The sequence below is a fragment of the Lathyrus oleraceus genome, chromosome 4 (genome assembly GCF_024323335.1).
Source record: "Lathyrus oleraceus cultivar Zhongwan6 chromosome 4, CAAS_Psat_ZW6_1.0, whole genome shotgun sequence".
Classification (NCBI taxonomy): domain Eukaryota; kingdom Viridiplantae; phylum Streptophyta; class Magnoliopsida; order Fabales; family Fabaceae; genus Lathyrus; species Lathyrus oleraceus.
The window spans coordinates 489,370,319-489,442,407 of record NC_066582.1 but is presented as its reverse complement, the minus strand read 5'-3'; the positions used below and the strand labels follow the sequence as shown (position 1 = coordinate 489,442,407).

General features: G+C 34.7%; 1 protein-coding gene and 1 pseudogene across 1 annotated transcript; both read left to right on the top strand.

Annotated features, from left to right (window-relative positions):
- The first annotated feature begins 3,586 nt into the window (after positions 1-3,586).
- Positions 3,587-7,308, top strand: LOC127076527 (uncharacterized). Its single transcript, XM_051018203.1, has 4 exons — positions 3,587-3,896; positions 5,340-5,453; positions 6,256-6,360; positions 6,762-7,308. The coding sequence occupies exons 1-4, from the start codon at positions 3,770-3,772 to the stop codon at positions 7,043-7,045; spliced, it is 630 nt and encodes a 209-aa protein (XP_050874160.1). The 5' UTR covers positions 3,587-3,769; the 3' UTR covers positions 7,046-7,308.
- A 17,312-nt stretch (positions 7,309-24,620) lies between these two features.
- LOC127135683 (defensin-like protein 19) lies at positions 24,621-56,044 on the top strand (annotated as a pseudogene).
- The last annotated feature ends 16,045 nt before the right edge of the window (positions 56,045-72,089 follow it).

Here is a 72,089-nt window from a genome sequence, read left to right as displayed (position 1 = left end):
CAGCAAGCTGCGCTTTGCCACCTCCAATCGAGATTTCCAGAAAAAATGAAAAGTTTCAGAAATGGAAAACAGGCATTGCATCGTGTACATCCATCGACAGGCATCAATAAACAACCATTATTTCATCAAACAACAACATATCAAACACGAATCGAATGAATCTAATCATGAACATGAAACTTCAAAACCCTCGTTCTCTCTCATTTCTCAATGGTTTTTCACGATTCAAAGCACAATACAACCAGCATGGAAAGATCTACATGATGCATAACATGGTTTTGGAAAATGAGAGATTCGAAAATTTACCAAGAATGAGGAGCAGCTGAGATTTTGATGTTGTTTGCTTGCAAATGCTCAAAACAGGTGAAGGTCCAAGCTCCACAAGGTGAATGGTGAAGTTGGCTTGGCTTGAGATAGCTTGAAAGGGCTTCAACCAAACTTTGCCATTGATGAAACTTTGAAAAACAGTCGAGCAAACGATGGTTACAGTTGGTGCTTTAGGCTTGAAATCAACTTCAAATGATATGTATGTGATGATACCAACAAGAAGTGTGCGAGCTCTTTTGTAATTTTTGAAGAATTTTGAAAGATGAAGAAAAATGGTTTTTGAGAGCAATGAGTTTTCTGTTTAGACCAAGTGGTTGCTAGGGTTTCCAAGTGACAGAAAATGATGAATATATCTGCTGTTTAAGGGTACAAATCAAAGTCCATGAAAAGGTGGGATGAAGTTGGTGAAAAAGTGTACTTTTGTCCAATTTTCAAGCAACTTGGGAATGGCTGTGTGTACTGCACGAAAATGGCTTTGTAACATGACCAAAATATGATTTCTGAACATATTTGATTGGTAGAATTGATTAGAAATGGTTAATTTTGAAACTCACTTTTGTACCACACTTGAAATCAATTCATGCAAGTCCAAAAATGCCATTTTGATTGGTAAAGTTTTGGTGAATGGTGATGACATATTTGGGAAGATGGCATCAAATGTGACTTGTAGCAAAAAACCCCACCCAATTTGGCCAAATGGTTTGGGAGATATGGCCTTTTGAAGTTCAAGAATTTTTGAAAATGAATTGATCATAACTTGCCAACCATACATGGGAATTGAGTGTTCTTGGACTTTTTGGAAATGGGAGAACAAGATCTTCAACTTTCATGTTGGGCAAAAATTCATTTGAAGCTTGTATCATGATGTAAGTTTGAGGATCAAGACTTTCCATTTTTGGCAGGTTTCAATTACAGGTCCAGTTTCTATTTTTGGAAATTTCTGATTTGGCTTCCAATTCTTCAATAATTGTCTTTGACATGATACATGAGGCCTATTTGGACATGAATGAGCTCTCTCAAACCAAATCCAACCATCAAAACCATAAAATCAGACACAGTTGACCAAGTTTGACTTTTTAGGGTTTCTGGCACACTGTGCATTGACTGATGACTTCTGAACATCAAACCCTTGACCTAAACACCTCAAATGGATCCCCAAGTCATGTGAACATGTTGGACCAACCCTAGGGCCTTGGCTCAATGAAAATTGTGCTTGCTTGCTTGATTGACTGATCTCCTGACCAGTTTGACCTAATTCTTCTGATGACTTGCACTTGAGGCAAAGGGGACAATGCAATGTTATGCAGTGGACCATGTTATGTTATGACCTAACATGAAAATGTATGTACAATGATAGGTGCAAATTTGAGGTGCTACACATACACCTCAAACAGGTAGGAGGTATACTTGGCTAACCCCCTTTTGGAAGCTAACCACTCCAAAGCAAAGATAGTGACACCATCATAAATGTTGGTCTCGAACCAAGTTTTCACTTGGGGAAGGGACGGGGAGCATATCCTTAGTTGGGCGCGTTCCTCCATATCCAACAATCAACCAGATACAACTCCCTAAAGTAGCCACAAAAGTCGTGACAACAATGTCTTTGACAAGGAACAAATACGCTACACAAACATGCTCAGTTTATTGAGATAAAAACACATAACATAATTTTGCAGAAAATAAACAAGACTCTATATGAATAACGAAGAAAAAAACAACAATGCAATAAAAAGGAGATCCAAATTTCATTCCAAAGTTCAAACTAACATTGCCATTAAAAATATTTAATTTCAAAAAAGCGAGCCAACATATCCATTAAAAAAACAAAGATGACAAAAGACTAAGAAACCAACATGGCCTTATCCTTAGTGACCTTATGCTTGAACATACACTTTAAACTCCCAGCAACATTTTGCCTCCTATGATCATTCATGAAGTTCTATACATGGATAAGGTCAATAGCTGTAATTTTACTAAAGGTAAACCTAACATCAATATACCTTTTTCCTATCCTAATAACTATCTTTAGGATTAACTTCCTATGGTTCAATTCTGGAATTGACATAACTTATTTCTACATGGCTAAGGTCTCTAATATGGTTATCTAGATCTGGGTTTTCAGAGTGTGCCATACTCAAAAAAGATTGAAAGCTTGGGAAATTAATGAAGGAAGAAGAAGCAAATACCTTAAGTTATAGAGGTAGTTGGGAAACTAAGTGAAGAATGTAAGATAACCTCGAACAGGATGATCCAAAACCCATAAATTGTAGCAAGTTCCAATCGAATCACAAGAAAACTTCTCTGATTAAAGCAAGTTCAAGAAGTCGAAAAATGGAAATGAAACTCAAGTTCCCCTTTTATAAACACGAAGTGTGCCAATGACGCAAATAAAATTTTGATCCCATAACTACACTTGAGTGCACTAGAATACACCTACACACATCACCTCCCTACCATATGAGCATGGGTGCACGTGGAGTCCTCTATCATAACAATGTTGCCTCTACACACAGAGCATTAAATGTACATGTTCTTAGTGTAAACTACCCCCACTTCGTGCCACAACAAAGCTCTCTCTCTTTTTGGGCAACATCTCAACAAACAAAGAACTCTCAAAAGTGCTTATTCTCATACCACTCTCAGTGATTCCTACTTTCACACACCTCGTTCAAAACGGATAGTAAGGACTTTGAGGGAAACCGTTCTAGGCTGACCAAAAGCCTATTAAGACCAACCCAATTAATATGCTCAATCTAACAAAGAGCTCTCCATTCACTAACGCACATGTTGACATTCACTTTTGGACATTGCATAAGAGCAAAATCTTCTCCCTCATCGCAACCTTTGATCACATTCAACGACTTTTTACACTCCACTCGCACAAATCGAGAATGATTCATATTTCCACCTCATTCAAACACTATCTTGAGTTTTGAAGTGTTAACTTTGTGACAATACCAATGTGTTTACTGAAAAATCATAATCATCGTATCAAAAATTTCTAGGCGGCGACCATCTAAACCCATCTTCGACCTTTAATTTATTCATGATTATAGTACAAAAATAACTTTATATCAATTTTTTGATACAAAACATAAAACTCATAAAATAAAAACCTCTTATATTTTATTTTTTAAAATAATTATATTTTTCTTCTATAAATAATTATAATTATTTAAATAAATTTCACTCTTTAACTTCACTTTTACTGCTAATAATTCATATTAATTTGTAATAATTAATTCAATTAAACTTTTTTTTGCTGCTAATAAGCCTAGGGGTTAATCGCAGCAAGGAGCCACCTTTGCAATCTTCACCAATTCTCTCACTCTTCACTGAAAAAATCCAATTGCACCATAAACTCATCATCGAAGAAAATCACAACAACTACACAGTTCTAGATTCAATCGATTTCTGGAAGATTCGAGTGAGGAAGAAGCACATGGGTTCTTCGGAGAATCAAAAATCCCCAAATGAAAGACTTAACAACAAACTTGTTCCTTATTCTTCACCCTCTTCTTCTAATGATGGATGGAAGAATCGAATCCTTATTCCAACCCTCCTTGCAGGTCTTTCTCTCTTAAACTCCTCTTCAGTTGCTTCGTATTCATATTTTCTCTTTTAATTGACGTATTTGTGTAACATTAATGGTGTCAGAGTTATATTATGTTGTTTTTATATGTGAATTTATGTGTTGTCGTGATGATTGTTACTTGAATGTGTCTATTATACAACCTTGAACATGTGTTATAATTGTAATTGAGCAATTCTGAAAGTATGATCTTGATATATGATAATGTGAATTGCGCTGTGATATGTGAACTTGCCCGACTTATGTCTAGGATGGTTCTCGAGTAAGGAGTGACTTAAGAACAACGAGAGGAGGAATGCAAATGTGGGGGTCTATGATTGTAGTGTGGGGCGTTTGAGAATCCAGTGTTGGTGGAACATAGAAGTTAGAGCATGATAGTGGAGGTCGGTGCGGCTGAGCCTCCGGGAAAAATACTAGACCTTGGTGGTGGTCCTATAGGGGAATTCTTATGCAAATATTTAAAGCAAAAGTTTAAGTCTTATATTGGAATCTAATGATCCGGATGATTTTTTTCTCAAACTTTTAGATTGAGGTAGTTAAGTCATTCTCAGTATAGTCAAGATCGAGTGCTGGATCGTAAGATCTTACGTGCGAAGAATGCCTGAGAGTGCCACGATCAGAGAAAGATCGTTTTTGTCGCCAGTGTGGTCAAGATCGAGCTTTTTGAAGCAAGATCACTAAAAAATATGTGATGGGCCTGAATTATAATTTTCAAGTTTTTGTGTATGTGTATAAATATATATGAAATTACCATTTTTCCCTTCAAGAGGATCTTACGTGCCGTGCTAACCATATGAGATTTACGATCTTTCACAAGCTGACCGGTCCTACTTAAGATCTCGTGCTTGACTACATTGGTCACTGTAATTTGGGTACTGGTGAATTATTTGAGTAGCTTACATATATGCTTACAATTATTATATCATATATTATACACCAAAAGAGATGAACAATTGTTTCCATTGGTTTTGATTCAGGTGTGTGAAGTGAAAGCATGAGAGTTTTAGACTCGAGGTAATCATAACCATTAAATTGTAGATACCAGGGTTGCTTAATAGTGGCTATAACGTAGAAGAATTTGAACAAATCGGCATTGTTCTACGACTACGATACACTATTTACTATAAAGTGTTGTCAAATAGCGGACATAGTGCCGCTATAGCACTGTAGCATAGTGGAATTCGAGCAAACCACTATTTTTCATGATCAACAATTGACAACACTAGTACATAGACGGTAGGATTATATTTCTCACCTCTTAGGTTCTCACTTGATATGATCCTTATTGACATTGTAGTTTCTATGTATGTGTATCTTCAAGTTAAGTTTTCATGGGAACAGAGGGAGGGTTAGAGTGTGTTTGTTGTACTGGTCTTTTATGAGTTTTTCTTTTGTTAATCTTTGTGACTCTTTTGAGCAGGGGTTGCTGGTGCTGGAACTGGATTGATATCAAAGCATCGAAAAAGTCTTGGTCTTGCTAACGTTTCTGCCAGCTATGCCACTAATTTTGCCATCATCACCGGTTGCTATTGCGGTAACTGCTATATCTTGTTGTAACTGTATTCTATGGCATTGTTAATGTGGTGCATTTTGAATCATGTGAGTGAAAGGATCTGCGACTGTTTCTGACGATTCGTGTTATGAGAGAAAGACAGAACATTTTTGTTACATATATCTGTCATTATCTGTGAAAAAGTTCATCAACTCTGCACAGAAATAGAAATAAACTTCGGATTTATTTCATAGATTCTTCATTTGAAACACATTAATTAGTTCCTTCTATTCACGAAAAGTTGTCACAGAAGAAAGAAAGGTTGAAATGAGTGTGCCCGTTTGCTTCTGGAATAGTACTTTTATGCAAAGGAAGGCTATTATCTTAGAAATTTTTGGTTGTAGAATGTTAATAATACTACGCGCCCAGTGTTGTCAAATATCGGCCATGGCGGATATCGTAGGCGGATTTTTGGGTCTCTGCCATGGCCAAATATCGCAAAATTTGTGCCTATGATAATTTAACCTAATAACTCATTGAATGACAAGTCCAGATGAATTATCCAAGGATATTATACATGTAAACTCCGTGGTTTTACCTTTTTTCGTAATAAGGTTCAGAAGAGATTATGCGCAGATAAACAGAGTGGTTTTTCTCAGTGGAAAAGGAGAAAAAAGTAACATAACTTGACATATATCTACATGACTTTGCAAGTTATTGCTTTCTTGTATCTCAATTTTAAATTCAAATGATTCATATTCAACTTGTCTATTGAGTATATCAAATGTCTTTTAAATCAAGTTAGTTTCTTGGATTGATCTGGAATAGTTGTCTAAATTGTTAGGGGCACGTGAATTTGTGACTGCAACTAGGAAAACTGGACCTGAAGATCTATGGAGCTCTGGGATAGCGGGATTTGGATCTGGTGCTCTTCTAGGTCGTTTCTATGGTATTATTATGCTTTTCTCCTCTTATTCTCTTTAGCCATACTTGTAATTTTTGTTGCTCATAAACCGCAGTTGATTTTATCAGAACTATTTGCTACAAGCTTACAACATAATTGCATCACATATCACAATGTTCACGACAATGTGATAGTAGACTGAAATAACCATACGTTAAACGTATACTTTAAATTCAGGTTTGTTCAAATACTTATAAGTGTAGTCATGAGCTGCTCATGAAAATAGAAAAAAGACTGATTAGTTTATATATCAGAAAATTTGATATAATTTAAATTTGAAAAACTGCGTTATTGGGTGTTGAATTGCACATAAGTAATTGCTGCTAATTTTTTGGTGATTAAAAGTCTCAAGAATTAAGAAGTTGCATTGATTTGTGGAATTTTAGGTGGTCAATTTGGAGCAATTCGTTATTCCGTCATTTTTGCTGTTGTGGGGACAACAGCAGATTACAGTATTCTGAAATTAAAAGATGTTTGGCGAGATTACAGAAAAGCAATATATCAAAATATTGAGAATGTAAAGAAGAATGAAAATTGGTTAACATTGCCAGAATGGTTTCCAATTAAAATACTCGATGAAGAAGCACTTGCTGCGAAACGAGCGCAGGAAGAACAGTTCCTTGCACAGAGGGAAAGGATTCGTAGCCTAAGGGTTGATGAAGATTCTTGAGAATATTGGAATGAAGAAGCTTCCCATACCCTTAAATATTTTGTATACCCAAATTGCTTATTTTTATAGTTTGTAATAATATACTTAAGCTGAGATTAAGCAATAACTTCAGCAAAGATTTTGGAAGAGTTAGAGTTTTAAGATTTACATCTTCACTTAGACTAATGATTTTTTCCCTTCCTTTTGTAGACATTGTCCAATATATTTTGTTTGATAGATTTTACAGTAGGAAGAAACTATATAATCTAAGTCTATTTTCTTTCCATATATTTTCATGTAGTTTTTTTTCTCTCTTCCAAATCTCATTATCCCTTTATTGAATGGTTATTCCCAAAGACGAGTTCCTTCACATTATAAAACTCAAATCAATGGAAAAAAAGGTTCCTATCTCTGCACAATCATGTAATGATCCAAAGCCATCACTAGAACTCCTACTTTGACACTTGAGCATCTTTAAGCTGTTGAATTATTTTCTTTATCCTCTGCCGTGTTATTTTTGTTCGCTCATGACCTTCTCTTTCTTCCCCCTTTCTCCTGCTTTGCTTTGTTCTCTGGTGAGTGAGTGTCATATGAGGGTGGTCCTAGCTCTAAGAAAGCTCAAGTTCTGATGATGAACATGAGTGGCTTTTAGGTGAGAGCTTTGCTGAGTTGGTTGGGAGTTGAGCAAAGTTTTGGTGAGGGAAATTTTTGTATGACATGAGTCAATTGTGAGTGCAATTTTCCGTTTAGATATATTTTGTATGATGTTAAAATTATGATACTTTAGCGTTTATGTACATTAGACGGTACCAACTTGAGTCTAGTTGTGTATTTTGCATTAGGAAGCATGATAACATGATTGAAAATGGTTTAGGAAAGATTTATGCATCAAGAAATTGTTGTGCATCAAAGATTCATTTTTGAATGAAAAAATGCCTATAGGTCGACACATACGCTTTATAGAAGAAAAACTGTCTACAGGTCGACACATACGATTATAGGTTGACCTATAGAAGAATTTTTTTCTACTACAGGTCGACACATACGATGCATAGGTCGACACCCATGCTGCAGTATTAAAGCCTGTAAGTTCTCTTCAGGTCCGCACATAGGCAGCACACAACATGTACAGGTTGGCTCATGACTTTTATACGTCGACCTATAGATCAAAAATCTTGATTTTTTTTCTTTCTATTTCTTTAGCATTCGTTTTGCTTCATACATGTTTACATATATATACTTGGTACATGCATCATTTTATAGTAAGGTTTCAAGTGAGTAGACCTATACGAAATCAGGATTTCAAAGCATTCTCATCATCTTTAATCTCTCTTATATGCATACACACAATCAAACTACACATAATGGTTTCTTGATTATGTTCCATCTAGATTATGGTTGATAACGTCCAATTAGGTTGTTTGTACCTTTGATATTGGGTTGAGAATTTTGAGGATTTCAAATTAGAAAACCAAGGTGTGATTTTCCTTCAAGATCGTTAGGGTTTGAAGGTTTTGGATAAGATTACGCAATCCGAATCCGACCTAGTTAAGTCTTTGAAGAATGAGAGGTTTTTGGGCAAAGGAGTAGCGTTGAACGGTGAATCACATTCGTAAATCTTGGGTTTCAACAAGTGTGCGCTTGGAATTAATTCGACCCAGTGAAAGCTTCGAAGAACAAAGGGCTTCGTTCAAAGAATTAGTGTCAGAACGGTGAATTGAAGCGACCTTATTGGTTACTTGATCAATCTTTGATCAAGGGTTTTGGAGGTGGCTGAATCAACATCAAACTTAGGGTTTGTAGGGTTAGATTTCTTTATCTCTTGTACTCAGAAATTTGCAAAGTAAGATATAATATAATATCTCAATTTGAATTCGAATTGAGGACAGACGTACCTATAGCAAAGTCGATTGGGAAACTGCCTAAACAAATCTTTGTATACTCTCTCTATTTTATTTTTAATTAGCAAATTGTTGATTACATTGATCGTTTGATCAATTTTGTTTGGATCATAATTTTGAACATATTTTGAAATTGGTGTTGTTGTGTAGATCATAAATCATTTGGTTGTGATTGGATTTCTAGAACAACAATATCATATAGAAATTCGAACATTATTGATTGCACACTAAATATTCGACAAATTGTCTCACTTGTATTTTTTTGTGAATTATTATTGGAAATAAACTTATCCGTATTACTTTGATCTTTTGGATCTTTTTGTGTTATCGTTAAAGAACGAAAAACTCTTTGTACCTTTCTTAAGAAACGTAAATAGAAAAATCTTGTGTATTCTTTGTATTCAATCATGAATGTATAGAATGCCATTCTCAAATTAGATTATTTTTTTAAAAAAACTCCTCTTTTATTAATTCTTTATATTATGCAAAATGTTGCAAAGTGTAGAAGAACCTTTTTTAAAACAATGAAAATGGACCAAATGACTTAAAACCACCACAAGACACTTCTAATGGCAAGTTCCCCCGTTTTTAAATCTTATGAATTAAAAGACAAAAAAAAAATTAGATCTTTAATAAATCAAAACCAAAGGACAAAGGGCAAAACAAATGACCAAAGGAGAAGTGCAAAAGGCACACACATGCATGAAATGGTATATGCTTCAGTCGACTAAAAATGGAACATGACAAATAATATTTGAAGGAAAGAATAATGCTATATGACTTATGATGCACCGAGGGCATTAAAGCACAAGGTCATACAAATTCTGAACACAAATGCCCATGGCCAGAGGTCAAATGGCTTATTATGAATGTAAATGTGGATGCAGATGAATGTAATCAGTACCGTGAAAAAAATACACGGTGGGACAAAATTGGGGTATGACAACTGCCCATATTTAAATATCTTCAACCAGATGATATATATGACATCAATCTTCTTATGATCGCGGTGGAAGATATTTAAATACTAAAGATCCAAATTTTGTCCATTGAAAGAATGAAATGCAATGGTATGAGATGTTATGAACTTATTACGGATATGCAATGCAGACTCTTTGGGGATTACGAAGATGACTGTTAAATGAGATCTGCTAGGGGATAAAATGAGGTAAAGTGAAATGACTCACTAGGTATACTTTAAGAAAAGTGGTTAGTTCTGACTTCTCACAGAACGAACCAAAGGGTATTTTGCAATATTTGTAAAATTGGTAAGTTGTGGATTCTCACAGAGTAAGAGGTGGATTACAAATTCTCATGTAAAAGGAAAATGTTCTGGCTTCTCACAGAATAACAAGGTAAGTTACAGGTTCTCATGTAACGAAGGTGAAATCATTCTGGTTTCTCATAGAACCAGAAGTAAGTTATGGATTCTCACATAAAGAAGACAGGTTACAGGTTCTCGCGTAACAAAAATGAAAATGTTCTGACTTCTCACAAAACAAAAATGATAGGTTATGGCTTCTGACATAACAAAATTGAATGAGTTATGGTTTCTCACATAACAAAAGGTGATACGTTACATATTCTCACGTAAAAAAATGGTAAGAGTTGTGAGGTTCCAGTTTCTCATAAAACAAAGATAGGTAAGTTACGTATTCTCACGTAACAAAAGGTAATGAGTTTTGGCTTCTCACAAAATGATAATGATAGGTTATGGCTTCTCACATAACAAAAGGTGATAAGTTACGAATTCTCACGTAACAAAAATGAAGAGGTTCTAGATTCTCACAGAACGAGGTAATATGTTATGGCATATTACATAACGAGGATGACAGCATTCCGGTTTCTCACAAAATGATAATGATAAGTTATGGCTTCTCACATAACAATAAGGTAAGTTATAACTTCTCACGTAGAAAACTATGAAAGATTTTGTCTTCTCATAAAATAAAACACTAGGTTATGGACCCTCACTTAACACAAATAACGAGTTACAAATTCTCACGTAATGAAAAACTGAAAGGTTCAGGATTCTCGTAGAAAAAAGCACTAGGTTATGGATTCTCACATAACACAAATCACGAGTTACAGATTCTCACATAACGAAAAAAGAAAAGGTTCTAGATTCTCACAAAACAAAGTAATATGTTATAGATTCTCACATAATACAAATGACAAGTTACATATTCTCACGTAACAAAGAAGAAAGGTTATGGATTCTTACATAACAAATAATGATAGGTTATGGATTCTCACATAAAAAAATGACGAGTTACAGATTCTCACGTAACGAAAAAGAAAGGTTATGGATTCTCATAGAATAAAGGGGTCAGCTACGGATTCTCATATAACAATAAAGGTATGTTACAAATTCTCACGTAACAAAGATGAAGTGGCACCGAATTATCATAGAACGATGATAATAGGTTATGGATTATGACATAACAAAAATGATGAGTTAAAGATTCTCACGCAACGAAAAAGAAAGGTTCCAGATTCTCACAAAACAAAAAGATAGGTTATGGATTCTCACATAAACAAAATGGGCAAGTTACAGATTCTCACGTGACAAAAAAGAAATATTTTGTATTCTCATAGAACAAAAATATAGGTTATGGATTCTCACATAACAGTAATGACAAGTTATAGATTCTCACGTAATGAAAAAAGGAAGGTTTCAGATTCTCATAGAACAAAAAGATACGTTATGGATTCTCACATAACAAAAATGAAAAGTTAAAGATTCTCACATAACAACAAGGAAGAGGTTCTGGTTTCTCACAGAAAAAAAAGATAAGTTATGGATTATAACAAAAAGGTTGGTTTCTGGATTCTCACTGAAAGACCTGAATGGTATCTTGTGACTCACAGATTCAACTGGTTGTTGAACTTTGCTGAACAAGAAACTAGCCTTTGTAGATGCCAAACGATGTTGGACTTTAAGTCAAGGGGTAAGTTGTCGACGACAACAGGTTCGTGTGATACACACAACATATAAGAGTTATATGTGAATGTTGTTATTGTTTGTATATCGAAAAACATAGTAAAATGCCATTAAGTATTGTTGTGTCCCTAAACTATTATGTTATGGTAACAACATCATTCAGTATTTGTAAAAGTGTTTTCAACTAATAATTATCTTCTTTCAGGAGCCTATGCATCACTTTTGCTACAACTTTGGTTGCCAAAGTTAAACTATGCAGAAGTTTTTTTTTAAATATACAATTTTTTTTTAAAAATTCCAAAAATATCCCTATTTTCAAAAAAATTACAAAAATGAACATTTTTTGCCCTATTTTTGCCATGGGCGCCACCCTAGTTGGCGTCTACCCTTAAGGGTAGGGCAAGTCGCCACTAGGAGTGGCGCCTACCCTTTGTTTCTTTTTTTTTTTAAATCTTTTTTAAATTATTTTAAATTAATTAAGTTATATTAATACATATATATAAATTATGTTATTTATAAATAATTTTTTTAAAATTATTTTAAATTTATTAATTTATTAATTTATATTAATTAAATTTATAAGTAATTAATATTATTTATAAATTTTTGGAAAAAAATTTAATTTATATACATGTAAATAAATAATATTTTGTATATATTTGTAAAATACACAAGATATATATTATATATATATTATATAATATATATATATATATATATATATAAATTATATATATATATATATATATATATATATATTAGTTTAATTTATAAGTAATAATATTATTTATAAATTTTTGGGAGAATTAGGGTTAATCATGTTAGGGTTAATTAATCAATTATAATTAGGGTTTATTGATCGGTTATAATTAGAGTTTGGTAGTTATGACCTAATTCAAACTCTAATTCCCCCTAAGACTAATTAATCAAGTGCGACTCTAATTAGGGTTAGGTACATTGGTGTACAACATAGATCTTTTCCTATAAATAAAGTGTTATTTCCTTGCATTTTCTTCACCACTATTTCCTATCACTTTCTCTATCAAGTTGAGTTCATGGCATCCCCCAGACCGTCGTCATGGCAGCGAACATCATCAAGGCGCCCGGATCCTGAACCAGTAATCTTAAAAAGGGATGGGCATGTTATTTTCTCGCCTGTGAAACCCCCAATGGAGATGAAATTTTAGAACATCCGTTCGTTGGACCAACTAAAAAGGTCCTTGATGTCTTGGTTAGAGGGAGATTACGAACTTGGTGAAGTCATCAGAAGGATTCAGAGGCTTAGAAGAAGTATCTCATTTGAAACTGGAGAAACGGTATATTCGTGGGTTGAAGTTGAAAGCGACATTGATTGCATCCAAATGATGCATGGATCAGACGACATAGTGTTGACTGTTGTAATTTCCTAGATATTAATGGTTGCTTGTGTTGTTGTTGTATTTGTTATTGTTCTAGTACTTGTTCTTGTTTTAGTACCTGTTTTAGTAATTGGTGTTGTAATGTTAGATGTTTGTGTTTATTGTTCCAGTGTCATCTTCTATTTGGAATGAAAAGTAAACTTTATTGATAAATAACATTGGTACACATAGTTATGAGTATGAAAACTATGTTGTGGAACTAGATCCACGATATGGACATTTGTTCTTATTATGTCCTAGTTGTCTACATATGCTACATTTCCTCTGCATTTTCTCTGCGACGTCCATTTCAGTTCTAATGCGCCTGCTATTTGGGCGACCACTTTTATTCCGCCGCATTGATTCTTTGTGCCAAATAATTTCCCCGTCATACTCTGGCCAATATGCCTCCAATGCTACCACCGGAAAGGGATTGTCGTATACATTTAGCAATGTTGCAACTTTGTAGATGGGAGACACTAGCGATAATGCATCGAAGTGGCTGTGTGAACACGCTGCAATGACATGGGAACAAGGCATACGATAGGCCTGAAATTGACCACAGTCGCACCAACAGTCTGGTATTAGGACCCTATACTCTTGTCTGGGAAGCCCCTGGTTGTGGTCAATTGTTTCCTTGACACTAAAAGTGTGGCCATGGCGGTCGAATTCCGTAACCCGATGGCTGCTGGCTTTGGCAGATTCCTGCCTCATAAACTTCATGCAGGCATCACTATATACTTGACTCGTCTGTAACACTTCATGCCAGCGCTTGCCTCTTGTTATGAACAACGTAGCCATCCTAAAATAGGTCGCACTCACCAAAGCGGTTACCGGGAGGTTACGTATGCCCTTAAAGACGCCGTTCATTGATTCCACAAGATTTGTTGTCATGTGGCCCCACCTCACCCCATCGTTGTATGACCTAGTTCACTTTGCTCTGTCAATATTATCGATCCACCTCCCTGCATCAGAATTTTCCAACATTATTTCCCGGCGGTAGTATTGGAATCCAGGTTGGTTTAATGCATACCCCGCGTTTATCAAATTTTGCTTCAAGAAATTATCTTTGAACTCCCACATAAAATTTTGAGCAATATGCCTGATGCAGTAGACATGCGTAGACGGGGGGTCATGCCAACCATTTGCTGGATTATTGTATGCACTGTCTATAGAAGCGTGCCTGTCAGAAATCACACAGATGCCAGCTTGTGGAGTCACGTGCGTTCGGAGATTCTTAAGGAAGAAACTCCAAGCAGCAGCCGTTTCTCCTTCTACCAATGCAAAGGCTATTGGGAAAATATTAGAATTTCCATCTTGTGCGACCGCCATCAGTAACGATCCTTTGTATTTCCCATACAACCAAGTTCCATCGACCAGAATAAGCGGCTTGCAGAATGTGAAACCGATGATGCAGGGACGGAATACCCAGAAAAGTCTATGGAATATTCCATTACCTTCTAGACGAGTTCCGTCAGGGGATTGTGCCGGCAATGTCTCCATTATAGAAACCGTCCCAGGTGAATACAAATTTAGTGCAGCCAGGTAGCGCGGAAGTTGTTTGTATGATTCCTCCCAATTACCGTATACCAGTTCAATTGCCTTGGTTTTCGCTAACCAAGCCTTTCTGTACAACGGTGTATATTTGAAAATAGTAACACAATGGGAGATAATAGTTTTGACCTTGAGTGATGGGTCAGCCTCAACAAGAGGTATTATGGAATGGCAGATCATATCATGGCTAAGTTTGCGATGATCCTGTGCCATGTTTGTGTTGACGCAAGTGTGAGCTTGAGAAATGGACCCTATCACCCACACATTATGTTTCTTCTTGTACAATGCCATCAACCTATACCCACACTCCGGATTTTTGCATAAAATAACGTATCTTTCCGGGTTTGATTTGTTAACATCGTAGTCAACACAGTTTTTCAAGTGCCAGTTTTTTATTGCTAACAGACACTCTTCCTTGGTCCGAAATTGGTCACACTTCTTTAACTCCTCATCAGACCTCATATATGGGTTGTAGAACATATCTGATGAGGGCTCATCCTTGCCCAAGTTAAGGGTTGTGAAGTGCGCAGGCGGTGAGTAGCGTTGCACTATAGGTATTTGTACTTGGTCTTCGTCTTCGGAATCACGGCTCACCAAGTCATCAACCACATCTTCTGCATCATCAACCACATCGTCTTCAACGTGGTGTTCAACATCTTGTTCGTCATCATCCACAGGACCAATAACCTGTGACTGAATATTCTGAGTTGGTTGAAATTGTTCCAACACAATGTACAACACTATATATTCGTAACCAGAATACTCATGGTTACGAAACATGTATTGTGCCTCCATGTCATTTTGAATTAATGACTTATAAAACCTGACTGAGTTATTTTCAGAAAAAAAAGGTTGTTGATAAAAAATTTGGGACACGGGTTGTCTAAGTTTGGACTCAATCTTTTTTTTCAGATAAGAGAAGTTAGCTCATTTATTTAGACAAAAACGAGTGCAATCGGTGTTTCTAAATAGGAAGCCAGACATATCACATTCATAAGTCTCACCATTCACGTGAGCTTTGATTTTGTATTGTGATGAGGATGCCATAATATGTGAAGATTTTGTGAAGATATTGTGAAGATATATGTGAAGATATTGTGAAGATATATGTGAAGATATTATGAATACCTTTGTAAAAATTTGTGTGAATACTTATACTCACACATTAACCAAGCCTTCCTCACGCATGCCTATCCATCAAATGCCTTCACCACCTAGTCTGCAAGATTCCCGCGCATGCCTTACACGTGTCGCATCTTTGCATGCAACACTACCACCAAGCCTTCCCCTAGACAAGAAGGGTGCAACCTACTCTGTACCAATGCATGCTAACCTACCCACCTAGCATGCACCTAGCCTGCACCTAGCCTGCAAGATTCCCATGCATGCCTTTTCAAATATGTTGTCTCGGCTTTAGCTTTGCTTGCACCAACATTAGCTTCGTCTTCATGTGCAAATTGAAAGTGAATAACTCCATAGCGAAAAGTTAAACTTCTTGAACTTCCAATACTGAATATCACGCTTCAAACAAAAAGAAGCCATAACAAGTGAATGAAATAAAACATCTACTTAACAACTTGTGAGCCAGAGGAGCAGGATACAATGTTATTCAAAAGCTAAACTATCTCTTTTTTCCATTATGTGTTTAAAATAATATTCAATCTTATTTAAGCTTAATTATTTATTTTAAACAACCTGATTAACTAAATTGAATTAAAAACCAATTTAAACTTTCTAAAACTGTTGTACTAAAATAATATTCAAAGCAAGATTCCCACGCATGCCTATCCATCAAATGTCTTCACCACCTAGTCTGCAAGATTCCCACGCATGCCTATCCATCAAATGCCTTCACCACCTAGTCTGCAAGATTCTCGCGCATGCCTTACACGTGTCACATCTTTGCATGCAACACTACCACCAAGCCTTCCCCTAGACAAGATAAGTGCAACCTAATCTGTACCAATGCATGCCAACCTATCCACCTAGCCTGCACCTAGTCTGCAAGATTCCCACACATGCCTTACACGTGTCACATCTTTGCATCATTAGGTTCCACCAAGCCTTCCCCTAGACAAGACAAGTGCAACCTAATCTGTACCAATGCATGCCAACCTATCCACCTAGCCTGCACCTAGTCTGCAAGATTCCCACGCATGCCTTACACGTGTCACATCTTTGCATCATCAGGTTCCACCAAGCCTTCCCCTAGACAAGACAAGTGCAACCTAATCTGTACCAATGCATGCCAACCTATCCACCTAGCCTGCACCTAGTCTGCAAGATTCCCACGCATGCCTTACACGTGTCACATCTTTGCATATTCATACTATTTGAAAACGGGTATAAATAGAAGGTCATTCTTGCAAGTTTTCATCAACCACAAACACTTTTATTCAGAGAACTCCGGCGAAACTTCTCATCCACCAAACTTCGTTCTACATTGCAATCATGTCTTTTCTTACCATGGGCCAAGAACACAGAGGCACTAGGGCAAACATTGCCTCATTCGTAAGTTTTTCTTGAACATTGCCTCTTTCGTATGTTTACAATTTATTTTTTAAGAGTCCAATCTAATGATTGTTTATATTGTTTGTTTTTAAAGGATCCCAAGAAATTTCGTCAACGTTCACACCCTATGCCTTATCCAGACCCATGATGCGTACCTTACATAGAGCGTGCGGGGTTCGGTCATGTTATGCATGTCGTAAATGCCACAATTGATGTCAAATTTATTCTTGCTTTGTGTGAACGTTGGAGACCAGAGACACACACTTTACACCTACCAATAGGTGAATGTACCGTCACACTAGAGGACGTGTACATGCTTTTGGGTCTTCGAATAAATGGTAAGCCTGTGACTGGAAATGTTCAACAGCCCAACGAACTATGTGTTCAAATGTTGGGCGTAGATCTGGTCGAGGGTGAGGGATCTGCAAAAGCAAGGGGCCAGGGTATTAAACTATCGAGCCTCCAATTCTACCACGACTCTATAAATTTGACTGAGGATTCGTCCGAACAAGAAAAAATCATAAAAACAAGGGTTTACATTATGTTATTGTTTGGGAACTTGCTATTTCCCAAAGGCACGGGAAATAGCATTAACTTTATGTACTTGAGTTTGCTCGAGGACATTGATAGAATAAGCACGTATAGTTGGGGTTCTGCTGTATTGACTTTCCTATATAGCTCTTTGTGTAAAAATGCACAAAATGACCATGGTACATTTTCCGGATGTGCTTTTTTGCTCCAAACATGGGGGTGGTGGAGATTGCTGAGGCTAGCCCCAGAAAATCCTAACGTCTACTCCTTCCCCTACGCAACTAGGTAAATTTATGATGTTATTTCATTTTGTATATTTATTCTATAAATATTTGTAAATAATATTATTTATCTTTTTTTGTTTAGGTTCATTACAACCGGACTAGATTACAATCTTACCCCGAAAAATAAAATAATATTTTATCGTCAACTCTTGGATCGTCTCCGAGCACAAGATGTATTACCACTAAATCACTCATCTTCTAACTGATTTATTAATATCAAGCATTCTCAATAAATAACATATTTACTTTTTTATTTGCAGTTTATTTGGAGGCCATATTTGGGATTGGAACATCAACCCAACCCCGAAGATGCAGCTGTTTGGACAGCAAAAACGGCTATATTGCGGTTCACCACTGTGGAGATGCACCAAAGTGACAGTGTCAAACTGCAATTCGGAATGCATCAAGAAATCCCAGGCCTCCCAATGTCTTTGGAACCTTGGCATCTTAAAAAAATCAGCCACCAGTGGTATGCCCAAAATTGGAAGGAATTTGCAAAGGAGTTCCGTAAAATGTGGAAAGACCGTGCCCATTATGTTCTACAATTTCCGGTGGCGCCCAACGAAATGAAGCCGGCAAGGGAATATGTGGATTGGTATAGAGCAAATACAAATCCAGAAATGATTGTGTCTGACCCGTTCTCTTTGGACGATCCCCGGATGCAACAACCATATTTCCAACAACAACAACCACCACAATATTCCCAACAACAACAACCACCACAGTATTACCAACAACAACAACCACCACCACCTTATTACCAACAACAACCACCACCACTGTATTACCAACAACAAACACCACAACACATGTCCACCCCCAACCAAATCAACACTACATACCACAAACTTAACCCCAATACCATGAAGATTACCAACACCAACCTCAACAGTCCCAACACCTACCACAATATCAATCCCCCCACATCCACCAATCCCAACACTTCCATCACGACGATGTCCCGAGCTCTTCCAGTCCTCCACCTAGCCCCGACACGACTATACAAGAGGATTACCAACAAGACTACTACACACCACAACAAACATTGTTCTTTAGCCAACCCGATTCAACCCTCAACTACCAAATGCCACATTTCGAGGGCGCACCCAACAGGAGTCAGTTTGTCCCACCGAGATAAAGCTTTGAGGGCGCAGAGGGCACCCGCCTTTCCTACAGCATTGAAGGGACTTCGACCCAACCACAACGGCAAACGACAAGGGGACGCGTTAGGACTAGGGGTGGTAATAGGGAAGCCCCACCACCACGTGAGCCGTCTAGGCGAGTAGTTAGACCTCCCCCGTGCGGATCGTACCAGGGACCACATAATATGTGATAAATCCCAAATTAATAATGTATTTTAATAATATCTTTATAATATTTGTCTTGTGTATTATTTTAATAAAAATATATGTGTTTATTTCTCTTTATATCTTTATCTTTAAAGATATTGTGTATCATATCTTTTATATATATATATATATATATATATATATAATAGATATATAATAATATATATATATATATATATAGATATAGAATTATATATATATATATATAGATATATATATATATATATAGATATATATATATATATATATATATATATATATATTAATTTACATGTATATAAATATTTATTTACATGTATATAAATTAATTTCCAAAAATTTATAAATAATTAATTACTTATAAATTAAATTAATATATATATATAAATTAATATATATATATATATATATTGTAAATAACATTATTTATATATATATATATATATATTAATATAAATTAATATAATTTATAATAACTATAAATTAATACATTTAAAATAATTTAAAAAAGATTTTAAAAAAAATTAATTAAAAAAAAATTTAATTAAAAAAAAATTTAATTAAAAAAAAAAAAACAAACTAAGGGTAGGCGCCACCCCTAGTGGCGACTTGCCCTAAATTTAAGGGTAGGCGCCAACTAGGGTGGCGCCTAAGGCCAATTTAGGGCTAAAAATGACAAAAAAATGTAACTTTTTTTGAAAAATAGGATATTTTTGGATATTTTTTTTAAAAATTGGATATTTAAAAAAAAACTTCAACTATGCAAGCTGACACAACCGTCATGTTAACATATATGATTTGGATTTCATGTTTTTTTTTGTATTTACTATGTTATTCAATAGAAACCGACTCCACAATCATGTTTACAAATATGATATGCACCTCGATTTTATTTGTCATCTCTCATCCTAAACTATCGTTAATTACATTATTCCAACACATTTGGCGCGTTCAACCCAATTCCATTGCAATTTTTACTCTTATGTTAACTCATCTCATAATAATTTCTATGGCACATTAAATATCTATATTAGTTAAGTCATGAAATGTCTGCATATTTCCACAATTACACATACTTAAGATATAATTTATCATATAGTACAAACAACTAATATATGAAAGTAAACAACCACATGTAACAATGGATATGTTCAACAATTCACCACATATTACATGATATCATATGTTAAACATTACTAATAACCAAAATATACTACATGATAACTAACTAAATATTCCAAAAACTTCAACACCTCTTCACCACAACATACAATATGTCTGCTGGAGGGAAAATGGTGAAACCAACCACATCACTTGATCTAAGTTGCTTGTGTTTGACATACTCATACCAACCATGTCCAATTGATTTTTCATGAGGATTTCTGCCTACAGTATGAACTACACAATCAAATATGTCCATAATTTCTTCATTAACTAAAGTTATTTTTGAAAGACTCTTGAGCATATGATTCCTTACAATCTCCCTTGGAAAGTTCTACATTAATCACAAAAATAAAATTTATATGAAAAGAATAATAATGGATTTACATCTTCTATAGGATTTTTTTTACTATAAATTCATACTAGAACATTAACTCCTTAGCATTTCTATAAATTCTTACCAGAACATTAACCTATATTTCCTCCTTAGCATTTCTATAGTAGACATTACTTTTTCCATGTCTATAAACGAAACACTGCAAAATAATTACATCAGACTTTTTTTCACTACATGCATGCATGCACAGCAAAACAAAATACAACAACATCTTTCGATTTTGTAGTAAAACAACATACATTTTTTATCAACCATACACAAAAACAACGATCATTATTGTCACATATGTTTCATGTAAAATGACATTACATGGTAGAACCTGAAGAAATAGATGTGTGGTTCTCCATTATATTATGAATGCAAGTTAATTGTGATTAGTGATTAGATATAACCGTTTATGTTTTTATAAAGAATTTTTCATACTCTCCGTCATTGGGTCCTTCAACTGTCTTAATTGTTTTGATATACAAAATCCCCTCAAAATCTTCTTCGGTGTGTATTCTCTGTTGTTGAATGACAAAAGACTTAAACAATTCTTTTAATGGGTATAAAGATCAACAATTGGGATTTTAAATAAATGTTATAAATAAATGTAGTTACCAAACATTCTGGTTGTTATAATTGAGGGAGATGAATTTTGTACTAATGCAATGATAATGATATACAATTGATTTTTCCCACACGTTTGGTTATTATCATTGTAGAAACCTACCATACGTGATATCCAACTTTGACATAAATAATAACTTTTTCTATTCTCATGTCATTCAAATTAAATAGTATAATATTTATAAAATGTTTTCATTCAAATGTAATCTTTTACAAATCTATTACGTTGGTTATTCATCTTTAACATTATTTTTTGTCATCCACTTTTTAATTTTAACATATCGAGTGATGCAGATATATACTTCATGTTGGATAAATAAATCCAGCGTCACCCTTAGGGATTCGAATGGACTTAACATCCCAACCCATGGCGCTTAGAGGGAGCTTACAAACCTCGCTTTTCGCTTTAGGTGCAGTCCCTGAGGTTGCACCCTCACTAACAGCAATTGCTTTTAGCTCAGTGGTAAGCACTTGATCCTACAAGTGGTATCAGAGCATGATCATGGGTTCAAATCCCCTCGGCTGACACTGGGGGGAGATTGTTGGATAAATAAATCCAGCGTCACCCTTAGGGATTCAAATGGGCTTAACATCCCAACCCATGGCGCTTAGAGGGAGCTTACAAACCTCGCTTTAGGTCAATTGCTTTTAGCTCAGTGGCGACCTATCTAACTACATAGATCATTCGTATACAAATCTTAATTTTTTACTACATATATATATATCGATCAATTAAGATGATAACCAAAATCAAAACAAGACAACATAGATTATTGAAGAAAACAGTTTGAATAAAATATAATTGTAACTGAATTCGTACTACTTGAAGAAGATATCCAACCGTAACAGGGTTTGCGGTGATCTTTCATGCTGAGTTTCAAGTACAATGCAATGTTTAGAATGTTTTACACGACTGGTTTAAGAGGCCAAAAAAAAAATAAACCAAAGTACACAATTGTCCACCTATTTTAAAATGGTAAAATAATATTTGAGCCCACGTGTCATATATAATTAAATTATATCCTGCTATTATCACGAAAACATTTTCCAAGTAAGACCTATATCATTTTTTTTCCTGTTACACTTCAAATTCCAAATATTATTAAACTTACTTATTTTATGATCTTTTTGCATTAATGAATTTACGTTTTTATTCTCAGCCAACAATACATATTGTTTACTTTACCCACTAAAACATAGTAAAACTTAAAAATTCTAATTTGACTTAGGGTTTTTAGTACTTTACCCACTAAAATATAGTAAAGCTTAATTTTGTAACCAGTTATAATTTTTATATTCTTCATTTTGTGATATTGTTTTCTTCTGGTAACGAAGTTATCTATATCATTGTTACCACGAATAGAGATGCGATTTAAAGGTTTTTGTTGGTTTTGTAATTATAACATATTAGTGTTCATAATCAACTATTAAAGCCCGAGTAAAAAACATAATAAAGGAAAAAAATTCTACAATTTATATTGTTATTATTATTATTCTGGGTTTTGATAAAATTTCATGCATAAGATGGATTTTTTATTTTGTAGATAGTTTCTAATAACCAAGATGTTTAAACTTATTGATATGTGACATTACTATCTTTCTGTTTCAAGTTCATCTGATGAAGAATGAGTCTACGTGATGCAAACCATATCAAATGTTGATAAATTTTGCAAAAATCATGCAAAAGATAAACTTCTTCACAAACATCTTTATCAAATTAACAATCAGAAAGATAAGAAGGTTGTTCATGAACTTGGCCATCAAGACATATCTTTTAATCACACTTCTGGTAACAAATAATTCGTTAGGGGAACAATTCCTGAAAATGTTATTGAAATGGAAAATGGTGAAAGGTTGAAGACTAATGAATGTTTCACAAGGGAAATGGTGAAAATTTGAAGAACAATCCTATTACAACAAAGAATGTAGTTGTTTTTGGTCTGAATGTATGTAACATTCAATATGCTTGAGAGAGCAGGATAATTAATTCCAAAAAAAATATCAATTTTTTTTGGTAAGACTATAACAATCATTATCCTACATGATTACTCGTATTTTTTCAAGCAAATTACTAATAACTCAATACTATCTTTAAATGTTTTTCAGCACTTCCCTAGAAACATTATCAAATATTGTATCAGACCTAGGTTAAAGGAGGTCAAATTGATTGATCTTGAATCTAAATTTTTTTATGACTGCTTCATTCATACAGCAAAAAGGAATCATGCAGAGAAGTTCATTAGACGGAATTGGTATGAATACACCAAAACAAAGAAGCTTCGTAATGGAGATATTTTAGAATTCAAGATTCACCAAATTTAAAAATACTTATATGTTAGTTTGAGATGGAAGTGATTGTTGCTATTATAACATTTTTTGTCGGGTTTAAGGATTAGTTGTTTCGATCTTTATTAAGATTTTTTAAAATATCTTTTAAATGTTGTAAGTTTTTGAAATTTTGGTGGTGTTTAAACTATTTCATTATTCGGTTGTTTTGAGTTGTAAAACGATTCTCATACTTTATTATATATTTCTAAATATGGTATATTATTATGTTTGGTCTTTTTAAAGTCTGTATTGATTCAATTTTTTTTTATCTCTTATAATTTAAGAAACTAAAGCGTATGCACAGGCATATCAAATCATCAAACCCTCTCCGTAAGTAAGTAGGCACAAGTTTGTTATTAGTTTATAAAACAAAAAGTCAGAAATTTAAAACAATGAATAGGTATTACACGTGTCATCTTATTCAATTTAATTTTCTTCCTAATGAATTTTGCCATGCCTGAATAGTTTTCTTGATAGACTCTAAAAATTGAAAATCTCCAGCCGGCTCGCAGAATTTTAATTAGAGGTAGAACATTTCAAAATATTCAACTCAATTTGTCAACTCTACTTAAATTGCTTCCTATAAATACATTTGACACAAACATGTTTTTCGTACCTTTTGTAAGAGAAAATCATCTACACTTAGCAACCATGAATGCCGCTAATAGTAAATTCTTCACCATCTTCATGCTCATCTGCCTAGCCCTTCTTCTTTTTTCCACATCGGGTACAACAGACTAATCAAGCAGTTACTTATATTTATTCATTGATTTGTTATATTATAATTTTTAATTTTATTTTTAATTTTTTCTTTATATGTGTGTAGAGGTGGAAGCAAAAGTTTGCGAAAAGAGAAGTAAAACATGGTCAGGATTTTGTGGTAAAACAAGAAACTGTAAAAAACAGTGCATCAATGTGGAGAATGCTGTTTTCGGTGCTTGTCACCGTCAAGGTTTTTTTGGTTTTGCTTGTTTCTGCTATTTCAAATGCTGAGCAATGAGTTTCTAATCAACCAATATCCACCTAAATAAAATAAGAGATTAAAGGATATGCTCTTATGTTGTTTGTTTGTATATTGTACTCTTCCCTATTTTAATATACTATTTTGTATCATTTAAACTTAATTATATAAAGTGATAAAAGAATGGTTTGTGTGTGAGTACAATTATATGTAAAATCAAATATGTTGACCTACTACAATCCAACTTTCCCTTTCATAGATTAATAATCTTTCCAGCCTACTCATAGATTTACAATCCCCACTAAACCATGCAAATGTGATACTTCTGGTAGGAACATCTACCAGTTCCATTTTTGCAATAAACTCCCTGAGTTCTTGCATCTCACTTTTCCTACCAGACTCACTTACTTATTTCCTTTCTCTACTACTAACAACTGTGTTGAAGTCCCCTTCCAAATATCAAAACCCACATGTTACCCGTGAAAATTGGTAAATAACTGTCGGTCTTCTAAATTACAAAATTTTTGATTACTCACAGGATCAACCAGATTGATCCTAGGACATGTGCTATTATTCTAAAATCGTATATAAAAGATGGACACTTCGACAGTATCCTTGAATAAGGAATGTTTGCTTAAAGCGTTCTTAAGAAGATAAATGACAGAAATGCAAGTAAAGTGTAAAACAATGTTTGATAAATGGTTGGTAATAAAGGATAATTGCTGAATAGAAAGATGTAAATAAACTTTCATTGATATAAATATAATGGTGTTATCGAATGTACATTCTCAATTATACTCTTTTCTCTACACACTGGATACTTTGAGTAAATATGATTGATTGTACAACAATTTGAACACACTAGTCTAAACATTAGGATGCCTATTTATACTAAATTGAAATAACTGTCTCCAACGAATCTTCTCCTAGGCACTGACACGTTACACTCGGCATGTCTACATTTCAGGACAACATTCCACGTGTCCTTTCTATCAAAGTGGATAAGAATGAAATACGATTACACTTCTGTCATTCAAATTCGAATATATGTCTAACAACTCTTCTATCGAAGTGATATCCTGAACTTTGGGCCACTTAATTTTGTAACTGTTGTAAGTTATCAAGTACACCGTTTTTTTTAATGTGTTATTTATTTAAAAAGAAACTAAAGGATATTTTTGGATCAAAATTAGGCCACTCCAAAATCATGTATTCCCTTTATATATAGGTATAAATTTATTTCACAAACCAAATTTAATTTCTTAAAAAGTATTGCACTCTAGAGAGTTAAAACAACGACACGAGTAATACAATTTCTTCCTTGCAAGTAATGTTTCACTCAAAAGCACCAAATCAACTTAAGTGAAATAAAAGTAATTTTTAGAGAGCGAAAGATAGAAAATAGAGAGACAAATTCTAAAGAATATGTTAAACTTTGGAAAATGTTATAAAATGAAGAAGACGCGACCCTTTATTATATAGGAAAAGGAAAATCCAAAAAAAAAAAAAGATCCATGAGCAAAATTAAAGAGCCAATCGATTTGATGACCAATTTTAAACGATTGCCGTTGCCAAATGTGGAAGGATTTTATATAGAGTTGTTACAAGTTATTAAGACGTTGTCCTAATTGTTTGATTAATCGTTTAGGCTTTTTTTCCAATCGATTGACTTAATGCTCAAATCTATTCTCTAGGTCACAAGAATGTTTTCAATTGATTGACTTAAGTCCTCGGTCGATTGACTTAATTATCTAATCGATTATCTAGGTCACAAAAATGTTTCCAATTGATTGGCTAAAGTCCTCAATCGATTGGGTAGTTTAAAAAACATTTCAAAGAAGATTAGATAGTTTCTTAATTACTTGGTTCGACTTGAAAACATTTTTAATATATAAAAACAATTAAAGAAGATTTTTAAGTATGTGCGTGTGTGAGAGAGAGGATCAACTTAGTCCAAGAGTAAGTTTTTTTTAACTTACTCCAAATCATAGTTTTTAAATTGAATCTAATCTAATGGTTATATATATATATATATATATATATATATATATATATATATATATAATATATATATATTATATATATATATTATATTATAATATATAATATATATATATAATATATATATATATATATATACACGTCACCCCCGTAATATTAATGAGATTTGATTTATCCCATAAGCTTTTTTTAAGATTCCCCCCTTATAATATCTTGATTCCGTGTGAATGACCTATTCTTTGACTATTTCAACCCAAACTCTTATTATAATCCTATGTAGTTATAATTGGATGGTCTAGGTGGCAATTTTTTCAATTAAAATTTAAATGACATGTAAGATATTCAATTTTAATTAATTAATTTACCTGATCATCATTTTTATTGACCCCTCTTAAAAATTAGGGTTTCACTAAAATTCCCAAATTACGAACAAGACGATCAACATAGAAGACGAACGACATATCACGAAGACAAAGAATGCCATTGGAGCACGAAGATGAAGAACGAGGACAAAGCTCAAAAACAAAGCACGAAGACGCAATTGAAGCTTCCAATGTTTGAGGTAAGTTTTTTTGAACTCTCTTTCTGTAGTGAATGTAATGTCGAATGTAGAACATTAAACTTTGTTTCGAACTCCTTTTACAGAACATGCAACTATTTAATGTAATTTTTCACCATGGAGGTGAACTTGTAAGGATTGAATGATAGATTATGTAGAGGTGGCGTGCGTATGATAGTTTATGGATAACATATTGAGAAATGAACAATGTTTGAAATTCATAAGTTGGTGAAGAGGTGGGGTTATAAAGAAGGAAGTTATAGGGCTTGGACGAAAATTATTGAAGTAGATGAAATTTTTTCCAACTAAGTAAGGACAATGATGCATACGATTTTGCTTCATATGCTTGTGCAACTCAAGTTGATGGTGATATTTATCTCGAACATGATGTGAATGATGTAGAACTGAAAGTAAGGGCACCCAAGTGCTTTTTTGAAGTGACTTGTACCCCATACTCCTTACCATATTCCTTGCCAATATCCTTCTTGAGTTCCCTCAAATAAGTCATTATCATATCACAATTATTGTAACTTGTTTGGATCTTTTGATTTTCATTTCTACCATGAAACTGACCATGCCCAATTTCATCATCCCAGACAAAAATTTCACAACTTTCAACACACTACACACAAATATAAAACTTACATAAAAAATTGGACTAGAATAAAAACGAGTATATATATATATATATATATAATATATATATATATATATATATATATATATATATATATATATATATATTATATATATATATATATATATATATATATATTATATATATATATGTGTGTGTGAGATATTTACTTGAAATATTATAATAAAAAGATATTTAAAAAAAATTATAAAAGCTGTTCTTATTATCATGAATTTTTTTTAATAAAGGGAATATCAACATTAAAATGTGTGATTAACTAAGTTATAACTTTATTATTTAACATTTTATATTTTATTAACCAACTTTGTTTTACAGCCTTCCCCTTCAACTTTCATAGATTAAAAACCTTTCCAGCCTACTCATATATTTACAATCCCCACTAAACCATGTGAATATATTACTTATAGTAGGAACATCTACCATTTCCATTTTTGCAATAAACTCCCTGAGTTCTTGCATCTCACTTTTCCTACCAGACTCACTTACTTATTTCCTTTCTCTACTACTAACAACTGTGTTGAAGTTCCCTCCCAAATATCAAAACCCACATCTTACACGTGAAAATGGGTAAATAACTGTCGGTCTTCCAAATTACAGAAATTTTGGTTACTCACAGGATCAACCAGATTGATCCTAGGATATGTGCTATTGTTCTAAAATCGTATATAAAATATGGACACTTCGACATTATCCTTGAATAAGGAATGTTTGCTTAAAGCGTTCTTAAGAAGATAAATGACAGAAAAGCAAGTAAAGTGTAAAACAATGCTTGATAAATGACTGGTAATAAAGGATAATTGTTGAACAGGAAGATGTAAATAAACTTTGATTGATGTAAATATAATGGTGTTATCGAACGTACATTCTCAGTTATACTCTTTTCTCTACACACTGGATACTTTGAGTAAATATGATTGATTGTACAACAATTTGAACACACTAATCTAAACATTAGGATGCCTATTTATACTAAATTGAAATAACCGTCTCCAACGAATCTTCTCCTAGGCACTGACACGTTACACTCGGCATGTCTGCCTTTCAGGAAAACATTCCACGTGTCCTTTCTATCAAAGTGGATAAGAATGAACTACGATTACACTTCTGTCATTCAAATTCGAATATATGTCTAACAACTCTTCTATCGAAGTGATATCCTGAACTTTGGGATTATTCCTAAGTTTCACATTCGTCTTCCCTTACAGAAGACAAACTTCGACACCTCCTCATATCACTTATACTTTGTGTTAAATCCTAGATAACTCCAAAGAGCATTCTCTTTCCTTAGTTTATCACCTCCTTCTTGATGTCAAAATTCCCACCTAACACCACCCATTGGTTTTCTTTTAAGATCCATTAATTCCTTCCATAAAATTATTCTTTTTATTAATATTACATGAAGAATACACACTAACTATAAAATATGAACTACCCTTATGTGGAACCATATTTTTGCAGGTAATCAAATAAGCTCTCGATAATGCGCTTTTGATGATGATAACTAAAATGAGTATTTGATAGTGGAACCTGGATGAGGATTCAAATATCACAAGTGGTTAAAGATGCAAGTAGACAACTTAGAATTTGATGATCAGTGCAAACGTCCTCTGAGTATAGGTCATTAATATGCTCCTATACTTACCGAATAATATTACCAGCTGTTACTCTTATTCCTATCTCCTTTTGGCCTCCATGCTGTGAGATTAGTGTATTACCCAATAGAACAATATACATTTGTATTAATCAACACACAGTTCTCATATGACTCACGATATGGGTAAATCATATTTTCATTTGATTGGTGCTCTCTTTAGGTTTCATTATGAAGAGTTCATATTCATGTGTTAATGTGCTCAACCTTTCCCTATTTACCTCAATAGTTTCTTCATGGGTAATTTGGAAGACATCCCACATTTCTATTGCAGTCTTGCAATGAGAAACTCATAAAACTTCATCCAGACCAGGAGCGGTGGCGATGACAATTTTTTCTTTCAAACTGCATTGCACATTTTTTTTTATCATCCTTGGTCCAATCCTTTTAGATTTATTTAAAGTTTGCAATTAATTTAATGGTTTTCTTAAACATACTTAAAATTATATTAGTAGTTTCTTAAATGATAGAGTAAATAGTACCACAAATAAAGAAAATAAATAAACACAGAAAATTAAAGAGTATAAGGATTTGAGAAATTGCACCAGAGATTTATCCAAGTTTGGCTGAATGTTAGCCTACTCCTGTCCTCAAGAGATCTTTGATTTTGACTATAAACTTTTGTGCTTTTACAGGTTATGCCCATGAACCTTAATATTATCTTACCTTGAGATTTTACATGCTTGTCCCCAACCAAAGATAACTTTTACCTAAGCTAAACTAACAAACCGATTAGAGAGTCTCAAAGTTTATCTCAATAACTAAACTATAACTTTTTTCTAGCAGAGTTCCAGAAACCAGGAGAGAGATTTTATGACTTATTTATTTCACGAACCAAATTTAATTTCTTAAAAAGTATTTCACTCTAGAGAGTTAAAAAACCGACACGAATAATACAAATTCTTCCTTGCAAGTAATGTTTCACTCAAAAGCACCAAATCAACTTAAGTGAAATAAAAATAATTTTTAGAGAGCGAAAGATAGAAAATAGAGATATAAATTCTAAAGAATATGTTAAACTTTGGAAAATGTTATAAAATGAAGAAGACGCGACCCTTTATTATATAGGAAAAGGAAAATCCAAAAAAAGAAGAAGATCCATGAGCAAAATTAATGAGCCAATCCATTTGATGACCAATTTTAATCGATTGCCGTTGCCAAATGTGGAAGGACTTTATATAGAGTTGTTACAAGTTATTAAGACGTTGTCCTAATTGTTTGATTAATCGTTTAGGCTTTTTTCCAGTCGATTGACTTAATGCTCCAATCTATTCTCTAGGTCACAAGAATGTTTTCAATTGATTGACTTAAGTCCTCAGTCGATTGACTTAATGATCTAATCGATTATCTAGGTCACAAAAATGTTTCCAATTGATTGGCTAAAGTCCTCAATCGATTGAGTAGTTTAAAAAACCTTTCAAAGAAGATTAGATAGTTTCTTAATCACTTGGTTCGACTTGAAAACATTTTTAATATATAAAAACAATTAAAGAAGACTTTTAAGTATGTGTGTGAGTGAGAGAGAGGATCAACTTACTCCAAGAGTATGTTTTTTTAACTTACTCCAAATCATAGTTTTTAAATTGAATCTAATCTATATATATATATATATATATATATATATATAGATATATATATATAGATATATATATATATATATAGATATATATATATATATATATATATATATATATATAGATATATATATATATATATATATATATATATATATATATATATATATATATATATATATATATATATATATATATATATATATATATATATATATATATATATATATATATATATATATATACACGTCATCCCCGTAATACTAATGAGATTTGATTTATCCCATAATTTTTTTTAAGATTCCCCCCTTATAATATCTTGATTCCGTGTGAATGACCTATTCTTTGACTATTTCAACCCAAACTCTTATTATAATCCTACGTGGTTATAATTGGATGGTCTAGGTGGCAATTTTTTCAATTAAAATTTAAATGACATGTAAGATATTCAATTTTAATTAATTAATTTACCTGACCATCATTTTTATTGGCCCCCTTAAAAATTAGGGTTTCACTAAAATTCCCAAATTATGAACAAGACGATCAACATAGAAGACGAACGACATATCGCGAAGACAAAGAATGCCATTGGATCATGAAGACGAAGAACGAGGACAAAGCTCAAAAATGAAGCACGAAGACGCAATTGAAGCTTCCAATGTTTGAGGTAAGTTTTTTTGAACTCTCTTTCTGTAGTGAATGTAATGTCGAATGTAGAACGTTAAACTTTGTTTCGAACTCCTTTTACAGAACATGCAACTATTTAATGTAATTTTTCACCATGGAGGTGAACTTGTAAGGATCAATGAGAATGATAGATTATACAGAGGTGGTGTGCGTATGATAGTTTATGGACAACATATTGAGAAATGAACAATGTTTGAAATTCATAAGTTGGTGAAGAGGTGGGGTTATAAAGAAGGAAGTTATAGGGCTTGGACGAAAATTATTGAAATAGATGAAATTTTTTCCAGCTAAGTAAGGACAATGATGCATACGATTTTGCTGCATATGCTTGTGCAACAAAAGTTGATGATGATATTTATCTTGAACATGATGTGAATGATGTAAAACTGAAAATAAGGGCACCCAAGTGCTTTTTTGAATTGACTTGTACCCCATACTCCTTACCATATTCTTGCCAATATCCTTCTTGAATTCCCTCAAATAAGTCATTATCATATCACAATTATTGTAACTTGTTTGGATCTTTTGATTTTCATTTCTACCATGAAACTGACCATGCCCAATTTCATCATCCCATACAAAAATGTCACAACTTTCAACACACTACACACAGATATAAAACTTACATAAGAAATTGGACCAGAATAAAACACGAATATAATATATATATATAATATATATATAATATATATATATAATATATATATATTATATATATATATATATATATATATATATATATATATGATATTTATTTGAAATATTATAATAAAAAATTATTTAAAAAAAATTATAAAAGCTATTATTATTATCATGATTTTTTTTTAATTAAGGGAATATCAACATTAAAATGTGTGATTAACTAACTTTATGATTTTATTATTCAACATTTTATATTTTATTAACCAACTTTGTTTTACAAATAAAAATTATTTTTAATATCTGTAAGTTTGTTAACCAATTTCATCACTTCATTAACCAACTTTTTACATTTCATTAATCAACTTTATTTTACTATTAAAATTTATTGTTCATGCACTGTTCACGAGCATTGTTTATGATCATTGTTCACGTGCATATCACTGTTCACGATTTCATAATTTAATATAAGAACTTGGTTAATATTATATAATTTATTTGTTAATGAAGTATTAAAGTTGGTTAATGCATTATAAGTAAAATGAAAGGTTAATAACTTACATATTTTTGGTTTATGCTAGAGTGAAGTTGATTAATTACACAATTTTATATTTGTATTATAAAATAAATTTATAAACAATATTATTTTTTTAAAAAGTATATAATTTTATTTTAAAAATATATATATATTTTATTTTTTTATTTAAATAATATGTTTTTAATTTTAAAAAAATAGTGTTTACCGTATAAATATGGTGATCATTATATACAGTATAAATATTGGTGTCGAATTTGGGTGTATGAATAACATTCTTCTACATTAGTTGGCGACTTGGCGACTGTGAAGCTCGAATTTCAGGTTGTCGATTCAGGGTTTGTAATTGATTATTGAATAATTTATTTAAATACTTTTCTTTATTAAAATCCACGTGTTATTATTTTATAGGTAAACAGTACCACCGTCTCTCTCTCTATATTTTTTTTTGTGTGGTGTTTATGTGTTCATGTTAATAGCATCTAAACTTCAAGCATTTTGTCCAAATATGAAAATATCAAGCTAATTAATGTTACTAAAAAAGATCTAGTTAAATAAGAACGTGCCAAACTCTTTGAATTTCGTTTGATACCTTTCAAAATTGTTGTGGCCATTTTCTAAAATATTTCATTTTTGTTTTATGCTGACTCCCCTTTGGCATGAACATATATCTAAACTTCTATATATTTTATAACAACTATACTATCTATAGAAGTGGAAATGTAACAAAAGGTGGCTTGGAGAGATGCAGCACGTCCATGCTTCTTGTTAGGGACGGCGATACAATTAAATAATCTTCAGACTTTTCAAATTTATCCATTAAGTCAAAAAAATAATTAATGAATTCTATCTTGAATCTTATACTTTCATTTTGTAGTGTGAGTTGTATAATTCATATCGACGATTTTTCTCCAAATTTATGGAAACCATCCAATTAAAAGAAGAGATTAAAAGTAGTGCACTGTCCGTATAAATTATTTTTACACCATCATCTAATAGAATTATAATTTTCTGTCATGTCATACCAATATTTTAAAATTAAATTTGTGATTTGGCGAGAAACACGTCTCTGATTAATTGACAGTGTAAAAATATTTTACACTGTCAATGTATAATCTTTTTTCTCTTAAAAGAATACGACCATATTCATTTAGTTAGAAAAGTTGATAATTTTTACTCATGAAAAATATTAGTTTTTAATTATAATAAAACGATTTTTTAAAATAGTGGTGAGCCTCAAAGAAGTGGTCATGCACAACATTTGACTGCTTGTAAGGTGGTCCTCGACAGCGGGATTGAGTACTTAGAACAACTATTTGCATTCGGAGTCAATCAATTTTTTTAATGGGAAAGTTCTCAAATTCCACATTGGTTAATCATAAAGATTAAAAAGAATTTATAAAGAATGACATTTTTATCTTAAAGTTAGATCAAATTTTAATTCTTATATTGTATTAAACATCTAAAAAGAGATCTTTTACGCTTCAACTACATTTTCTCAATTCTTGACAAAAGATCAACTTCTTCTGCTTCAACTACATTTTCTCTATTTTCGATTGAATTTTAAAGCTTCATTACTCAGTTAATCGCTCCTTCAAATGCTCTGAAAATTGTGTCTTCCGCTTCATCTTCTCTATTCTTAATTGAAGATCAAAGCTTCATTACTCTATTCATCGCACCTTCATATTCTCTAAAAGTCAAGTATTGTACCAAGCTTCCCAGAAGCTTTAATGATAGATCTAGAAAGCTCACCTCAAGACTCATGACGTGTGATTCGTTCTTCGCAAACACATTTGCATCGAAGCTATCAATTAAATTTTAAAAAAATAATTTTCTACTTTGGAATTAGCAAGTAATAAAAAGTGTTATACTCTCTCGCAAACTCCACAGAGTGGTGGTAAATCCTCATATCCCTCATATTTTCAAAATTGACAATAATAAGATTGTTAACATTATTTTTTTAAAATTATGAATTTTTATAGTTCAAGATCAAACTAAAATTTTGTTCCTTGGGGGATAGATATTGGATCAAGTGTTGAGACAACTTATCCAAATTTTAAAACCAATTTAGGAACAGTCTTACCGAAATAATAAATAATGCAGAAAACTATAAACTAACACAACATATTGATAACCAGTTCAGCGAAACCGCACTTACATCTGAGAAAACTGTAAACTACTTTGAATTAGAAGAATTAATCTTATAAGAACCCCAAACCCGATGAAGTTATATGCCTCTCCATAATCCTAGTGACTTTCTATTTAAGTCTCACCCTAAATATGAGAATCCCTCTCACTTTTTCTTAATCACTAAGCCCTAGTCATCAACTTCAATAACAACTCTATTGATTGTTGAATTTACAACTCAAGTAAGACAAATCAACAACTATGTCAAGTTACTGAAATATATAATAGTGTACAATTAGTAGATTCAACACTAATCCTTACATGGACATTAGCGTGGAATATAAGAAACAAAAGACTCACAAACCGTAGGCCCTAAGAATTCAGTCTTGTCCACAAAACTCTTAAGCATAACATGAGACTTGAATCTCATTATATAGCAACATATTATGAGTTTTTTCTTCATGGATATCTGATTTAAATTTGTCTAGAATAATAGAAAATTTTATTGGATTTGATTTCTCCATAAAAATATCTAAAAAATATTATTTGTTGCATTCAAATTCAAATTTAAATCTCCATTTAAATTTGATTTGATTTTCAACAACTGTCAAACAAATCAACCACACATTTTTAAATAAAGCGCATCATGATTGAATCTCAACCAGAATTTTTGCACCAAACAACATCCATCATGGTCTGCTGAACATGGCAAGATGTTGCATTGCACACATGCTAGAACATCGTATTCCACATATTACACCAGTACATCCAAACAAACTTTTCTCCATGACTTGTAGATTTTCATTGTAGAGAAAGTCATGGATAGAATAATTCTGAACCAAAACTGTAACAATATCTGTCTGTTGCCAGAAACCAGATGCTGCAGCATACATGTTGGAACATCATATTCCACATGTGTCCCTTATGCGCTCCATGTTGTTTTGCATAATTCATCCAATCCCAAAGAACTAACACAAGCATTGTTAATTGATTCTTATTCATGATTTCTTAAGTTGTGTTACCTAGTGTTCTCAGCTTATGAAGTTTGGGACAATGTGCATAAGCATTTTCATTCATAAATAAAAGTTTGAGTTCATCAATTAAGGTAAGAATTTGAAATTAGTAAGAAAGGTAACAATTAAATTTATGGGTATGTTCTTAGAATTTGATTGGTAGATGATTCTTTGCTAGCAGTATGGGATCCTATATTTGAAATAGACCAAATCGATGTGATTCTTTAAGGTTTACCTAAAGAATATAATCTTTTAATAATGATGATTATGGAAAGGTGAAACCAACTGATATATGTGATATTGAAGTTCTCTTGAATGTCCAAGAAGTAAAATTAGACAAGTTTCGCCAAGAACTTTTGACTCCTAGATCTAGCATTGTTTAATTGGCTCTTGTTCATGATTTCTAAAGTTGTCTTACCTAGTGTTCTCTTGTGCAAACATGTTTATGAAGTTTGGGACAAGTGCATAATCATTTTAGTGCACAAACTAAAGCTCGAGTTCATCAATTAAGGTAAGAATTTAAAATTATCAAGAAAGAAAATAGTTCAAATCTATGAGTATGTTCTTAGCATTCAAGCTATAGTTGATTATTTGCTAGCAACGTGGGTTCCTATACCCCGAAAGGGACCACATAAATGTAATTCTTCAAGGTTTACTGGGAGAATACAATCTTTTAATAATGGTGATTTATGGCAAAGTGGAACCATTGGACATATGTGGTTTTGAAGTTCTCTTGAATGTACAAGAAACACAGTTGGATAAGTTTCGCCGGGAACTTTTGACTCCTAGTGCAACTTCTAATGTTGCTCCAACCATAACTAATAATAATTCCGGTAGAAATGGTAGTACATTTGGCTCTTATCAGCATTCTCCAGGGCATGATGGATAGGCTTATATAATATGTAATCCACCAACCTTGTTAACACAGAAAAAATGGTTTTGTTCTGCGTTGCTTATTAGAAATTCAAAGGGCCAAGTTTATAGACTTAGCAGTACAACTGACTACCTAGAAAATAGGAAACTACCTCACACACTAACAACATATCTTAAGTGAGTGCAAGACTTAGCAATACAACTTACTACCTAGAAAATAGGAAACCACCTCACACACTAACAACATATCCTAAGTGTGAGAGAAAATAGGAATTGAAAGTAACAAACAATTAATTAAAAAATAAACAATAGAAATAATTCTAAAAATCAAACTGACTTATTCAACAATTCCTCCCTTAAACTATACGCTCCTTGCAACAATTTATCTCAGACTCATCAAGCATTCCTAGAGCACTTAACATATGTTGGAATTCTTCAACTTTAAGTGGCTTTGTCATGATGTCTGCTAACTGATCTCTTGTATTGCAATAATTCAGCTCAATAACACCACCATTACATAAATTTCTCAAAAAATGAAACCGAAAATCAATATGTTTACTTCTTCCATGCAAAACTGGATTTTTGGATAATTTAATTGTTGAGACATTATCATAAAACACCACATTAGCTCCTTCTTAACAATGACTTAGATGTTCCAAAATTCTTCTCAGCCAAACACATTGACAAGCACATAACGCGACTGCTATAAACTCTGCTTCTGTTGTGGATAAGCTAACAACCGGCTGCTTCTTCGACACCAAAGAAATAACACCTCATCCCAGCAAGAAAGCATAGCCCGAAGTGCTCTTCCTGTCGTCAAGGTCTCCTGCATAATCACTGTCAGTATAAGCAATTAATTCTTCATTTCCTCCATCCTTATAGAAAATTCCCAGATTTTGGGTGCCTTGTAGATATCTCAAAATTTGCTTTGTTGCCAAGTAATGACTCTCCTTTGGCTATTCCATAAAGCGACTTATCAAACTGACAGAATATGCAATATCTGGTCTTGTAGATGTGAGGTACATAATACTTCCCACAAGTTGTTTAAATAGAGTCGTATCAACCTTCACTCCTTTGTCTTCTTTTAGTAACTTGCTTCCTGGAACTATAGGACTCTTCACGGGATTACAATCAGACATGTTAAATTTGTTTAACATATCCTTAATATATTTCTTTTGCCCAATGAAGATACCATTGCAACCTTGCAAAACTTCAATGCCAAAAAAATATCTCATCTTGCCTAAGTCAGTCATTGCAAATTCTTTCATCATCATAGTTTTGAACTCTTGAAACATCGACAAATCATTACCGGTATATATAAGACCATCTACATAAACACAAACAATTAAAATTTCACCTTTCTCTTTCTTCTTCATAAATAAAGTGTGTTCATGTGGACATTTCAAAAAATCATTTGCTGCAAGATAGGATTCCAACTTGCTGTACCAGGCTCTAGGAGCCTGCTTAAGGCCATACAAGGCCTTCTTAAGCTTGTATACTTGATGCTCACATCCTCGAAATACATAACCTGGTGGCTGCTCTAGGTAGACATTTTCGTTGATTGCTCCATATAAGAAAGCTGATTTAATATCAAGTTGATGAATGCAACAACATAACCCCACCTTTTTGTAGCTGCCAATGCAACAACAATTCTGATAGTTTCAAGACGAGCGACCGACGCAAAGATCTTACTGTAATCTATGCCTTCATCTTGAGTGTAGACTTTTGCTACGAGTCTAGCCTTGAATTTGTCAATCTCCCCTGTCTCCTTCAACTTAGTTTTGAAAATCCACTTGACTCCTACAACTTTGCAATTTGGTGGTGGATCAATTAGCTCCCATGTATCATTCCTTTGAATTTCTTGAATTTCAGCATCCATTGCATCCCTCAAATGCTGAATCTTTTATGCTTGTTTATATGTTACTGGATCTGAACATGCAAACATGGCAAAATTCATTGCATCTTCCTCAGTTAAATCATCACCAATGACATAATCTCTCATCCATATTGGTGGTCTTCTAGTCCTCCCTTAATCTGAATTTTCTAAAGCTCTTGAAATGTTGGAATCCAGCATATTTGAAGTTGAGTTTGGAGCTGCATCACTTGTAGTTGTTGTTGTATCGTTAGAATTTTGGATTATCTCATCATCTTCTTGACTAGATTCTTACAAAGGATTCAACTCACTTGTATCAAGTGTTATGCTTGTTTTTGCTTCACCCCAATCCCAGGCAGCATCCTCCTGGAATTTAACATCTCTACTGATCCAAATTTTCTTCTTGATTGGATCATAAAGTTTGTAGGCCTTAGACTTCTCACCTACACCCAACAACACACATTTGATACTTTTATCATTAAGTTTGCTCATTTTCTGATCAGGTACATGAACGTATCCAATGCTGCCAAAGATTCTAAAATATGAAACAGACGACTTAATTCCGCTCCATGCTTCCTCTGGTGTGACGTTCTTGACAGCAAGAGTCGGGCTTCTGTTTAAAATATGAATCACCCATTTTACAACTTCTAGCCAAAAAGATCTTGGAACTCCCTTTTCCACCAAAACACTGCGAACCATATTTATAATCGTTTGATTTTTTCTCTCAGCCACGCCATTTTGTTGTGGCGTGTATGAAGTAGTGAGTTGCCTTTCAATACCATGTTTACTGCAAAATTCAGCAAACTCTTTAGAAAGATACTCTCCCCCTCTATCGGTACGTAATATTTGAGTGGGAGCGCCAACTTGTTTTTCAACTAATGCTTTAAATTCTTTAAATGCGCCAAAAGTTTCACTTTTCTCCATAAGAAAATATACCCATACTTTCCTACTTAAATCATCAATGGAAGTGAGTATGTACCTTTTATTTCCATTGGATGTAGGATTGATAGGACCACAAATATCTGAGTGAATTAACTGCAACAACTGAGATGCCCGCCAATTACTTTGTCGTGGAAAAGGGTCTCGTTGATGTTTCCTTTTGAGGCAATGTTCACAAAGTTGAGATCTTGGTTTAAAGGAGGGCAATCCGTTCACCATGTCATGCTCCATTAAAGTTTTCGGTCCACTGTAGCTCAAGTGACCATAACGAGAGTGCCATACTTGAGCTGGTGGCACAGAACTGACCTGAAAGCAGGATTGGGAGACTTCAGATTTTACATGAATAACAAACATACGATTAGTAGTCATGTAGGTTTCAAAAATAAGTCCATTTTCTTTAAACACTCTACACTTATTTTGCTTCATTTCAACTGTTAACCCTCTTTCCAGAAGTTGTCCCACACTAAATAAATTATTTTTCAGCTCAGGCACATAAAATACATCATTTAGAAAATGCACAACTCTGTTTATCAAAAGTTTAACCATACCTTTTCCACAGACCTTTAGAGCATAATTATTCCCTAATTTCACTTCATCTGAAAAACTTTCATCAATGGAGGAGAACCAACCCTTTCTTCCTGTCATGTGGTTGCTGCAGCCTGAATCGATGAACCACATGTCTTGTGTGTTTGATTTTCCTTCTGATGAAAGTTGTGCCATGAGTAACACTGTTTCCTCATTGGTCTCAACATAATTTGCAATGTTGTCCTGTGGTTTCTTTGGGCATTCATATTGAAAATGTCCAAACTCATAACAATAATAACATTCCAATGCTGCCTTGTCTACTCGTTGTCTTCCTCCTCTGCCTCTTCCTCGAGCAAATCCACTCCGAAAGTCACCTCTTCCACGGCCACGACCAATATTTGTCTCATCTCGAGTTACTTTAAACACTCGCTCTTCATGTGAATTGTGCCCATTCATTCGTTGTTCGTGTATCAACAAACTACTTTGGAGTTCATCTACAGTCATGGAATCCAAAACATGAGATTCTTCGATAGAACACACTACATAATCATACCTGGGGGTCATTGAGCGAAAAATCTTTTCGACAACAGTAAGATCCGATACTTGTTCACCGTACATTCACATCTTATTTGCAATAGTGAGAGTTCGAGCAAAATAGTCATTAACTGATTCTCCATTCTTCATCTGCAAAATCTCCCACTCACGTCGTAGGGCTTGAAGCTGTGCTCGCTTCACTCTAGCAGTGCTTTGGTATTTCTGTTTTAAGGAATCCCATATCTCTTTTGATGTCTCCTTCTTTAAAATTGTTTCAAGCACATATCAATCGATTGCTTGAAAGAGGTAATTCTTTACCTTCAAATCTTTTAGCTTAAGCTCGTTCGCCGTTTTTTTCTCGTTCTCCGTTAATACAGTACCATCAGCATGTTGAGGAATCCCTGGATCTATAAGATTCCAATACTCCTTTGACCTTACAAAATTCTCCATGAGCATAACCCAATGATCATAATGCTCACTCAACTTTGGAATTGCAGGTTGCATGAAGTTGCCATCCGTGGTTGTAGCCATGATTGAAGTCTGCTACTTCTCTTTACTTGCTATACACCTAACTCTAATACCAGATGTTAACACAGAAAAAATGGTTATGTTCTGCGTTGCTTATTAGAAACTCAAAAGATTAAGTTTATAGACTTAGCAGTACAACTGACTACCTAGAACATAGGAAACTACCTCACACACTAACAACATATCTTAAGTGTGTGCAAGACTTATCAATACAACTTACTACCTAGAAAATAGTAAACCACCTCACACACTAACAACATATCCTAAGTGTGAGAGAAAATAAGAATTGAAAGCAACAAACAATTAATTAAAAAACAAATAATAGAAATAATTCTAAAAATCAAACTGACTTATTCAATAAACCTCCCAACTTTAAAAAAAAAATGATCACTCAATGATAGATTGTTGGCATAAATACGAGGAGTACTTTAAGCCTCCCCCACTGAAGCCTTAAACACATTTCCCTTCCTCAAACGATTCGTCTATTGCACATGAAATCTAGAAGAATCAAGTCTCCACCTCTACACAAGTAAATGCTTTTTTGACTCATCAAGATAATCTCCAAGTTCCTCAAGGTGTTGAATCTCTAACCTGGTTTGCAAACTCACGTGCATCCCATGATAATACCTTTAGTTCTTCTAATTTTCAAAATAGAAATTCATTTATATGTACAAATAAATTTCTTGTTGGTAATGGTCCTAGCTTAGCAGTCAAGTCAGTTGGTTACTCTAAATCCAGTTACAAATTTGCGTCAAAATCTATGTTAAAGTTAAGCAAATTACTCCATGTTCCCATAATTACTAAAAATCAAATTTTTGTGTTTAAAGTTTCCAAGGTTATCAATGTATATTTTGAATTTCATTCTATCTGAGTTTTCCAAACTAATTATGGAAAAAAATCAACCAAGTATCTCAATCAACTTGGTATTGTGCATATGCTAACTTTCCCTCTTACTTTTCACTAAAATAAAACATTTGAGAGAAAACTATTGCAAATAGTTGAAATGTATAAAATGACATCACCACGGTTTCAAATCAAGATGGAGATCGTTGAAATATACTTTAAAATATCTTAAGTGATGAAGAGACCTGAAACTTCATTTCTATGTTGCAAAAATCAGTTATATACATGAATTTGAACAGTATTTTATTTTAGAAGAAATATTAGAGATGGAAATGGTTTGATTATAAAAAACTAAATGATCAACAGTTGAAGAAGCAGAAGCAATCAGAATCAGAACCTTCACAAGAACCAGACATTGCATACATCTCTGAGTCGATGCACTCTTTATCACAGTCTGCATCATTACAAGGCCCTGACCATGTTCTACTTGGCCTTCCACAAAATAACTTTGCTTCCACTTCTACTCATACGAAAAAAAATAATAATTATAATAAAATAAATTAGAAACTTAAATAAGCTTAAGTAATTATAATAAAGAGAATAAATACATATTATGTACCCCATGTTAAAATAAGGAAAAGGATAAGATATATGAACATGAAGACGTAGTAGGGTTTACTAGTAGAGGAAATCATGAAGTTCTTTACAAGAGTTGAAGTTTTTGTGATGATCTATCTTGAAAAATTTGTGAGCTGGGTTGAGATGTTTTTTTTTTTTTTTAATTTATTCATTCAGGTTTTCAATTTATTATTTATTAGTATGTTTTAATATGTCCCTAAAGTGTTCTAGGGGCCAAGCACAACAATGTTTATACAGTCTTTATAGGAGCCAAGGCATCAAAGTTTATTGGGTAGAAAATCAAATAATTGTGATGGGGCACATGTATTAGCTAGTAATTGTTTCAAGAATTTTATTCATAAACGTTATCAATGTAAATAAAAATGTTAATGTTATACTAATGATGAGTTGTGATTTATTGTTTAATTTTAAAATATGTTAAAGTATTTGAAAGGATATTGTTATATTTTAAATATGTTAAAGTATTTTAACACACTTAACTAGTTAAGGTGTTCAGAAATGAGCACTCTTCGAGCGAGTGCTTGCTTCGGAGAAAATTTATAGAAAAGAATTTGTTCAAAGGAGAGAAGAATCTTAATATTATTTATATTCAGTAGTTTTCAAGTACAACTATTTAGAGAAGGTTGGGTGATAACAAACTCGAACAACCCAGCACGTTTTCAAGAGGAAAAAAACTGTATAACAATAATGAAACAAAAGGAATTAACACTATTCTAGATCGTTCAATCAATGGAAAATGCAGTCGTGTTGGAAATTCACCAATCCTCTTCAAAAAATTTATTAAAACTTATGGAGAATTTCACTGTAATTTTAAATGAACAAGATTTAATCACACTGATCAAACTCCCTATTATTTTTCACTATTCACTCGACTGAATCAACCAACTTTGATTGCAAGATTTCGCTGCACAACTGATAATGAAAAGGAACGAAATTGAATTGGGGAAGAAGAGAAAATTAAGGTTTTCGAACAAAGGAAGAATAAATCTCTTCCTTCATGGTAATCACTCCATTATTCTTCCCTGTAATCTCTTCGAGCAAATTCACCATCCATGTTGCTTGACATGAACAAAAAGAAGCAGTTATGTACTCTGCTTCACACGACGACCATGCCACTACTGATTTCTTTCTTGAACTCCAAGCAACTGGTGCACCACCTAGCATAAACACAAAGCTAATTATGGATTTTCTATCCTCAGCATCACTATACCAATTTAAGTCGGTGTATTCCATTAACTTGCATTCTTTTTCGTCATCAGCTGCAGGAAACAAATGTCATAATCGAGAGTTCCTTTCAGATACCTTAATATCCTCTTCGTCGTTGCTAGGTGTGATACATTTGACTTCTGCACGAATCTACTCATCATACCTACATTGTACGCTAGATTAGGCCTTGTGTGGCAAAGGTATCAAGGTGATCCAATGAGTCTTATGTACTGCGTTGGATTGACATCATCTTCATCTGTGTCTTTTGACAGTTGTAATCTGAGCTCAGCTGGAGTCGAAGTTGGGTTCCAAACTTGCATCTCAAATCTTTTGAGTATTTCGCCCGCATATCTTCTTTGGTGCATCATTAATCTTCTACTACTCTTGTAGAATTCGATGCCAAGGAAGTATGAGATATTTACCAAGTCTGATATTTCAAACTCCTCACTTAGGTCATGTTTGAATTCTTTGATCTCTTTCTTGCAACTTCCTTTTATCAACATGTCATCGACATAGAGGCATAGGATAAGCAACTCATTATTGCATATTCTTACATACACTCCATGCTCAGTTATGCACTTCATAAATTCCTTCTCCCTTAGGAAACTGTCTATCTTCTTATTCCAAGCTCTTGGAGCTTTCTTAACTCCATACAGGGCTTTATGCAGCCTGTATACCTTGCTTTCTTCGCCATGTTTCACAAACCCAATTGGTTGTGCAACATAGACTTCTTCATCTAAGGGGTCATTCAGGAATGCACATTTCACATCCATATGAAGTATGTGCTAGTTGTTCATGTTTGCTAGACCAATAACCAACCTGATTATTTTGATCCTAGTAACAGGTGCAAAAATTCAATCGAAGTCAATTTCTTCCTTCTGAAGAAATCCTTTCGCCATAAATCTTGCCTTGTGTCGAGTTACTTCTTCATTGTTATTCAACTTCACCTTGTATACCCACTTCACATCGATTTCCTTATTGCCTTGAGGAAATTCGATAAGTGACCAAGTGTTGTGGACTTCGATGGACTCCAGTTCCTCATTCATTGCTTTCACCCACTTTGAATCCTTCAATGCCTCAGTTGCGTTGACTGGTTCGACATCTGCATATAAAACATAGTGTACCAACTCACATTCATCATAGACCACATCATATGATGTAATCGCACATTCTTGCAACCTTGCAAGCACGTGTCTTGTCCTTCGAAGTCTACTTGTGCTTGCTTGACTTTTGACTTCTTCTTGTCGAACTTCTCTTTTGACTTCACTTGCTGGTTCTTCACATAAGATTCTCACTGAATATTTCTTGACATTTTCAATCCAATCCCATTCATTAAGGTCATCTATGATCACGTCCCTGTTAATCGCTACTTGCTTGTTCACTAGGTCGAACAACTTGTATCCTTCATTTGAATGATATCCTATTAGGATCATCTGACTCGACTTGTCATCAAGTTTTCTTCTCAACTGATGTAACACATGTCTATGTGTTATAGATCTAAATACTTTCAGATGACTCAATCTAGGCTTGACACCATACCAACATTCTTCTGGCGTGGTTCCTTCTAGCTTCTTCATCAGACATCTATTCAAAATATATGTTTCATTCGACACAACTTCTCCTCATAACTCTTTGGATAAATTCTTTTCTTGCCTTTTAACATACTTCTCACCATATTTATGATGTTTCTGTTCTTCCTTTATGTTTCTCCATTCTGTTGTGAAGTGTAGGGTGACACCACCTCACGCATAATCCCTTCTTTCTCACGTAACATGTCGAAGTCTTTCAACACATATTCTCTACCACCATTCATACTCAGAATCTTGATCTTTCGACCATTTTGTCTTTTGACCACTTTGTCTTTCGACTGTAGATTTAATCTTGGAAAATACCTCGATCACTTCACTTTTCTTCTTGATCAGGTAAGTCCAAAGTTTTCGACTGAAATCATCTATGAATGTGACAAAGTATATGTTACCTCCAATTGAATCCACCTGGATAGGACCACACATATTAGAGTACATGACTTCAACGATTGCCTTCGACTTTCTTCCTCCATTCTTGCTGAAGTTGTTCTTGTGCTGCTTCGCCTGCACATATTCCTCACACACTTAGTTTGGAATTTCAATTTCTTGTAACCTTGAAACCATATTTCTTCTCTTCATATCAATGATGTCTTTGAAATTGATATGACTAAGCCTATAGTGTCATATACATTCATCCCTGCTAGCTGCAGTTGCGAGGAACTTGTGCTCCATCACATTTATTTCAATCCTGAAGGTTATATTCCGAGACATAGGTTCCTTCAAGATTAACCTTCCACCTTAGTCGATAACTCTCATCATCTTGTCTTTAATTGACACTTTATAGTTCTTTTCGATCAACTACCATATACTGAGAAAATTGCTTTTCATGCCTGATATGTACAATAGATTGGAAATTACCGAACTCTCGCCATCTTTCCTTATAATTAAAACATCATCAATACCTTCAGTTGCTAGAGTATTGTCATTTATAAATTTTACCATGTACTTTATTGAGGGTTTCATGTTGACAAACCAATATGTCCTACCAGTCATGTGTGATGAGCATCCTGAGTCCAAGTACCATTGGTCCTGGAATCTTTCTTCGTCTCTTGTTGTGACCATCAACATCATATCTTCTACTTCACGCTTTGCAAATTTTGCATAAGTTTCCTAATCCTTCTGTTTTTCAGGACAATCACTTGAGTAGTGACCATACTTCTGACAGTTGAAACACTGAACATGACTTTTGTCAGATTTTTGACCACCACCTTTTCCTCTACCTGCAGTACCACCATTTTGGTTGCTTTAGTATGAAGACTTTCTTTGATTCGACCAACCTCCTTATTGCTGATTTTGACCAGTCGAATTGTTGTAGCCTCCTCTACTTTTGTTGTCGAGCCACTTCCCTTTACCTTTCTTTTTGTCTTGCTGATTGTGCCTGCAAATCCATATCATTCTTTGACTTGCTTAGAGCTCTTTCAACCATTCTTTGTTCTTGAGATTCAAGTGTCCCTTGGAGCTTTTCCTTTGTCAGTGTTGACAAATCTTTCCGCTATAATCTTGATGAACAAAATTCAATCATATCGATTGAATTCTCTCTTGTTCTTCACTTTTCACTCGAGTGAATCAATCAATATTGGTTGCAAGATTTCGCTGCACAATTGATAATGAAAAGAGCACGGTTGAATTGGGGAAGAAGATAAAATTAGGGTTTTCAAACAAAGGAAGAAGAAGACGAATTTCTGCAGAGTTTCTCTCTGCTCTCAAACTGATAATTTTATTCTTTGCAATTGCAAGTATGTGTTATATTACAATGATTGAGGTTACTCTTTATTTATAGATTTGAGTTTGCTCTCTCCTCAAGCAAAACCCAAAATATCTAATTCTGCTAACACTACAAAATTAGACCTAAGTCGAAATTTCTGTCGAGGTACACTACTTCGACACCTAGGTGATTCGACATTTCTTTACTTATGTTGAACAACATACTTCAACACAAAGAATTACAATTCAACACCATATTAATTTTTTGGGCTTTCTTTTCGAATCCTAGATTAACTCTCTAAATTATTCATCTTCATTAGGCAATGGGCTACTATTTTAAGTTAGGTTTGTAGGGTGTGTACCATTCCTCTTCCATTCAAACATCAGGTTGTCCTCAAGGTGCTGAGATTGAAAAACAACAGAAAAGTGATCCCAATCCTCCCATGAGGCTTCATCAGGTGAACACCTTGCCCACTGTACTAGCACATCACTAGTACAAAAATACGTTTTTAAACAAGTTTCCTACATCGGTTAATAAATTACTTGACTTAACAAGAATTGTGGTGGCATTTTTGTAATTATTTTTAACTTCCTATAAGTTAAATTATTGACTAATCGATATATCAAAATATTTTTTATGTCAGGTTGTCGACTACCTGATTTAAGAGGTGTTTCATTTTAAAATATTATATGTTTTAATTAAAATTCAAAAAGTCAACATGGATGAAGGATTTGTTGCAAAAGAGTGTTATATGTTGGACATTGATGTGGTAATTTGTTCTCAAAAACACTTCACATAATTATTTAAGTTAAAAATGCATTACATTTCTTACAAACTAGGAAATGTCATTTACTAAGTTTTGCTTGTTTTACAGGTCAGTTTTACTGGTTCAGCCAATGTTAGGAAAGTGAGAAATAAATGGTATTATATTAAGCCTACTATTTCTACCAATGTAAAGGTATATTTCAACTCTACCGAGACACATGAACGATCTAAGTCTTTGTCATAATTGGAATATTGAACTAAATATTTTTATTTGTCCTTTTTGAAAACTTTGTTAAATTGGAGTATTTGTACGTTCTCAACCTTTCTGATAATTACAAAATCAAAAAGACTTACTCATTCTATTTACAAACTCCAAAGTTTACAACCTCTCATACTCTCTAAAGCCTATCTATTACAATAGTGTTGATGGGAAATTAAGAGACAATAACATACCAATACGAAGTGGATATAAATTTTTTCAAACTTGTAGAAACCACGAGGTTCCCATACTTGTAGGAATCTTGAGGATCAATAACAAATATAAGACGGAAAATCGAACAAATAAAGACACAAAAGAACACTGATATTTTTAATGTGGAAAATCCCTTAATATGAGAGTAAAAAACAACGGGTCGTTCATACCAAAGAAATAAACCCACTATAATCAATTAAGGGTACAAGAGAGTCTTAAAGTGATTCACAAACTAGTGCTAAGAACCGAAAATCAAAAAGCTAAAAAAATTTCACAAATCTGCAGCTTCGATGCGAAGCAGATAACTCTCATCTCATACATCGTTTTGAAATTCTGAACATGTAAAGTTAGATATATGTGTTACGAACCTGTTCTTCAAATTTGAGCTCGATTCGACAGATAACGAATCAAGGATCGTTGATTTAGTGAGACTAGTTGCAGAAAAACGGGGATGTATTTCTCTCATTTTTTATCTCTTTTGAATCGTTATTTTCTCTCTATCTCTCTCAACCCTAAATTGACCCTCTCCACTTAAATAAGTAAGATAAATAGACTAATCATATCTGGGTCTTTCTCCACATAGGAAGGGAGCTCAAACCCAACAAATCTCCCCCTCACAACTATGTGTAGGAAATCTACAAATCAGCGATATCACAACAAACTTCAAATTTTTCTCTTTGTAATGCTTTAATCCTCATATTAGAACCATTATCATCTGTATGAACTTTAGCTAACTCCAACAAGGTATCCAAAACATCACGTATTCAATGATATCTCACATCAATGTGTTTGTACCTATTATGAAAAGTCGGATTCTTACCAAGATGAGTAGTGCTACAAATAACACATATTTGTCTTGAACAAAATCAAGCTCCTGTAAAAATTTCTTCAACCATAGTAACTCTTTGCATGCTTCGGTAATTGCAATGAACTCAACCTTTGTAGTAGACAGTGCTACACACTTTTGCAATCTGGACTGCCAAGCCACAACTCCCCTTGCAAATTTAATCATGTAGCCCAAAATGGACTTTTTGGAATCAATGTCTCCAGGCATATCAGAGTCAGAGTACCCCACTAGAGTAGGCTTATCTCTTCCAAAATAAAGCCTCGCATAAGTAGTGCCACGAAGATACCTAAAATCCATTTTACAATATTTCAATGCTCTTTATCCGAATTTGACAAAAATCTACTAACTGTACCAACATCATGTGCTATATTTGGTCTTGCATACATCAAACTACCCACAACAGACACATAAGGAACATGTTTCATATCAAACGCTTCATCTTCACTTGAAGAACTTTGATTAGAACTCAACTTGAAATGAATAGCGAGAGGAGTGCTTACCACCTTAGAACTTTCTATTTTGATTCTTTGCAACACTCTTTCGATATAGAGTTCTTGTGACATCCAAAGTTTCTTCTGTTTTCTATCACGCATGATTCTAATGCTGAGAATCTATTTAGCTGCTCACATGTCTTTCATGGAAAATGATCCCCCAATTGCTTCTTTAAACTGTTAATTTTAGAAATACTTTTCCATACAATAAGCATATCATCAACATATAAATACAAGATAATGAAGTCATCGTTAGAAAATTTTCTAACAAAGATGCAATGATCTGAAGTAGTCTTCTGGTGTCCTCAATCACACATAACAGACTCAAACTTCTTGTACCACTGCCTTGGAGCTTGCTTCAACCCATATAAAATATTTCTCAATCTACACACATGATCTTCTTTACCTTTAACTTGAAAACCATTTGGTTGTTTCATGTAGATCTCTTCCTCCAAATCACTATGAAGGAAAGCTGCTCAACCTCTAAATCAAGAGTACCGGCCAAACTCAACACGGTTCTAATTGAAGACATCTTTACAACTGGTGAGAAAATATCATTAAAATCAACACCCTTTCTTTGACGGAAACCTTTCACTACTAATCTGGCTTTATATCTTGAAGACTTAAAGTTTCTCTCATGTTTAACTCTATAAATCCATCTGTTTTCCAAAGCCCTTTTGCCTTTAGGCAAGTTCACTAAATCATAAGTGTGATTATCATGCAACAATTTCATCTCATCATGCATTGCATCCATCCATTTTTTATTTTCATCACTTTCCATGGCCTCTTGAAAACACTCGAGTTCACCCTCATTAGTCAAGGTCACATACTCATCATAATTATACCTTGTAGAAGGTTGTCTCTACCTGTTAGACCTCCTAAGTTGAACTTGAGATGATTCTGGAGCTTCACCAAGATTCTCATCTAGTGATATATCGCTCTCCCCTTCACCATCATTAGTTGGAATATTTACCTCATCTCCAAGTTGTTGATCATAAACATAAACATATGGCTCACCATTGTGATCATCACCACCAATAGTATCCAGATTATGACTAGCTAACCAAACTGGATCAACATTAGACAAACTGATATCTTTCTTGGGTGTAGTCTTCTCTACCTTATCAATGTCTTCAACAGTTTGGTCTTCCAAAAATACCACATCGCGGCTTCGAATAAGTTTCTTCCCTACAGGATCATACAACCTGTAACCAAACTTATCTTACCCTTAGCTGATGAAGATACATTGTTTTGAATTTGCATCCAACTTGGATCTTTCACCCTTTGGAATATACACAGAAACCTTACAACCAAACTCTCAAATGATCATACTTGACATTCTTTCTAAACTAAATTTTGTTTGGAACTTCGCTGTTCAAAGCAACATTAGGAGTGAGATTAAGAACATGTACTATCGTGTAAAGTGTCTAAGGATTAGGCAACTTAGCTTCAGAGAGCATACACCTTACTCTCTCAATTAGTGTTTTATTCACCCTCTCTACTTAACCATTCAATTGAGGAGTTTTAGGATGAGTCTTTTCGTGTGCAATATCATACTGCCTGCAATAGGAATCAAATGGTCCATAATACTCTCCACCATTGTCTGAACAAACACATTTCAGCTTCTCGTCTGTCTGCCTCTCAACAAAGCATGGAATTCTTTGAACTTTTCCAACACTTGGTATTTTATCTTCAAGGCATAATCCCATAGATTTCTAGAGCAATCATCAATAAAGGTAACAAAATAAAGTTCAGCACTAAAGGATTTTTCCTTTAATGGACCACAAACATCAGAATGTACCAATTGAAACAACTTTAACTTCCTTGAGGAAGGATGTATCTTGAAAGATACTCTAGTCTGTTTACCAGTCATGTAATGAGAACACTTATCCAAATCTACATTCTTTAATCTTGGAAAAACATCATTTTTGGCCAAAACATTCAGCCCCTTTTCACTAATATGACTAAGTCTTCGGTGACACAAAGAAGCTCCCATGTCGATAGCATTCACACTGTCCCTGGCAACCAAATATTTTGTCCAATACAGTTTAGAAAGTTTTTCCCCTCTAGCCACAACCAAGTTACCTTTGTTGAGTTTCCACTTTCCAGAACCAAATTGATTATCATAACCATAATCATCTAGCAGATGCATAGAGATCAAATTAAAGCGGACATTTGGAGCATGTTTGACACCTCTAAGCAACAATTGCATTCCCATGTTGGTTCTCAAGCAAACATCACCAACACCAATTACCTTAGATACACCATCATTACCCATCTTCAACACTCCAAAATCACCATAAGTATAAGATGTGAAGAAATCCTTCCTTGGTGTAACATGCAATGTATCACCAGTGATAACTATCCACATGCTCTCGTTTGATACAAGATTAACAGACTCATGATCACAGAGCTCCCTTGATCAATCATGACTCTTTCATTTTCCAAATTGTCACATTGAAATGAGATAACAATGGGGTCATCATTGTGTGGGTGAGTGTCAACTACATCCTTTTCAGAGAAGTTAATGTTGGCCTCTAGAGCTCTTGATTCTCATGTCTCGGGGGTCAATTGGAGAACCATCGATGACTAGGATTTGGAAGGCATATATCTTTTAAGAGAAACTAGTCTCTCCACCTCTAATGAATCCTCACACGATGGTTTTGAGAGTATGGAAAATGGATATGTCCTCACCTCATTTGGTTGGCTCATCCCCCTTCTTGGATCATGGAATATCCGATGAATCTCACCCTAGAGAGTTTGAATCTCCTAGTCCTCTACAAGAGTTTCCCTTGACGTATTTGTTAAAGTACCCCTCTTGGATGATGCACTTTATTTCCTTCTTAGGTTGGTAGCACTATTTTGTTTGATGTCCTTTAACCTTATGGAACGTGCACCAACTGTGAGTATCAGGCCTAAGACGTCAGTTATAGGAGGTGGCAGTTGGGGGTAGTTATGCATATGTAAAACTTCTTGCCATATTTTCTTCCTGCGAAAATTCAGGGAAGTGAAGCTTTCAGTGGATTTTCCACTTTGTTTTAATGTTGTTCTATCCCTTATGGGCGACATGTATTGGTTCCTCTATGAGCTTCCTGTATTGGGAATGCACTCTTTTACATATTGAACCTCCTATTCACCATTGCCCTCCCCACCCTTGATGTAACATTCTTCTCGCATTACTAGTTTAGCCAAGGAAGTCGTTGGACTTTGAGTGAGGGGTTCGTTAAAATGTATCACCCTGAGCCAATTCTAAAATGCTCATATGAACATTTCCTGGTTTGGATTGACTACCTAGATTTCCCTTCATTGAAGCACATAATATACTCCCTCAGTGACTCTGCGGGACCTTGGCGAATATTTAATTGATATGTGGCAGTCCACTTCTTATGCCTGCTTGAGGAAAATTAGCGGACTAGCTTCTTCACCAGATCTTAATAGTTGGTGATAGAGAGCCTAGGGAGGCCCATATACCACCTCAGGATTGCATTTCTAAAGGTTCCAGACAAGAGCTTGCACTTCAAGGAGCCAGGTGCTCCAATGATAGTCATATGAGTGTTGATGGAGGCCACATACTCATATGGGTCGTTGCGTCTGTTGAACTTAGCCAATAGTGACGACTTGAAATTCTCAGGGACATGTGCGTCCCATATTTCACTAGATAGAGTTTGGGGGTCCAATACCTCCAATTTTCCAACTGTGTCTGTCTCTTGCCGCAAATACTAGATATGAAGGACATTATCCCCTAGTGTTTGGTTTTGTCGACGAAGATCGTCCATAGAAGCACACATCAGTGCAATGACACTTTTCACAGTGTCATTGGATGAAATTATTGTCTTTTCGTTCACCATGATGGGCATAGAGGATAAACGAGAGGACGATTTACCAGGGCCTCACATTGGGCACCAATTGTACTTGCTAAAGGTACAAATGTGTGATAATCCCTAGTGATTAAAGATTATTAGAGGCTTTAAGGTTTATTATGAGGTTATGAGCAAGCTTCTGTGGGAATGAGAAGCTCTGTATGAGAGTTCTTATGTGATAGTTAGGTTATCCCTTCAATCATCATATGGGATATCTATATTCGTACCGAGTGACTTATCCCAAAAAAAGAAGACACATCTAATAAAAGGGTGATATATTCAATAAATAGACGATTGGGTTGATAAAGGGTAACTGAAAATCCCATGTTGCCTCTTACCACCATTACTAAAGGGGATTAATTACTATGCACTGTCAATGTAAAAAGATTTACACTGTCGATTAATCATCATCAGCCGTTTGCATTATTTTATAGGTTTTTAAAATAAAAGTCAAACTTATTTCAATATTCAACGGATAAGATTATTTGACGGTGTAAAATCCTTTTACACTGTCAGTGTATATCAATTAAATCCTTACTAAAGTATATGATATTTTAAAATGAATAGAGATATTTAAAGGGACATAATGTTGATAATAATATGGATATAAAATTTTAGTTAGGAAATAGAAGATATTTAGTAATAAAATAAATATTAAAATATAATATTTGTTTTAATAAAAAATAAATTCTTACCGTTATTACAATTTACATCTCAATTGCGACACTAACAATCTCCACCGTTGAAATTTTAAATTGTATTTTTTTAAAAATTGAACTTTTTTTAGGCGTAAGTGTAAAGGTTTTCGAATCAGGTAGAACCGCAATGATTGAGAAAACTCTTTCTCAATTTGTTTTTTTAACATAAGTGTATGTCCAGGACTGATTTTATATGTTTAACACTATGCAATTGTGTAGATTAGTTTTATGTGATATTTTTCACTACTTACAAAAATAAAAAAATTTAAAAATAGAAAGTTATAGCAAAAATCTGTCATAAGTATACTTGAAATGTTAAATTTAAATCATTTTATTTTCGTCTCTAATTATCATCATTACTCAATTTTTCCAATATGGTAGAACCAAGACAAGTACTAGACAAGAACAAAAACATTGAATATCCCAAAGTAAAAGCTATACTTGCAAAGTTTGCAATAACTCTTGAATTGTATTATCTTTCACAAGAAACAAGAGGCGGAAACACAAATAGCTAGATTGAGTATGTTTAAATGCTAAGCTGCTCTTAAAATTATTGAAGACAAAAAGAACAACTGTCTTCCAATCCTTATGTGTGTCTATATATATATATATTCCCACACACATTTGTTTAAGCAATACAAAACATCATCATCATTTCATTTAAATTTATTAACCAATAATGGCTTCCTCCACTCGTCAATTCTTCGCCATTTTTCTGTCTCTCAGCCTTGCTCTTCTCCTTTTCTTCACACCGGGTACGAGAACATATACATATATATAATCGGATGATATATATGTGTGTTGAGACTAATTTTAAGAGTAATTTTTAGTATCATTATTTCACATATGCACATCAATTTCATATACAAAATATATTAGAAAATATTTTTGCAGAAATTGACTTAGAGTTAAATACACTCAAGTGTCGTGTAGATGTCTGATATCGACACAGATACATACATGTTTTTATGGATATAATATTTTTTGTTGTTGTTACGTATATATGTAGAGGCGCAAGGAAATCTTTGTCAAAGGCCAAGCGAAACATGGTCAGGACCTTGTTTAGATACTGCAAACTGTAAAGATCAGTGCATCAGCATTGAACATGCTACTTTTGGGGCTTGTCACCGTGATGGCCTTGGATTTGCTTGCTTTTGTTACTTCAACTGCTAACAAAATCAACACTATCAAGCAATGTGATTCTCTTTATAATAGTAATAATATAAGTAATAATGGGAGCGAGGAAAAATGTTCTATTTCCTTTTTTTACCCGAATTGCATCTATCTATTTACCATAATTTCAATAAAAATATATATTGTTCTGGTTTGAGTTATTTCCTTTTTTTACCCGAATTGCATCTATCTATTTACCATAATTTCAATAAAAATATATATTGTTCTGGTTTGAGTTCAAACGTGAGTGATTAACTTTTGTATTACCTTCTAAACCTTCATCTGTTACGCCTGCTTACCCCTACTAGTATGCAGAATCTACAAAAATCTTTGGCATATTATGAACCTCTTTGTTCAATTCTTCATTCTCAAATCCAAAATCCAACTCATCATCTATATTTAAATCCGAAACAGTTCTGTTAAGATCCAAATATCCCTTATCATAGGGTTCAACAATTTCACTTGATAACTTTGTTTTCTTATCCTCAACCTCTTTATCCGATGCAATGTGAAATAACAAGTTCTTTGAATTATTGGATGCTGCCATTTTTCTGTATGATAGAGATAAAAAGAAGGAAAAAAGGCTAGTGATAAAGTGATTCAGGAAGAATCTATTTATATAAAATTGCATGGTGCATTATTCAGCCTTCATGGTGGTAAGTGTAATGTGCATTAAATGCCAATAACATTACATAGTACTCGTAATAACAACATTCAAAGTATGACATGGATCCTTTTCCGTGGCTGAATGGTCCTGCTCCATCTCAGTCACTCATTTTGATAAAATATAAAAAGTAATTAATATTAATTATCGTATAAATAGCTAAGATTGGAGTAGCATGCAAAACATCAGAAAACAACATGAAAAGATCTTTGTCCAAGACATAAACATTTCACATTTTAATGTACCATCCACGATGGTAATTGAAATGTGTTAAAAACAAAATTAAATATTACTACTATAAAGGTTATTTTTGGAAAAACAAATTTAAATGGTCAAGATTTAGTTTTCTTCTCTTATAATTTGAGGGAAAAAAGATTTTTTCTCTCTTATAATTTGCGACGTATGAAGTATATATTACTATCTGCGATGGTAGTTTTAGTATTCTTGTGTATGTGTTTATTCAAATGAAATTTTGTTAAAGGCTATTAGCTGATTTGTCAAAATCAGATAAAGTTTTTTGATTCTTTAATGGCTACTACTATGTGATCTAATTTTGGGACTAATACTTTTAAGATCTTTGCGATAACTGATCTTGATGTCAACACTTCTCCATATATCTTGATCTAATTCACCAGGTTGATAACCCTAATAAAAAAAATCAGTTGTGCTTTCACCTTCTTCCATCTTAAGCAATTCATACGTTCTTTTATGAATTTGTAACCTCACATCTTTCACCTTCTCAACACCTCCAAACGATTTCAGCAAAAAATTTCATGTTTCTTATGTTGATTCAACATCACTCAGCTTTTTAAAATTGTCAGGATTAACACATTGATGAATTATAAAGAGAGCTTTATAATCTTTCTTCGTCAATTCTTTGTGTGCAATCTTTCTTCTTCAATTCTTTGTGTGCAACCTTTCTTCATCTGTTGTATTTTCTACAAGCGGCGTCACTCTCTCCTTCATAAGATTCTAAAGATCATGACAGCATAAAACAATCTTCATTTGCTTGCACCAATTCTTGTAGTTCTGATTCTTCAGAATTAGGAGACTCGCTAGAAAATATCCATTCAGATGATTCATCGCACTTTGCTTCCCAAGAATCACACAGACAATGCTCTAGATACCGGATATTCGAATTAAAATGAATTCCTCTAGTGAATCAACCACACCTTTTTTGCAAGATGACTTCGTTGCACAATTGATTATTAAAGAAGAAAAGAAAATATAATTTGGGGAAGAAAGGAAAATTAGGGTTTTGAGAAAAGGGGTAGAAGAAGGAGAATTCTACAGAGCTCTTCTCTCTGTTTTCAAAGTGAAATCTTATTCACTTTTTTACTATACAACTGCATTACATACAATGATGAGGTACCTCCATATTTATAAGCAAATATTTCTTGCACACCAAACAATATCCAACAAACCTAACTAACTCAGTTAAAACAAACAAATAAAGCTAAGTCAAAACTATGTCGAAATACACTTCGACATTTTGACAACTCCTTGTTTCTGTCGAACAACTTTCTTCAACAAAAAAAATTACATTCTCAACAAAAACAACATGATGTAGAAGAGAAGAGCGAGGAGGATAACTTAAAAAACTGATTATATGATATTTGTTTTGAATTTTATACATTGATTATATATTTTTGAATTTTTTTTTGAAATCTTAATTATAAAATATTTATTTTTAAATTTTTATAATTCTATTTGAATTTGATTTCTAAAAAATTTAAAATTGAAAAATTTTATTTATTATAATTCTACTTGAATTTTATTTTTCTAAAGTTTAAAACTAAAAAAAAACCTATTTATGATAATTTATTTTTTTATAATTATATTATTCTAAAAATTAAAATAAATCAATTATTTTATAATTTATAAAATTTGCCCGGGGTTATCACAAAATTTAAATTATGACGCTACTTTGTCAAAGGTTGCCCTTCACAAAGTTTAAAACTAAAAAAACTATTTATGATAATAACATTTATTTTTTATAATTATATTATTCTAAAAATTAAAATAAATCAATTATTTTATAATTTATAAAATTTGCTAGGGGTTACCACAAAATTTAAATTATGACGCTACTTTGTTAGGGAAGCAGGTTGTTGCTTGTTGTGGACTAGCTGAAGGGGGATGGTGTGTTCTGAGTACAAGCGCTTGTGTGTTGACTAGTTGCTAGTAATGTGTGTATGTTTACTTCTGTTGTTGAACTGATACTTTGATTGACTTCTTGTGAACGTGTGATCTGTTGTTTGTTTTAGCCAAAATTTGCCAAAGGGGGTGTTTGTTAGTTCTATGTATTGGTATCAAATTTGGTAAAACTTAGTGTTATCACAAGATGTCACACTTGTAGTCTTGACATGTGATATCAGCTTTCTGCAGGTTGTTTAAAATAGTTGTGCAGGATTTATTCAAGATGTCAGACCCGATGTTAAGACATGTGCATACAGAACATTCAGTCTGAATGTTATGTGGTTTGTTGTTGCGCTTTTCATACAAGTCTTTGTGTGCTTATGTGGAGATTACATGCGCTATTCAAGGAGTAATTCTATTTAAAAGCCAAAATATTCTGTTTTCCCAAAGAGGAATGATTTGTTACTAATTCCTAGGGAAACGCGTTAAATAGGATTAGAGTTTCATGTTGCTCATGCCCATTCAGAAAGCTTCTATTTAAAGACGATGTAAACCCTGTGTGATATATAGAAAAATATGAACGTTGAAGTGAGTGAGTATTAGGGTTTTAGCCTAATGTACGTTTGTGAATTGTGAGCCATTCATTCATCCTATTGATGTGTGAATTGGACTGGGTTTTGAGTTGTATTTTGTTCACTTTAAGCTTTGAAGTACGAGTGTATTTGTCTACTTGATTGAAGCTTTTAAGCAAAATCAAGTGTGTGTCCTTGAATTGTGTCTTCTCTCTTTGTAGTATTTGTTCTAGTATCACTGCTGTAATTGAGGGGGAGTGAGTAAGGTCTCATATCTAAGAGTTCTTAGATAGAAGTCACACGGGTAGAGATTAGGTGAAAAGACTGTAACTTGAAGTTGTTTACTGGGAGTCTTTGAACTAATTCTGTTTAGTGGATTTCCTTCCTGGCTTGGTAGCCCCCAGACGTAGGTGTGTTTGCACCGAACTGGGTTAACAATTGCCTGTGTCATTTTTCTTTTGTTTAATAATTTTATTCTATTTGTATTTCATCTGTTGTTTAGATATTAGTGTCGTGACGTTACATTCGACATCTCATATCTGATACAATAATTTCAATTGGTATCAGAGCAGGCATCCTACTCTAGTTCTGGGTGAGATCTTAGGACGTTACTTTTTGGTACTATGGACAAAGACGGAGGATCTATAAACAGACCACCAATTCTGGATGGATCTAACTATGACTACTGGAAACCTCGGATGGTAGCCTTCTTGAAATCTTTGGACAATAAGGCTTGGAAAGCTGTTCGAACAGGCTGGGAACATCCATTCATTACTAAGGATGGAGAAGTCATAACTGATAAGAAGCCTGAGGAAGAATTGACCAAGGAGGAGGACGAACTAGCTCTTGGAAACTCTAAAGCATTGAATACTACATTCAATGGGGTTGATAAGAACATCTTCAGACTGGTGAACAACTGTGAGGTGGCTAAAGATGCCGGGAATATTCTCAAAACCACTCATGAAGGTACCTCGATAGTGAAGATGTCTAGATTTCAGCTGCTTACTACTAAGTTTGAAAATTTAAGGATGAAAGAAGATGAAAGTATTCATGATTTCCATATGAATATTCTTGAGATTGCTAATTCCTCAGGAGCCCTGGGTAAGAAGATGTCAGATGAAAAGCTTGTGAGGAAAATTCTCAGATCACTTCCTAAAAGATTTGCCATGAAGGTAACAGCCATAGAAGAATCTCAAGATATCTGCAAGATGAGAGTGGATGAGCTAATTGGATCTCTCCAAACATTCAAGTTGGGAATGAGTGGTGGATCTGAAAAGAAAGTCAAAAGCATAGCATTTGTGTCAAACACTAAAGATAAAAAGGAAGAAACTAGTCAAGATACCCGATGAAGGTATGTCAAATGACTTAGCGTTACTTGGAAGACAATTCAACAAAATCCTGAAAAGGATGGATGTGAGGTCAAAGTATAATGTCAAGAACAACTCATTTGACATCAGTAGGCCCAATGACGCTGGAAGAAGAACAAAAACTGAAGAAAAATCCAAACAGGGCAAAGGAATTCAGTGCCATGAATGTGAAGGGTATGGTCACATTAGAGCTGAATGTGGGACTTATCTCAAGAAACATAAGAAGAGTCTTGCTGCTACTTGGTCTGATGATAATTCTGAAAGTGAAACAGAAGGAGAATCGGCCAATCTTGTGACTGCCTTGACTAGGAGATGGGATCCTGATGAAGACTCGAGCGATGATGAATTAACCTTTGATGAATTAGCTAATTCTTACAGGAAGTTGTGTTTCAGAAGTGAAGAAGTGTGTCAACAAGTGGAGAATCAGAAGAAACTGATAACCCACCTAGAGGCTGAGAAGACAGAACACTTAGAAACCATTTCTAAGTTGAAGATCGAAGCCTTTTTTCTAAATTCCAAACTGGATGAGATGACGAAGTATGTCAGAATGTTAAACAGTGGATCTGACACCTTAGACAAGATCCTCCAGGATGGACATATGACAAGAGACATGACTGGCATTGGGTTCAATGAATCTTCTCCTGATTGTAATTCCCTTGATAGCAAACCAAAGGTGTCACATCAGGTGTCTCAACATCACAAGGGAAGACAACATAAAGGAAAACACCAAAGATGGAGATGTCATTACTGTGGGAAATTTGGTCACATAAAACCATTCTGCTTCAAGCTGTATGGTTATCTTAGTCCTACTCATCAACCTAGACCCAAACAACACATCTCCTCTAACAAAAAACAGTGGGTTTCTAGGGTTGGTGCTACTAACTTGATAACTCACACTTCCTTCAGAGTCTCAGGAAAAGAAGATTGGTATTTTAACAGTGGATGCTCCAGAGACATGATTGTAAGCAAAAATCTACTGGTTGACCTTCAATCTCATGTCACCGGCTATGTAACTTTTGGTGATAAAGCAAAGGGTGAAATCAAGGGGATTGGAAAGCTGAACTGCTCTGGACTTCCTAACCTTGATAATGTGTTGCTTGTTAAAGGATTGACTGCAAACCTGATCAACATTAGTCAACTATGCCATCAAGGTCTCAATGTGAACTTCACAAAAACTGAATGCTTGATTACTAATGCAAAAAATGAGGTGATCATGAGAGGAGTCATATCTAAGGACAAATGCTATATGTGGACTCCTCAAGAATCTAGCTATTCATTAATATGTGCTCTAGCTAAAGAAGAAGAAGTGAAACTATGGCATCAAAAACTAGGTCATCTGCATCTTAAAGGAATGAAAAGGATCATATCTATTAAAGCTGTCAGAGGAATCCCAAAATTAAAGATTGAAGAAGGAAGAGTATGTGGTGAATGTCAGATTAGAAAGCAGACAAAGATGTCACATCAGAAGATCAAACATGACACCACATCTAAAGTGCTAGAACTTCTCCACGTGGACTTGATGAGACCTATGCAGGTGGAAAGTCTTGGTGGAAAAAGGTATGCTTATGTTGTGGTGGACGACTTCTCCAGATATACCTGGGTGAATTTTATAAGGGAAAAATCTGATGTGTTTGATGTGTTCAAAGAACTATTCCAAAGACTTCAAAGAGAAAGAGAGAGTCATGTTATCAGAATCAGAAGTGATCATGGGAAAGAATTTGAGAATAGTAAATTTACTGAATTCTGTTCATCTCAAGGGATTGGATATGAGTTCTCTTCTCCCATTACCCCTCAGCAAAATGGTATGGTGGAAAGGAAAAATAGAACTCTCCAAGAATCTGCTAGAGCTATTGTCATACGGTGAACTGGACTTTTTTGTGGTTTTAATCGCAATGTCGCGGTTAGCAAGAGTCGCCACCGACTTTTCTTTTATCCAATAAGGAAAGGTGGAAAAGAACAGGAAAGACCTCAATAGATTTTGGGTTCGGGAGGTACATTATACAAAGGGAAGGTGTTAGCACCCTTTGTATCCATGGTTATCCATGGGCTCTTAATTACTGGATCACTTATATTTTTGTCTGAAAAGTGTCGGTGAATTGCTTAAAAAATGTTTGAAAGAGAGTTTAACTTTGTAATGATTCTCGTATGAATGTATACAAAGTATTTATCTCATTTGATTTTGAAAATGGTTTAGAAAAATATAACTCGGTAATGATTCTAGTATGAATGTATACCAAGTGGTGATTTTCTAGGATTTGTAAAGTGTAAAGTGTGAGGGGTGGAAAATGTTTTAGGTTATGATCCAGTAATTGAGAGTTATACCTTCCTGAGGTCGTTATGGGCATTTCCTATCCTTATGAGGGTAAAACTGTCCTTACTATTGAGAAGTAAGTAATCTTACCCTTTGGATGTTTAAGGGTCACCGTAGGGTCATCGATAGGTCATTGAAGGCAACAGTTGTAAGGATACCTTAGCTTTCGAAGGGACAATTGTAACACCCTTCTACCCAAACGATATATTTGAATAGATTATCAGAGTACAACATGTAGAAGAGTTTACATTTCTTACAACATAACAATTATCGCATCACAACATAAAACATATTATTTATTTTATTAAAACTTCGCAGCGGACAACAACATTAATATTATCATTCATCATATAACAATTCATAATAATGGTTCAACATTATCTCAACAAAACATCTCAACATGTTAGTCATCATAAACAGCGTAAATAATAATCAATTATCTATCGAATCCCATAACCCCGGTGTCACATGACCAGAGCATTTGACTCGACTCTGTAGAATAACTCTACACTTATTCTTCAAACCTCAACAATAGCTACTCCTCTTTATCTGCACATTGCTCATCATAGATGAACATAAACACATGCAGAAGGGGTGAGAATTACATTATTAAATAATATATAACGACAGAAATATAAACATAAATATATTTCACATATGCCAACACAGCTCATCATAATCCTCATAATCAACATATTCATGAACATCAACAAAACAACATATCAAATGCAATGCACACACCCATGCATGACTCAACACGACTCGGTATACCCATTTTGTGACCAACTACAGGATCACCACTCCCAGATTCATCACCATAGAATCCGAGTTCCCCGCAAGGAACCAAGCCTCTCAACAAGCCCGGAGTCAACAACATCATTGGAACTCAGTCCGTTCATCACTAGGCATCGGCCTTTCATGAATGCATGCACACCAAGCATGCATCATAATCAACATAGCAACAACAGCATCATATAGTCATGTTATCATCATCATTAACACATCCTATCACCAAAAGCATATCACATCATGCCACATAATCAAACACAGTATTATCACACTCTACTAATATCTATACCACTCAAAGCAACGGGAAATGATCCCTCATATACCATGCATCAGCTAAGTTACCTCGCTCAGCCTAAACAACCAAAACTGCACAACAACAGCCCCGGAAAGACCACAGTCTGCCCATACGCGTATTGCCTATGCTCATACGCGTATTACCCACGCCTGACCAAATCCATACGCGTATTGCCCATGTCCATACGCGTATGCTACGCGTATCACATTCCCATACGCGTACCAACAGAGACCAAAACACGTTCAAACATCATCTTCCTCATCCATACGCGTATTGCCTAGTGCCATACGCGTACCAGCAATCTCATACGCGTATTGCCTAGTGCCATACGCGTATGACCAGAAACCAGATTTCCAGATCTGCAATGGCTTTCTCTGCTACGAGATCTATCCAAATTCATCCTTCCACAGTCCAAATTTCACACAAAATCACTCATATCATCTAATACAAACAGTTCCCTATTCGATTTCACAAATCCTAACATCATTGCATATAATTTCTACGAATTCCTTCGATTAAAATCCCAATTTCGTTCATCCAATATTTCACCATTTTCAGCATATTATTGTTTAATAAGGTTCAGACCCCTTACCTCTTTGGATTGAAGGAAGCTCTGAGCAAATCTTTGGCCTTTTCCTCTTCCTTCTCTTTCTCTTCCGTTTCTCCCCCTTTCTCTGACTCTGAGGCAAAAACACGTGAAAACCTGAGTCCTCACTTTGGCCTCTTTTATCCAATTTCCACTTTTACCCTTCCACTCTTCATATTCCATTTATTTTATTTATTTAATTATTATTAAAATAAATAACATCTATAATAATAATAAAAATAATCCAATAATTCAACTTTATTTAATTAAATTAATAAAATAATATTAACTCAATTAAATAATTCTCTTATTTTAATCGGGGTGTTACAACTCTCCCCCACTAAAAGAGTTTTCGTCCTCGAAAACATACCTTAAGTAAATAGAGCCGGATACGACTCCTTCATCTGATCTTCACGCTCCCAAGTCAAGCTCTCACCAGCTGGACCTCCCCAAACAACTTTCACTAGAGCAATCTTCTTACCTCTCAGGGTCTTCTCTTCTCGGTCATCTATCCGAATTGGCAACACCTCAACGGTCAAATTATCCCTCACCTGGATATCATCCAACTGAACAACATGCGAAGGATCCGCAATATATTTTCTCAACTGAGATACATGAAACACATCATGCAGATTAGAAAGCGACGGCGGTAAAGCTATCCGATACGCCACTTCCCCAACCCTCTTCAAAATCTGATACGGACCCACAAACCTCGGAGTAAGCTTTTTAGACTTTAAAGCTCTACCCACACCTGTCGTCGGAGTAACTCTCAAGAACACATGATCTCCCTCTTGGAACTCAAGTGTCTTTCTCCTGTTATCATGATAACTCTTCTGACGACTCTGAGAAATCTTCATTTTCTCCTGAATCATCTTAACCCTTTCAGTCGTCTGCTGCACAATCTCAGGTCCGAGTACAACACTCTCACCTGATTCATACCAACACAATGGAGTTCTACACCTCCTACCATACAATGCTTCATATGGAGCCATACCGATACTAGCATGAAAACTATTATTATAAGTAAACTCCACCAACGGCAAATAACTATCCCAAGAACCACTCTGCTCCAACACACAAGCTCTCAACAAATCCTCCAAGGATTGGATAGTTCTTTCAGTCTGACCATCAGTCTGAGGATGATAAGCTGAACTCAACCTCAACTTAGTTCCCAACGCTTTCTGCAAACTTTCCCAAAATCTAGAAGTAAATCTGGGATCTCTATCAGACACAATACTGGATGGAATACCATGCAGCCTCACTATCTCCTCGATATACAACTCTGCCAACTTCTCTAAAGAGTGATTAATCTTCATCGGCAAGAAATGCGCCGACTTAGTCAACCGGTCCACAATCACCCAAATAGAATCATTACCTTTCACCGTCCTCGGCAATCCCGTCACAAAATCCATGGAAATGCTATCCCACTTCCATTCAGGAATCTTCAAAGGTTGCATCATACCTGCCGGTTTCTGATGTTCAATCTTTGACTTCTGACAAGTCAAACAGGCATACACAAACTTAGCAACATCTCTTTTCATACCAGCCCACCAAAACAACTTCTTCAAATCTTGATACATTTTAGTTGCACCTGGATGGATACTCAATCCACTCCTGTGGCCCTCTTCAAGAATACTCTTTTTCAATTCAGACACCTCAGGAACACAAACTCTACCTTTAAATCGCAGGATGCCATTCTCATCAATCTCAAAATTACCACCATTACCCTGGTTAACCATAGTAATATGATCAACTAGAGCGACATCAACTTGCTGACCATTCCGAATATCTTCCAGAATTCCACTAGTCAACTTCAGCATACCCAACTTCACACTATCAGCGGAAACTTCACAACCCAAACTCATATCACGGAACTGTTCAATTAACTCAAGCTCCCGAACCATCATCATAGACATATGTAGAGACTTTCTACTCAGCGCATCTGCAACTACATTAGCCTTACCGGGATGATAACTCAATTCAAAGTCAAAATCCTTCAGTAATTCTAACCACCTTCTCTGCCTCATATTTAACTCTTTCTGATCAAATAGATACTTCAGACTCTTGTGATCACTGAACACTTCGAATCTGGAACCATACAGATAATGCCTCCACATTTTCAACACAAATACAACAGCTGCAAGTTCTAGATCATGCGTAGGATAATTCCTCTCATGAACTTTCAACTGTCTAGAAGCATAAGCTACAACTTTACCATTCTGCATCAAAACACCACCAAGACCCATCAAAGAAGCATCACAATAAACAACGAAGGACTCACCAGGATTAGGCAAGATCAACACTGGAGCACTGGTCAACCGCCTCTTCAACTCAACAAAACTCGCTTCACAAGCTGCATCCCACACATACACTTGACCCTTCTTAGTCAACTGCGTCAACGGCAATGCCAACTTAGAGAAGCCCTCAATAAATCTGCGATAATAACCAGCTAACCCCAGAAAGCTGCGTATCTCAGTAGCAGACTTCGGAGTCTCCCACTGTAATACAGCATCAACTTTAGCCGGATCAACAGAAATCCCACCACTCGAAATCACATGGCCAAGGAAACTCACTTCCTTCAACCAGAACTCACATTTAGATAACTTTGCATATAATTTCTTTTCTCTTAACACCTGCAAAACAATTCTCAGATGTCCTGCATGCTCTTCTTCCGTCTTAGAATATATCAATATATCATCTATGAACACCACAACAAAATTATCAAGGTACGGATGAAATATACGATTCATATATTCCATAAACACACCTGGGGCATTAGACACACCGAACGGCATCACAGTGTATTCATAATGACCATACCTCGTACGGAAAGCAGTCTTCGCAATATCATCTGACTTCACTCGGATCTGATGATAACCCGACCGCAAATCAATCTTACTGAAAACATGAGCTCCAACCAACTGGTCCATCAATTCATCAATCCTCGGCAATGGATACCGATTCTTGATAGTCACCTTATTCAACTGCCGATAATCGACACACAACCTCATCGTACCTTCTTTCTTCTTCACTAACAATACTGGTGCACCCCAAGGAGAAACACTTGGACGCACAAACTTCTTCTCAAGCAATTCTTCAAGTTGCTTCTTCAATTCAACTAATTCAGTTGCCGACATTCTATAAGGAGACATCGACACTGGACTCGTACCTGGTACTAAGTCAATGGCAAATTCGACTTCACGTTCTGGAGGTAATTCACTTACATCCTCCGGAAACACATCCTGAAATTCACAGACAACAGGCAAATCTACACTCACCACTTTCTTATTCGCTTGCAGAGACGCAAATAAAGCGAATATCTGAGCTTCATCTTTCACAAATTCCCCCACCTGCCTAGCAGATAGAAATCTTGCCTCATCATTCTCACCAACTTCAGAAAACCGCACCGTCTTACTATAGCAGTTGATAAACACGCCATAGAATTCTAGCCAATTCATTCCCAGAATAATATCAATTTGGTGCAAGGGTAAGCACACCAAATCAACTACGAACTCTCTCTCAAAGATCGTCAAACGACAACCTCGACAGACAACAGAAGTCTTCACAGAACCATTAGCAGGAGTATCTATCACCATACTTCCGCCTAGGGACGACATAATCACACCAATCCTGGTCGCACACTCATACGAAATAAACGAATGAGTAGCACCAGTGTCAACAATAGCAAGCAATTCAACATTATTAATCAAGCAAGTACCTTTAATCAGATTATCTTCTTTAGGAGCTTCAGCCCCACTCAGAGCAAACACCCTACCAGTAGTATGAGCTGCAGTAGCCGCCTTCTTCGGTTTCGAGCACTGCAAACTGATATGGCCTTTCTCGCCACAATTAAAACATGTCGGACCAGCATCCTTACATTCCGTAACTCTATGACCAGCCTGACCGCATCGGAAACATCTCAGCACTTTCTTGGTACAGTTATCAGCACGGTGGCCTGGCTCGCCACACTTGAAACATTTACCAGCTACGGGAGATCCTCCCCCACTTGGCTTCTTCGCATCTACCACTTTCTGCTTACCTTTACCATTCGGAGATGCATAAGGACTACCACGATCCTTATTCTTCTTCTCACTAAGACTCTTGTAGTGAGCAGTCCTAGCCTTGCTATCTTCATCAAATATCCTGCACTTGTTAACCAGTGTAGGAAACCTACGAATCTCCTGGTAACCAATGCCTTGTTTGATCTCGGGACGCAACCCGTTCTCAAACTTGACACACTTGGACTCCTCAGCATCAGCATTATTATAATGAGGACAATACTGTACCAGCTCCTCAAACTTCGAAGCGTAATCAGCAACAGACATGTTACCCTGCTTCAGTCCCAGAAATTCCATCTCCTTCTTACATCGCACGTCAGCAGGAAAATATTTCTCCAGAAAGGCCGCCTTGAACCTTTCCCAAGTCATCTCAGCACCTGGTACTTCAATCCTCTGTTGAGTGTTATCCCACCAGTTTTCAGCCTCTTCAGATAACATATGCGTACCAAACTGCACCTTCTGTGCTTCAGTACACGTCATCACCCGGAAAATCTTCTCAATTTCCTTCAGCCAATTCTGAGCACCATCTGGATCATAGCGCCCCTTGAATGTAGGAGGGTTATTCTTCAGAAACCTTCCCAAATTCCTAAACTCGTCGACCGGCGGATTCTGCTGCGCCTGCATAGCCTGCGCCATAGCAGCCAAAGCCTCAGCAATCGCACGGTCATTTTCTCCAGCCATACTCTGCACGACACAACTACAACCGTTAAATATCGACAGTGTCATTTACACTAATCGACCAACAGGGAAAACATCACATTATGACTCAACTGGACTGACCATGCTCTGATACCACTAATGTAACACCCTTCTACCCAAACGACATATTTGAATAGATTATCAGAGTACAACATGTAGAAGAGTTTACATTTCTTACAACATAACAATTATCGCATCACAACATAAAACATATTATTTATTTTATTAAAACTTCGCAGCGGACAACAACATTAATATTATCATTCATCATATAACAATTCATAATAATGGTTCAACATTATCTCAACAAAACATCTCAACATGTTAGTCATCATAAACAGCGTAAATAATAATCAATTATCTATCGAATCCCATAACCCCGGTGTCACATGACCAGAGCATTTGACTCGACTCTGTAGAATAACTCTACACTTATTCTTCAAACCTCAACAATAGCTACTCCTCTTTATCTGCACATTGCTCATCATAGATGAACATAAACACATGCAGAAGGGGTGAGAATTACATTATTAAATAATAATATAACGACAGAAATATAAACATAAATATATTTCACATATGCCAACACAGCTCATCATAATCCTCATAATCAACATATTCATGAACATCAACAAAACAACATATCAAATGCAATGCACACACCCATGCATGACTCAACACGACTCGGTATACCCATTTTGTGACCAACTACAGGATCACCACTCCCAGATTCATCACCATAGAATCCGAGTTCCCCGCAAGGAACCAAGCCTCTCAACAAGCCCGGAGTCAACAACATCATTGGAACTCAGTCCGTTCATCACTAGGCATCGGCCTTTCATGAATGCATGCACACCAAGCATGCATCATAATCAACATAGCAACAACAGCATCATATAGTCATGTTATCATCATCATTAACACATCCTATCACCAAAAGCATATCACATCATGCCACATAATCAAACACAGTATTATCACACTCTACTAATATCTATACCACTCAAAGCAACGGGAAATGATCCCTCATATACCATGCATCAGCTAAGTTACCTCGCTCAGCCTAAACAACCAAAACTGCACAACAACAGCCCCGGAAAGACCACAGTCTGCCCATACGCGTATTGCCTATGCTCATACGCGTATTACCCACGCCTGACCAAATCCATACGCGTATTGCCCATGTCCATACGCGTATGCTACGCGTATCACATTCCCATACGCGTACCAACAGAGACCAAAACACGTTCAAAACATCATCTTCCTCATCCATACGCGTATTGCCTAGTGCCATACGCGTACCAGCAATCTCATACGCGTATTGCCTAGTGCCATACGCGTATGACCAGAAACCAGATTTCCAGATCTGCAATGGCTTTCTCTGCTACGAGATCTATCCAAATTCATCCTTCCACAGTCCAAATTTCACACAAAATCACTCATATCATCTAATACAAACAGTTCCCTATTCGATTTCACAAATCCTAACATCATTGCATATAATTTCTACGAATTCCTTCGATTAAAATCCCAATTTCGTTCATCCAATATTTCACCATTTTCAGCATATTATTGTTTAATAAGGTTCAGACCCCTTACCTCTTTGGATTGAAGGAAGCTCTGAGCAAATCTTTGGCCTTTTCCTCTTCCTTCTCTTTCTCTTCCGTTTCTCCCCCTTTCTCTGACTCTGAGGCAAAAACACGTGAAAACCTGAGTCCTCACTTTGGCCTCTTTTATCCAATTTCCACTTTTACCCTTCCACTCTTCATATTCCATTTATTTTATTTATTTAATTATTATTAAAATAAATAACATCTATAATAATAATAAAAATAATCCAATAATTCAACTTTATTTAATTAAATTAATAAAATAATATTAACTCAATTAAATAATTCTCTTATTTTAATCGGGGTGTTACAACAATCATCATTTAACCGTAGGCTACACCGAAGGGTCATCGAGGGACAAAATCGTATTTTCGAAGGCAACATCCGAGGGACCATGATTTATTTTATGATGATTTAACCGAAGGGTCTTTGCTAAGTGTATCCCTACATTCGCGGGACATGACCGTTATACCGTAATGTCGTAAGGCAAAAGAGAGGTCCAAGATCACATATTCAAAGGTCATATTTTAAAGTCAATTAGGTGATTAGGATGAATCCCCACATTAAAATCAATACATTAAAATTAATACATTAAAATTAATTATTAAAATTAATTATTAAAATTAACACATTAAAATTAATTAAGCAATTTAGGGTGAGTCTCCACAAGGGTATCCCACACATAAAGTGGAAGACCTAACGGCAATCTTTTCCTGGGCCATATGAACCTTTGCAAAATTCAACAAACGGGTTAGCATACCAAAGCAGGGTGTAATCGAGGAGTTGCACCAAAGCAGTAATAGTATCAGGTAAACAAAGCATGGTTATAATAAAACAGGTCAGAAGGGCAAAGATCAAAACAGAACGAAAAAACAGCGGCATCCATTACAACAATTCAAGGTATCCAGGCATACTTAAGTCTACATACAGAACCTCAAATATATTTATGAATTCAATTATAATATCACATGGGAATTCGGGACGTAAAGCGGCGATAGTAACGCAAACCTGTTTGCAATTGAATCGTAACCTTGAATTGGCACTCTTAGGGTTGATGCCGGATTGAGT

Excerpts from the sequence above, each read along its gene's own strand:
- LOC127076527 (XM_051018203.1), top strand. The coding sequence starts at position 3,770 with ATGGGTTCTTCGGAGAATCAAAAATCCCCAAATGAAAGACTTAACAAC. Across the intron at positions 3,897-5,339 it reads TATTCCAACCCTCCTTGCAG|GGGTTGCTGGTGCTGGAACT; the intron begins GTCTTTCTCTCT and ends TCTTTTGAGCAG. Across the intron at positions 6,361-6,761 it reads TCTTCTAGGTCGTTTCTATG|GTGGTCAATTTGGAGCAATT; the intron begins GTATTATTATGC and ends GTGGAATTTTAG.